A 72,089-nucleotide genomic window follows, 5' to 3' on the forward strand; every position below is an offset into this window, starting at 1 on the left:
GGCTACTAAAAGTAGCGATTTTAACATAAAAAATATTAAAAAAAATTAGATTTTTTTTTGATTTTTTTTAGGTTTTTTGGGGTTTAGTTTTTAGCATTTTAGCTCAGGGGGGGGGGTTAGGTTTTTTTTAGGTTTTTGGGGGGTTTTAGTTTTTAGCATTTAGCTTGGGGGGGGGGTAGGTTTTTTTTAGATATTTTAGGTTGTGTTCACATTTGTTCTCGCGGTTCTCGCAATAAAGGTGGTTCTCGCATGAACATTACCCTATATATATATATATATAGGGGGGGAGGTTCATTTGAGAAGAAAATTAAATTGAGAAGAAAAAGAACAAAGGGTATAATTGTAAAACATTAAATAGTTTTTCTTTCATCTCATTTATTATTATTTTTGAGTAATTAATTAGTCATAAAGACTATCATCCTCCACACTAAAATTTTTGCCTAGACACGTCAAAATTTATCCTACACGTTTTTTAAATTTATCCTACACATACTGAAATTTATCCTACACAACTCGTAATTCATCCTACACAACTCAGAATTTATCCTACACTTTAAATTAGATTTTTTCTTCGTTGAAAAAATATATTTTTTTTTAAAATAAGTTACAAATTTAATTTAGTTAGCTATTAAAAAGGAAGACTAACAATTAATGATCTATCTAATTTTACCAATATACCCTTACACCCATATTAAATACAAAAATTAAATGAAGTAAAATGAATCATTCTTATTGGTTGAAGTTTGTTTTTTTTATTCTTACAAAAAATTTATTCTCATTTGAATCCTCCACTATATATATATATATATATATATATATATATATAGGGAGCCGCTAGAATGAAAACCACCCCGAGTTGTAAGAACCGCGAGAACTACACCCCATGGGTGGGCGTTCACCATGATTTTTTTTTACAACTAGATGTGTGTATTATAAACACAGCCGTAAAAAAAAAAATTTAAACGCCGCGGCCGAGGGGGTAGTTTTTTACACCACAAGTTTGGTTGAAAAAAAAAGAAAAAATAAAAAAAATTAAAAACACCAAACTTGTGGTGTAAAAAACTACCCCCTCGGCCGCCGCGTTTAAAATTTTTTTTTACTGCTGTGTTTATAATACACACATCTAGTTGTAAAAAAAATCATGGTGAACGCCCCACCGTGGGGTGTAGTTCTCGCGGTTCTTACAACTCGAGGTGGTTCTCATTCTAGCAGCCCCTTATATATATAGTGTGGGGTTCATTGGGGAACACCAAAAAAGTGGGGAACAGGAGAACACCCTTGGATTAACCTAATCAAGGGCTGGGATTAGATTAAACTTTGCAAGGCTTAAAAAGGCGGAGGGGTAGTTTTGGTATTTTTGAAAAGTTTCTATTAGGTTTCTCTGGAGTATGTTTTGAATCTTGCAACTATCGTCTCTTCGCCGGAGATCCGATTTGACATCTTTTCACCGTCGCCGCCGGATTATGTGGCCGGAATGTATTGTGTTTATCACCGGAGAACAGTTAATCGGTATAATCGTCGTTGATTTCCTTTATTTCATCTGCGATTTTTCATATTTCGGCTGTGATTTTTCGAATCTACATTGATAATCTACGTTTTTTCAGATCTGCTTACGGAAAACTGTTAGAAACTGTAGTTGTTGCCGATTTTGTCTGAGATCTATGGAGTATTTTAGGGTTTCAGATCTTAGATCTCAGTTTAAGGTATCATTTATTTGCGATTATCATTTAAGTTTTATTTAATTTAACCTAATTATATGAAATTATGATTATTTGTAGATTTTTGTAGCTTTTTTAGAAAAAAGAAATCGTTTTAACATGTTAATTTTTTTATTAAATTTGATTTATATATCGCACTAGTCTTCCGGCTGCATCATCCGACGAATATGACCGTACGTTTACCCTTGCTAATTTAGTAGGTTTTAGTATTCCGATCATTAGATTTGATTGATATGCAGTATGATTTTGAACAATTAGCAAGTTTTGATGACGATAGTTATCTTGATGAATCTTAGTGTGCGTTTACTGTACTTTGCTATCTATTTTGCTAATTAGTAGTTTTAGTGCTTAGATTGTTAGATTTGATCGATGTGATCGCATCTGCGATATGATTTTCATTTGATAGGCAAATTTTGACTAGAATATGAGGTCCTGCTCCGAGCTGGAGGCTGTTGTCGTCACTTGTGCGGTCAAACGTTGGTCACTTGCATTTCGATTATCATGTTGATTTCATTTTATTAATTTTCTTTTGAATTTCACTTGTGGTTACCTGCATTTCATAATTTAAATTAGGTTTACATAACTTTAAATGCGAAACATATAAGTTTTACATGTTAAACAAATCATTTTTACATAATTTACAAGTTTTAAACAAATCAGTGACTGCAATAGAAAACTATCTATGGAGGTTTCATGTTACTGTTTTGACTTGCATTGTGGTTAGTTAAAATTTTGATGGTTTGTAAGTTTCATGAAAATATAACAATTTTTCATTTTACCGTTTTGACCTGCTTTTTTGGTGACTGTTGGTTCCAAACCGTTGAATTTCGCGATTGATTTTCTTATTGAGTGTTCCTCCCAACACAAAATCAATAACGGTGCGACTGATACCAATCGATTGCCGATTTTGATGTTTGGTTATGGAGCTTGTATAGGTTTTGACGTTTGATTTTGGTGCAACGGTTTTTGGTCCAAAGATTTTGGTTCGATTCTACACAACGGTGTCTATATGATCTTGTTTTTCACTTTTTTTTAGTTCAACTAATTTCTCCGGTATGCTACTTTTTTATTCAATATTCTTTTGTTTTTACTTACAATTAATTACTTTGGTTCAATTTTAACTTGATCTAGCATGCTTCTGTTTCACTTATTCCATTTGGAGTTCGGTTTCTTCAATTTGAAGTTCATTCGTTGTTCTCAAACTCGGAGATGTAACGAAGGTATAAAAAACTTGTTTTTACATGTAAAAAACTCGTGTTACATTTGAAAACCTCGTTTGTAACCCGCGTCTTTAACGGTAAATCAATCTTGATCCGTAACACATGAACATCTATAGGGAAAATGTTGCAAAGAAGCTTTTTCTTGCGTCAGGAGATTTTGAAAGCTAAAGGTGAGAATGTGAAGAAAGTTGCAAAGCACTTGTTAAAGTTCGGGTATGGTCGGGCCAATGGTTAAATCGCTAAACCGGATCAGTGAAGGGATCCTAAATTTTTTGTAACTTAGTTTCCGGTTTTGGTAGGTTCAGCAGGTCAGGCCGTTTAGGCTTGTTTCCGAAACAAAGTCTTTGTAGGTCAACCGAACCGTTTAGACTCCTAACCACGAATGGTGGCAAAATGAGTTATCCAGGCTTGTTGGATAACCGTAAAAAAGGGTTCGAGTCGATGTGTCGTTTTAGTGTGAGTTGAAATGGTTCGGTTTGGGTCGATCAGTGAACCTGTTTTGTCCATTTCTATTATAATTAACTACTTGTTAAATATGAAAGCAACAATAGTATTATTAGAACAATAGCCTCGTGTTTTTAAACACTTGGTAAATATGCTGATCATCCCAAGTACTGTTTTGAGACTCTGTTGTCAAGTACTGTCATAACTAGTTTGTCTTTGGAGCTTCCTGTAGTGGTTGAGTACAAGATCGCTATGGGTTATGTCTTAAGTCAGGTTCTATTGGGATCCTAAGATTGAACAAGATGAAGAGGACAACAAATCTTGAAGCTGGTTATAAGCTGAGAATCATATGCTTTGTTAATTGTTTGTTAAAGATATTGGCATGTCTCCAATTGAAGTACAGTGTGTAATCTTTACTCGCAAGAATTTGGCCAAATTGTTTACTTTTTATTACTTTGGATTTTTTTTCGTTTCTGTATGTGGTGATTGTTATTTTTTTTTTTACTTTCGGAGTTCAGACCATGGGTTTAACATGTTAAATAATCATAAAAATGTGTGAGTTTCAATTTGGAACCTAGAAAAAGTACGGAACCGAGGAACTATTCATTTAACACGTTAAATATATCATAAAAAGGTTGGGTTCAACAGGAAATACCAAAGTAGTGGGGAACCATGGGTTAAGCATATTAAATAATCATAAAAATGTGTAGTTTCAATGAAGAACCTCAAAAAAGTGAGAAACTGAGAAACCAAAAAACCATGCATTTAACATGTTAAATATATCACAAAAGGGTTGTGTTCAATTGGGAACATAAAAAAAATACCAGGGAACCGGGAACCATTTATTTAACATGTTAAATATATCATAAAAATGTTAAATATATTATAGAAAAATTAAGAGTTAATTACATAGTTAGTCCCTGTGGTTTGCACAAAATAACATACTTAGGTACTAATAGTTTAAAATCACCTTCTATGGTATTAACCTTTCATTTTGTAACGTTTGGAGGTATTAACTTCTAGGGTATTAGCATAGTTAGTCTCTATGATTTGCACAAAATAACATACTTACGTACTAACAGAATGTGATTTTAAACCTACAAATAACGTTAATACCTCCAAACGTTACAAAATGAAAAGTTAATAACCTAGAATGTGATTTTAAACTATTAGAACCTAAGTATGTTACTTTGTGCAAACCATAGGGACCAACTACGTAATTAACTCAAAAATTAATTTAACATGTTAAATTGTGTTATTTTTTTAATTTTCAGATCTTTTGCATATAAATACATGTGTGCAGGACTTTTTAATAAAAAAATCTGAAAACTAAAAAATAAAAACATACTTAAAAACACTTTAAAAAGGTAACAATTTCTTTTTTACATAATTGATTTTTTTTATTTGAATGGCTTCAACACATCTCCAAATTGAAAAACTTAAAAAAAAATTGAAAAAAAAAATAATTTTTAAAATAGTGAATGAGGGTTGAGTTCAGTGGGGAACACAAAAAGAATTGAAAACCGAGGAATCATTTATTTAACAAGTGAAATATATCATAAAAAATATTTTAACATTTAAAAAAATTAAAATTTTTAGATCTTTTGCATGGAAATACGTGTAGAAGTTTTTTAAAAAAATTCAAAAACTTAAAAATAAAAAGATGCTTAAAAAACACTTTAAAAAGGTAATAAATTATTTTTTTTACAAAAAAAAATGATATTTTATTAAAATAGCTTCAACACATCTTTATATGCCAAAATTTCAGGTTATTTTTTTAAATAGTTAACGAAGGCTAGGTTCAACGGAGAACACCAAAAATGTGGGGAAACAAGAAATCATTCATTTAACATGTTTATTATATTATAGAAAATTTAATTTAACATGTTAAAATTTATTATACAAAATTTATTTTTACATGTTTGGTCAAATAAAGTCAAATCGTGCTTAATTGATCAATGCAAACAATTATTTAACATGTTACATTTATTTATTTTAACATTTTGAGGCCGTGTAGATTACAAATAAAACTTTATTTTAATATTTCAAACTCTAATATGAAATTCAATGTATAATTTGGTCAAATAAAGTTTGCTTGATAAATGCAACATTTATTTAACATGTTAAATTAATTTATAAAACATTCTGAGCCCGCATTGACTTCAAGCAAAACTTTAATTAAATATTTCGAACTCTAATTCGAAATTCAATATATAAGTTGATCAACGCAAAATCTCATTTAACATGTTAAAATTTATTATACAAAATTTATTTTTACATGTTTGGTCAAATAAAGTCGAATCGTGCTCAATTGACCAATGCAAACAATTATTTAACATGTTAAATTTATTTATTTTAACATTTTTAGCCCGTGTGGATTACAAACAAAACTTTAATTTAATATTTCAAACTCTAATATAAATTTATTTTTACATGTTTGGTAAAATAAAGTCGAATCGAGTTTACTTGATAAATGCAACATTTATTTAACATGTTAAATTAAATTTTTTTAACATTTTGAGCCCGCATAGACTTCAAGCAAAACTTTAATTAAATATTTCGAACTCTAATCCGAAATTCAATATATAATTTGGTCAAATAAAGTTGACTTAAACCTTGTTGATCAATGCAAAATCTCATTTAACATGTTAAAATTTATTTTACAAAATTTATTTTTACATGTTTGGTCAAATAAAGTCGAATCGTGCTTAATTGATCAATGCAAACAATTATTTAACATGTTAAATTTATTTATTTTAACATTTTGAGCCCGTGTTGATTACAAACAAAACTTTAATTTAATATTTGAAACTCTAATATGAAATTCAATGTATAATTTGGTCAAATAAAGTTTACTTGATAAATGCAACATTTATTTAACATGTTAAATTAATTTATTAAACATTTTGAGCCCGCATAGATTTCAAGTAAACTTTAATTAAATATTTCGAACTCTAATCCGAAATTCAATATATAATTTGGTCAAATAAAGTTGACTTGAACCTAGTTGATCAATGCAAAATCTCAGTTAACAGTTAACATGTTAAAATTTATTATACAAAATTTATTTTTATATATTTGGTCAAATAAAGTCGAATCTTGCTTAATTGATCAATGCAAACAATTATTTAACATGTTAAATTTATTTATTTTAACATTTTGAGCCCGTGTTGATTACAAACAAAACTTTAATTTAATATTTCAAACTCTAATATAAATTTCTTTTTACATGTTTTGTAAAATAAAGTCGAATCGAGTTTACTTGATAAATGCAACATTTATTTAACATTTTAAATTAATTTTTTTAAACATTTTGAGCCCGCATAGACTTTAAGCAAAACTTAAATTAAATATTTCTAACTCTAATCCGAAATTCAATATATAATTTGGTAAAATAAAGTTGACTTGAACCTAGTTGATCAATGCAAAATCTCATTTAACATCGTTAAAATTTATTATACAAAATTTATTTTTACATGTTTGGTCAACTAAAGTCCAATCTTGCTTAATTGATCAATGTAAACAATTATTTAACATGTTAAATTTATTTATTTTAACATTTTGAGCCCGTGTAGATTACAAACAAAACTTTAATTTAATATTTCAAACTGTAATATGAAATTCAATGTAAAATTTGGTCAAATAAAGTTTACTTTATATATGCAACATTTATTTAACATGTTAAATTAATTTATTAAACATTTTGAGCCCGCATAGACTTCAAGCAAAAATTTTGAAAAAAAAATAATTTTTAAAATAGTGAACGAGGGTTGAGTTCAGTGAGAACACAAAAAAAGTTGTAAACCGAGGAATCATTTATTTAACAAGTGAAATATATCATAAAAAATATTTTAACATGTTAAAAGATTAAAATTTCAGATCTTTTGCATGTAAATACGTGTAGAAGTTTTTATAAAAAATTCAAAAACTTAAAACTAAAAACATGCTTAAAAAACACTTTAAAAAGGTAATAAATTATTTTTTTACAATTTTTTTATTAAAATAACTTCAACACATCTTTATATGCCAAAAATGTGGTTATTTTTTTAAAATAGTTAACGAAGGTTGGGTTCAACGGAGAACACCAAAAATGTGGGGAAACGATTAACCATTCATTTAACATGTTAAATATATTATAGAAAATTAAATTTAACATGTTAAATTGTTTTTTTTTTAATTTTCAGATCTTTTGCATATAAATACATTTGTGCAGGTCTTTTTAATAAAAAAATAGAAAACTAAAAAATAGAAACATACTTAAAAACACTTTAAAAAGGTAACAATTTCTTTTTCACATAAATGATTTTTTATATTTGAATGGCTTCAACACATCTCCATATGCAAAAACTTAAAAAAATTTGAAAAAAAAATAATTTTTAAAATATTGAACGAGGGTTGACTTCAGTGGGGTACACAAAAAAAGTTGAAAACCGAGGAATTATTTATTTAACAAGTGAAATATATCATAAAAAATATTTTAACATGTTAAAAAAATTAAAATTTCAGATCTTTTGCATATAAATACGTGTAGAAGTTTAAAAAAAATTAAAAAACTTAAAATAAAAACATGCTTAAAAAACACTTTAAAAAGGTAATAAATTATTTTTTTACAACAAAAAAAATGATTTTTTATTAAAATAGCTTCAACACATCTTTATATGCCAAAAATTTGGTTATTTTTTTAAATAGTTAACCAAGTTGGGTTCAACGGAGAAAACCAAAAATGTGGGGAAATGAGAAACCATTCACTTAACATGTTAGAGCATTCACATTCAATCCATCAAATTGTGTGTGTGAAGTTTTTATAATGTAAAGAGTATAAAAAGTGGTTGTGAGTGGAGGAGAGAGAAAATGTTACTGTTCATCTGTATATTTGGGGGGACACTGTTTACCCCCTATAATTTTTTAATATATTTTGAAAGTGATTGTGAGTGAAGGAGAGAGAAAAGGTAATAATAAAGGTATAAAAATATTATTTAATTGAAAAGGAGAGAGAAAATGTAGTGTGTTTTAGTGTAATTTAGGGTGAAAATATGGTGGAATGGATGTGAATGCTCTTAAATATATTATTGAAAATTTAATTTAACAGGTTAATTTGGTTTTTTTTTATTTTAGATCTTTTGCATATAAATACATGTGTGCAGGTCTTTTTAATAAAAAAATCAAAAAAAATAAAAAAAATAAAAACATACTTAAAAACACTTTAAATATGTAACAATTTCTTTTTTATATAAATGATTTTTTTATTTGAATGGATTCAACACATCTCCATATGCAAAAACTTAAAAAAAATTTGAAAGAAAAAATAATTTTTAAATTAGTGAACGAGGGTCGAGTTTAGTGGGGAACACAAAAAAAGTTGAAAACCGAGGAATCATTTATTTAAGAAGTGAAATATATCATAAAAATATTTTAACATGTTAAAAAATTAAAATTTTCAGGTCTTTTGCATATAAATACGTGTAGAAGTTTTAAAAAAAATCAAAAACTTAAAAATAAAAATATGCGTAAAAAACACTTTAAAAAGGTAATAATTTTTTTTTTACAAAAAAAATGTTTTTTATTAAAATTCCTTCAACACATCTTTATATGCCAAAATTTTGGTTATTTTTTTAAATAGTTAACGAGAGTTGGGTTCAACGGAGAACACAAAAAATGTCGGGAAACGAGAAACCATTATTTAACATGTTAAATCTATTATAGAAAATTTAATTTAACATGTTAATTTTTTTTTAAATTTCAGGTCTTTTACATATAAATACATGTGTGCAGGTCTTTTCAATAAAAAAAATAAGAAACTAAAAAATAAAAACATACTTAAAAACACTTTTAAAAAGTAACAATTTCTTCTTTACATAAATGATATTTTTATTTGAATGGCTTCAACACATCTCCATATACAATAACTTAAAAAAGTTTTCAAAATAAAATAATTTTTAAAGAACGATGGTTGAGTTTAGTAGGGAACACAAAAAAAGTTGAAAACCAAGGAATCATTTATTTAACAAGTGTAATATATTATAAAAAATATTTTAACATGTTAAAAAATAAAAATTTCAGATCTTTTGCATATAAATACGTGTAGAAGTTTTAAAAACAATTCAAAAACTTAAAAATAAAAACATGCTTAAAAAACACTTTAAAAATGCAATAAATTATTTTTTTACAAAAAAAAAAGATTTTTTTTTTAAAATAGCTTCAACACATTTTTATATGCCAAAATTTTAGTTACTTTTGAAATAGTTAACGAGGGTTGGGTTCAACGGAGAACACCAAAAATGTGGGGAAACGAGAAACCATTCATTTAACATGTTAAATATATTATAGAAAAATTAATTTAACATGTTATTTTTTTTTTAATTTTCAGATATTTTGCATATAAATACATGTGTGCAGGTCTGTTTAGTAAAAAAATCAAAAAACTAAAAAATAAAAACATACTTAAAAACACCTTAAAAAGGTAACAATTTATTTTTTACATAAATGAGAGTTTGCATTGATAAACTAGGTTCGATTCAACTTATTATATCATATCATATATTAAATTTCGGATTTGATTAAAAAATAATTAAATAAAATTTTGTATGAAGTCTATGTGAGAACAAAATATTGAAAAAATATATTTTAACATGTTAAATGAGCATTTATAATGATCAACTAGACTCGATTCGACATTGTTTGAACAAACATGTTAAAAAAGTTTCGTACGATAAACTTTAACATGTTAAATGAAATTTTGCATTAAATTACTAGGTTCGATTCAACTTTATTTGACCACATTATATATCAAATTTCCGATTATAGTTCAAATATTAAAATAAACTTTTGTATGAAATCTATGCGAGCACAAAATATTGAATTTTTTTTAACATGTTAAATGTTAAATGAGCGTTTGCAGTGATCAACTAGCCTCGATTCGACTTTATTTGACCAAACATGTTAAAAAAAGTTTTGTACGATAAACTTTAACATGTTAAATTAAAGTTTGCATTAAATTACTAGGTTCGATTCAAATTTATTTGACCAACTTATATATAAAATTTTCGATTATAGTTCAAAATATTAAAATAAATTTTTGTGTGGAGCCTACGTTGGGCTCAAAATATTGAAATAAATAATTTAACATGTTAAATGAACATTTGAATTGATTAACTAAACTAAACTAATTTCGATTCGACTTTATTTGAACAAACATGTTAAAGTAAGTTTTGTACGATAAACTTTAACATGTTAAATGAGAGTTTGCATTGATGAACTAGATTCGATTCAACTTATTATATCAGATCATATATTAAATTTCGGATTAGAGTGAAAAATATTAAAATAAACTTTTGTATGAAGTCTCTGCGAGCACAAAATATTGAAAAAAAAAATTTAACATGTTAAATGAGGTTTGCAGTGATCAACTAGACTCGATTCGACTTTGTTTAACCAAACATGTTAAAAAAAGTTTTGTATGATAAACTTTAACATGTTACATGAAAGGTTGCATTAAATTAATATATTCGATTCAACTTTGTTTGACCAAATTATATATAAAATTCTCTATTATAGTTCAAAATATTAAAATTAAGTTTTGTGTGGAGCCTATGTTGGGCTCAAAATATTGAAATAAATAATTTCACATGTTAAATGAACATTTGAATTGATCAACTAAACTAAACTCTATTCGACTTTATTTGAACAAACTTGTTAAAGTAAGTTTTGTACGATAAACTTTAACATGTTAAAAGAGTGTTTGCATTGATAAACTAGGTTCGGTTCAACTTATTATATCAGATTATATATTAAATTTCGGATTAGAGTGAAAAATATTGAAATAATTTTTTTCATGAAGTCTAATGTGGAATAAGTGCAAATGGGATCTGAAGAGGCTGAAGAACATTAAGACATTCATCTATCACATCTAACGAAGCTTCCGATTTAACAAAAACAAGCGCTACAATCATAGTTGGCACGATCGCGCAACTTTGAGTAATCAAAGCCCTCATGTATAGTAAGTCTTCAAGAAACACATAAAGAGTTGTTAATGTGTTAATGGTAGTGCATAAAAAGCACTTTCTCAATCCCAAAACAAATATCAGGTTTTGACAAGATACATAGATTAACAAAAGTGTTTTGACTATTAGTCAGCAATGACACAAGTGAGGACCAAAACAATTGTAATAAAAAAAATCCCAACATATCTATGTTTGGAACACAGTCCACTATCGTAATCCATCGCAATAAAAACCGGCAGACGTAAGGATTCAAGACATTCATCCGATCTCTCAACAATGGTATAAATTCTTGGATGCTGATAAAAAAAGCATAAAACTTCATAAAAAATTCAATTAAAAATAAAATTACAACCTAACATAAAACCAAAGGTAAAGCAATAATTCGTTAGTTAGAGGCAACATAAGACATGGTCAACAGTTATAACGTATATAACGTATGATGAGAACGCTTGCCTTCATAAGTCTATCAAAAATGTGGGCAACACTTTGTGTATTGGGATCCGAGTCAGCTGAAAACTTGCACAACGCATCTAATATCTTGTTAAAGTGGAAAATGAACTCTCTTCTAACAACCTGCAAAAGGCATGAGATTAGCTGAGATGTTCTATATCAAGAAAGCTTGATTAATAAAGTTTGAATTCATTCTCATCTTTACTATTGTATAAAGCTTCACAAGAATAGTGATGAACTCTGGTAGTGGAATTTGTTGGCAATTTTTTTAGTAACAGAGAAAAGGAGCATAAATATTACTAAATTAGCGAGTAAAATGATACAACGTTCATATCCACTAGTAATTTTTATGTAAGCAAGAATATATAAAATAAAGAATGAATTCTAGCATCAAGTTATGTAAAATATGCTTTTCATAAGATGACAGTATCTTCTTTTGGTGAAAAAAAAATTGTACTGATATATATAAACAGATCTAACTGCAAATTTTTGATCCTTCAAATTCTTAAGTTTGACCTCCACTTTTCTAATGTTTGTCTCTAATTGATCGATTAAAAAGAAAACAAGGGAAACAATAAGAAGGAACTATTCTTAGTAGCAACATGGAGATTATACCAAAGCATACATCTACTTATACGGGTGAGATTGATGGAACAATGTCCTTAGTTCAAAGATTCAATCAGAAATACGACAATCAGATAACCATATCCTTAATTCATATACTGCCTCTTCACAAATAGGATTTCGACAACAAGACAGCCCTTTCCTTATTTCAAAACTCAATCAGAAAAGCAAAAAAACCTGTTACTATATAAGAGTATAAGAATCAATGGACTGTCAGTTTTGTAAATGCAGCATGCTATTTCTGACCTAATTAAGCTACAATGAAACTAGAATCATGTGACGACGCGTAGAACTGTTGTAGATAACATAAACAGATACAATCAGATAAACAAAACCATGAAACCTACCTTCGCTGAATTTCCGATCAGATGTAACCTAACTTTGGAATTCTCACCAGCGAGAAACGGGTCCGATATCATCTCTGATTCCTATGAACTCGATTAATACTAACAGCGACGACGTCGACGAGATCTGCTAACACCGGAGGTTATGAGGAATTATGCCGGCGATTGGCATCCATTTTCCAGATGACGGTTGTGAAATCTGATGAATTCAACATTAATACACTTTAAAATACAATTCAAAATGAGGCATTATTACATACAACATCGATAAAACCATCAGGCATTTTCAGAGTATCATAATAAACCTAAAATCAAATCACACATACTCATCTATCAAAGTTAAGTTAACTGCAATCAGAATAATGATATTACACACAACTGAATCAACTTAATAGCACAATCTGATATGTTGTATCTGATATAACCAGATAAATTATTCAACTTAACATGTTAAATAATTACAAACTAACATGTCATATATATAATTATTTCAAATAAATATCTACTATTAAAAGTTAACTTCAATTTCAAAAAAATATAGTTATTGATAGTTAATGGCAAGATCTAACCTAGATAACATGAAGAGAGCTTTATCATAATTAAAAACGCAATTTAGATGATGTATTCCTAATAGCAAACCACTAAAACGTACAGATCTGACGAAAAACAACAAAAAGCATTTGCAATGAAAAGAAAAATGAAATTACACACAAGTGAATCAAGTTAAGAGCAAAATCTAGAAGTTAGATCGCAAAGAATCGATGAAAAGAATGAAACGTACAGAAAATATAGAGATTAAATCTTACAGAGATGATGCTAGGGCTTCTATTCAGTCGGAGTGGTTATTTCCGGCAGTGTTTGATGTTAGGTTTTGCCGATGATGGTGGCGTATGGCGGTGGCGGAGGTGGTGGTGGAGATGGAGGCAGTGTCGGCGATGGTTGAGAGAAGCTAGGGTTTGAAAGTGGGATGTAATTCTGTTTGAAACACTGCGTTAATTATTAGATGTTTTTTGGACAAAAATGCCCCTGTTCCCTAGTTCCCTACTTTTTTAGTGTTCCCCAATGAACCCTCCCCTATATAGATATATAAAGTAGAAAACTTAAAAAGTTAGCAATTCCTATTTATAATTCGGATGGGAATTTTTTTTATTATTTTGTTAACAAACAATGATTTTTTAATGGCTTATTAATTGAACCTTTAAAAGACACTTTTATATACAAATGATTCGCTTTGGTGGTGTAGGCTAGAAGTATAACAAAATGATTTTTTTTTTTTCTTAAACTAAAGAAATTTCGTATCTCATATAATGATATTAAAAACTTTCATATTAGCAACCCGCTGCAACGCAGATAGCGTTAACTCATTAAATCTAAATACGTACATGTATCCTTAGGTAGTCTAGAAGATTTAAATATAGATATAGATTTAAGTTAGAAGAGGTAGTCTAGAAGATTTAAATATAGATATAGAGTTAAGTTAGGAGTGTAAAATTGATTTTCAACAAATCTAATCTAAATACGAAAATATAGCACAATATTTATTTCTTGTAATTTTAAACACCAACAAATCTCATCCAAGCGAGATCTTCTGATTGCGTTATCGAGTCTTGTTTTCGCATTAAAATAACGTTTTAGTAACATTTTGTTTAAATATTAATTATTTATTGATTATTGATTTATAACTAGGTTAAAATCTCGTGTATTACACGGGTTAAATAAATATAATTTTATATACTAAATAGAAAAATAATATATTTTTAAAAACCTTATTTATTACACGTGTTGAGTAAGTACAATTTTATATATTAAATAATGAAAAAGTTAAATTTAAGAACCTCGTTTATTGTGCGGTTTGAACAAATGTAATCTTATATACCAAACAATAAAAAAGTTCATTTAAAAAAAACTGTATATTCACGGGTGGAAGAAATGTAATTTTATATACTAAATAATAAAAAAGTTATATTTAAAAAAAAACTCCGTGTATTATACAGGTTGAATAAATCTAAAACAATAAATAATATACATGTTAATCTATGTTAAGTGAAACAATGCTTTTTAGTTTAGATAAGACTTTATGATTTGAAGTTAAGTTTATGCCAATAATTTAGATAAGACTTTATAATTTAGATAAGACCTCATCTTGTACCCCGTGTATAAATATTAATAATATTTTTTTATCAACACGTGTATATATGTAATTATTTGTAATATAATTATATTTAATAAAAATATAAAAAAATTAATATAATTATAATAAGATGTATCTTGTACGTGATTCATTGTTTCTTTTATAAATGAGTTAATTACATAGTTAGTCCCTGTGGTTTGCACAAAATAACATACTTAGGTACTAATAGTTTAAAATCACCTTCTAGGGTATTAACTTTTCATTTTTGTAACGTTTGGTGGTATGAACTTCTATGGTATTAACATAGGTAGTCCATGTGGTTTGCACAAAATAACATATTTAGGTACTAATAGAATGTGATTTTAAACCTAAAAATAACGCTAATACCTCCAAACGTTACAAAATGAAAAGTTATACCCTAGAATGTGATTTTAAACTATTAGTACCTAAGTATATTACATTGTACAAACCACAGGGACTAACTATGTAATTAATTATTTATAGATTGAATAAAATAAATATTATTTATGTATAGTTAATTAAATATTGTTATAATATAATTTTATTAGGATAATAAAACTGTTAATATAATTTAATGTACGTGATTCATTGATTATAACCTAATAAAAAATATAAAAATTACACTTATGTAAATTAGGTTACGTAAATTATTTAATGGATTAGTATATAATTTAGTGTATTGGTTTTTACACTAATGTAAACATGGAATACATTAGTGATATGAAAAGTCACGGGTTATATCTTATTTCATTAGGGATAACAGGATAATATAGAGCCATTTCTTTTTTTAATATAACCTGGATTAAATTGATTAAACATAAATTATAGATTAGATTTAAAACAAATTTTAGACTTTAGATTTACAATCAAAATAAAATTCTAATATAATATTTAAATCTTTTTAATTTAAAATTTATTAATAAATTATTGATGCCCTCATTGAATGACATGTGTCTCAAATCAGGTTTCTTTTATAATAGTAGATAGGTATAGATTATTATATTCTTGATTAATTTGTATAACGTTATGAGTTATGACAACATGGACAACAAATATAGCTTATTTGAAAATGTATAAGTTTATCATTTGAGATTAAACGATGATAAATGTATAAGTTTATCATTTGAGATTGAACGATGATGAAGTGTGAACAAAAAAATAAAAATTTGTATTAGATTAGATTTTAGATTTGATTAAATATTATTAATAATAAAAATTTGTATTAATTTAGATTAAATATTATTATTATTATTATTATTAGTATTATTAATAATTAACCTGGATTAAATTGATTAAACATAAATTATAGATTAGATTTAAAACACATTTTAGACTTTAGATATACAATCAAAATAAAATTCTAATATAATATTTAAATCTTTTTAATTTAAAATTTAAAATTTATTAATAAATTATTGATGCCCTCATTGAATGACATGTGTCTCAAATCAGGTTTCTTTTATAATAATAGATAGGTATAGATTATTATATTTTTGATTAATTTGTATAACGTTATGAGTTATGACAATATGGACAACAAATATAGCTTATTTGAAAATGTATAAGTTTATCATTTGAGATTAAACGATGATAAATGTATAAGTTTATCATTTGAGATTAAACGATGATGAAGTGTGAACAAAAAAATAAAAATTTGTATTAGATTAGATTTTAGATTTGATTAAATATTATTAATAATAAAAATTTGTATTAATTTAGATTAAATATTATTATTATTAGTATTATTAATAATTTTAATCAATTAAATGAGAGAATGACAAGTGTCCAAAAACAAATTTCTTTTATTATATAGTATAGATACGAAGAGCCGTTCCTATGTTTTTGGAGGCCCTAAGCAAACTACAAAGTTGAGGCACAATTTCGTTATTGACTAACATTAGAGGTGCAAAAATCGGGCTTTTCTAATACCCAATTTCGGGAACCAAACCGTGTTTCGGTATGATCGGGTATTAGAAAATCGGGTTTTTTTAGATACCTAGACATTAATACCCTATTTTCTATTTTTACACAATATAAATCCATTTTATTTTTTAATTTGCATTGTATTTGATAAAAATACTTGAAATAATTACAGTATCACAACTTTATTTAAATAATATATCTCAGTCTTTCGTTTAATGTCACTAGAATGATGCGCCAAAAGGAAAAAAATATATTGCTTATGAGTCTTTCGTTTAATGTCACCAGAAGGATGCGCCAAAATGAAAAAAAAAATATTTTGCTTATGAGATTCGAGCTAGGGTCTTTACAAGACTAGGAAAAGACTAATACTACTACACTAGCTAGTAAAGCTAGTAGATCTATAGAATCAAAACAATTATATATTATATATCATTTTTATATTAAATGGAGGCCCTAAAAGTTTGAAGGCCCTAGTCCCGAGCCTAGGTTTTGATAAAGCTAGTAGATCTATAAAATCAAAACAATTATATATTATATATCATTTTTATATTAAATGGAGGCCCTAAAAGTTTGAAGGCCCTAGGCCCGAGCCTAGGTTTTGATAAGCATTGGGCCCGCCCTGATCTACAACTTCTAATAAAGCAAAACAATCTGAGTCCACATGGCATAATCTTACACATCTAATTAACACGTGGCTTCTGATTGTTTCTCCGCTTCTTCATTTGAGCGGCATTTTCTTTTCCCCCTCTTTCCCTTCACTATCAATCATCCCTTCTCTCTTCAATCAAAATCCTATTTCCTTAAAACCAAATCACGCCCTCAGCTTCTTATTCACAAACCCTAATTCTCTATACTGCATCTATGGCGTCAAAATATTTCCTTATCGCCGATAAAAGGACCCTTCTGGTTAGGATACATCAATGGCCTCAAAAATTCGATTCCAAAACTCTTTTCATCAATGGCGATGGCGAATATGGCTAGAAGAAAAACAACCAGTCTCTTTCATGTACACTTTCCTAAGGATTCGTGTCTGGATCTGATAAAAACGGCGGCGTTGTTATCGGTGGCGGCCCAGACGGATACATGATTCTTTGTTGAAGATTGGCGACATCTCTTTGTTTCTCAATCGTTTATGAACAATAACAGTTCATGTGGTTCAGATTGGGCTTTTGTTGATGTAGCAAATTTGTTTATTCAAAACAGGTAAGTTTTACTTTTGTTTTCTGATTTGTAATTGATATTGTGTGGAACAAGTTTGCACAACTTCTGAAATTAGGGTTTTTATCAAGGGTTGAACAGCTTGTTGATGAATTGGGATGTTGACCGAAAGTTATTCTCACTGACTCTCAATGATTGCTTCAGGTATGACATTTATCGATACGATGCAATTAACAAATTTCAAATTATAGTTTTATATGTTTATTTGAGGAAATTTCAAATTTGTTAATAATCATAATCAATCGTAATATAGAAGAAATAGGTTTAGGTTATTCATTATTTAGTTTAAACGAGTCGGGTGAAAATGGTATTCGGGTAAGGAAAAGATTCATATCAGTCATGTAAAAGGGGGCAGGAAAATGCTACTGCTTTTGCAAACCAAGATCATTGTACGACCATCTTTAAATCTGCTATATTTCTTGCTTTTTAAGATTATGGTATGTTCTGCAAATGAGAACCGATGGTTATTTTTTAAGCGAGTGCAGATTCATCTCTGAAATGATTATTTAAAATGCCAGCCGTTACTCCAACAAGTCATGTAAAAGGTGGTTTTGATCAGTGGAGATGAGGAAAAAAAAGAATAAAAAATAAATAAAATGCCGCTTTTTATCGCTAATTCGCTATATAATATATAGCGGCATATGAGTGACCTATATGCTATGTAGCGCGCTATAGCCGCTATCGACAACTATGGAAGAAACAAACAATAATTCACTATTTTGTGTAAAAAACGGGACTTTTATCAAGTATGCGGGGTTGAAGATGTAAGCAATATCATCTTTGCCACAAAATGTGAAGTTTATATGCATTTTAATGAGGCATATAGACAACTGACAAAGTGATTATTTACTTTATAGTTGCATACTTATGTACTAACTATTATAAATCATAATGATCAGTTAAGAAGTAAAATGTTAAAGGCTCTCTGTTAGTTTGTTTTTAAATATCATGCAACTGATATGATTGTGAGAATATAAATTTGTGCTTGATAAATATTTCTGGTTGAGGTATTTAGAAAGAATAAAAATACATGAAAGTCGTGCACTTACTGTAAATGGTTATAGTTTTTCTTAACATGATTATGTGCAGCAATTATATTACCGGAACAAAATTTGGCATCCGAGAAGGCCGGTTTAGCTGTGAGCAAGAAAGGGTTGACTTTAAAAGAGCTGCTTCAGCAGACGTCTCATCACAATGCAAAAGTTCGCAGAAGTAGGGATGAGCACGGACCTGTTCGGTACCAAACCGGTACCGAAAAACGGGTAAAGTGGGTACCGGTACCAGTAACGAATATACCGGTTCGGTACGGTACCGGTACTTACCGGTATTTTACCCGTAAATACCGGTACCGGTACCGAACAACGGAGAAAGTGGTTACCGGTACCGAATATACCCGGTACTGTTCGGTACCAGTACCCGGTACCAAATGCCCATCCGTACGCAGAGGTAACGTTTCTTTATAGCATTTAAGGTTGCCAAATTAATTTTTAATTTCTGAGAAGACAAGTGAACATGAACAGAAAACATATAATTTTCCGCTTTTACAATTTGACCTGAAGAGGTAAGATATAATATAGTTGAATTCAAACTTGTATGGATTCCAATTTCCAATCCTAATTCCTAACATATAATCTAAAGCTTGATGAAGTTTGGGCTCGAAGAAGAATGATCTTAACAACAAGCTAAGTTCTAGAACAAAGAATCACACGAGTCAAATATTTTAACCTAATTAATTGTACTTTAATCTAATTTTTCCGCTTTTACAATTTGACCTATCAGTTTTTAGCTAAAGCATTTGGGTGTCTATCCGAGCATTGATCCTTTACATATAACTCAATAAAAATCTATTATAAACTAATGGGATGAAAAAAATACAGACCTTTTTACAGGTTCCAAGTGAGATGAAAGATGGGTCCCCATTTATGATAAAATGGGCTTGCACAGTTTTATTGTTTATGCAATATATGGTATTGTTGGAAGTGAAAATATGGTTTTTGAACAAGTTATCGCTTGAACAGAAGTTTTTACTAATGATAATTTCAAATGGTTGGGTCGATAATGGACGAAGAAATATGTTTTTTTATCCAAAAAATATTAGGGATCCTTTTATTAAAGTAGTTTTGACCCTTGTGGTTTCACTTGTGGCGGATTAACCTAGATTGGGCTTGCTCCTTTTGGCTTGAGTACGTGCAAACGTCCTGATGATTGCAGTCTACTATATGAATTGCCAGAATCTTTTAAGACGCCATCACTGCATGTCATTCCAACAAATGATCTTATATGCCAGGAGGGAAAGCCAGAGGCTGTTGTTGATCCATGGACTAACTATGATGAAACTTATAACGGTCATTACCTACAACACCTGTTTTATTTTTGGAATATCTTTGTTTCAATTGAAAACTCTTAACTATAGATTGAAATTCTTTAATCTGCAGATAAAATTCTGAATTTGCAACTGAATCCCGAACGTTATAGTAGTTACTCAGGACCGTCAGCCAGAAGAGTATGGGATGCTGTATATTCACAACTTTGTCCAGAATGTAAGCCCAAGTTCTCATATGTTTGTATGTCTATTTTTGAAGAGTTCATTTAATATAACTCCTTGAAATCGCCTTTTGTGCAGATTCATCGGGAAATAGCTGCCCAGAGAAAAAAGTGCTATACAGGTTGATGTCGGGACTGCATTCCTCAATTTCTGTCCACATAGCTACCGATTATCTACTTGACGAAAAAACCAATCAGGTTTGTGACCTATAAGACTACATGTTATCGTTTCCCTTATGAATCTTAATGTTAAAAAAGTCAGTAATATGTCAGTTAGAAGTTAGAAGCTATTAAATATGTTGACGGTGACAGCGGCCAATTGTCAATAGTTAAGGGTGATAAAATCCAATAACCCTTTTTTAATTTATTCTAATTTTGAGGGTGTTAAACTTGCTTATCTTGTAGGTTGAATTCTGTATAATGGAAAAAAATGTTGTAAAATGGAGATTTCATTGCTTTATAATTTCGGTTATATTGTTGTAAAATGGTGGTTAAAGTGCTGAAAAGTGTGCTGTAAAATGGTGATTATATCGTGTTGGTTGATCAAAGAACAAGTGTGTTTGATTAAAGCTTTTAAGTATACATATGCTATGCTACTGTTTTTTGGTGGTGAATACTGTTATTGTCATAAGGGTTTTCTTTTGTTTTTTTTTAACTTCATGCTCATAAGCTTATAATTATTGTTATTGTATTTTATACAGAGGTCTGCAACCCCACTTGTAAGCACTGCTAATTTGTACGCCCACATGATTCTTTGAATTTTGAAGATGAGAGTGGATGACAAAACCTTAAAGGCAATGCACTATCGTAGCATGTATATGTAATATGTTGGTGTCTAGATAAGCCTTAAAGCTCTCCAAGGTTTTGGCTATATGTTACATTCTGTGTCACCAAACTAATATTTTAAAATGATGCATCATTTCTCCAAGCAGTAAGCCCAGTATTAATCAAGTCTAATATAAAAAAAAAAAAACTAAATGCATAATGTTATTTGTTTTAAAAAATGTGTATGCTATTTAGAATAATATCCATAGTTTTTAGAGTATATAAGATGGATACAGTTAGGATGAGCAAATGGTACTGCTACCGAATTCCCGAATCGACTAGATTTTCGGTACCGACAATTGGCGTTTTCAGTACCGGTTTTTATCTTCAGATCCCGGTCTGTACCAGTACTGAACCGTACCGGTACCCATTTTTGGGATTTTAGGTATGGGTATTTTTTTGGTACCGGATGGTACCAAGCTCATCCTTAGGGTACAGAGGCTCAGGATATATAATATTCAGGAAATCATTTTGTTAGGGCTTGTTTAAGACAGTTAATTTTTTTTTCTTTAAATGAAAAGTGTTAAGGTTAAAGTATATAAGATGGATGCGGAGGCTTAGGATATACATATAATTTAATCTATCATTTTGTTAGGGTTTGTTTTATACGTTGTTAATTTTTTAACGGCTAAATAAAAAGTTTTAAGCTAAAGCGTTAAATGTATATGAAAATAAAATGCGTTGTTACAGGTTTTTTTGGCATGGATTCAACTGCACAAAACCGCTTGCTATCGATTAAGTTGTGATACTTTTGTCTGAGAATGAATTGAAGGATGAAGGTGTTATAGTCATTGCTAAGGCCCTTGAAGAAGACTTTCCACGGTTGACCGAAGTTGACGTGAGCACCAATATGATTAGAAAGGTAAGATTAGGGTTTTGGCTTAGGTTGTTGTACGCAAAGTAGGGTTCAAGGTGATGGACACAAATCATAATTACTACTCTTATGAAGGTGTTGAAGACGTGAAAGAGATCTTCAAGAATTCACAATTTGCTGGGGACTTAAACAAGGCGAAATACTCGAGTGGTTCGGGGTCAGTTTCAGGGCCGATTCATGGTGTACAAACTGTGAGTTCGTAAAGTATTCTTAGGGAACGTTAAAGGTGAGTTTCATACGCCACCGTTTTGATATTTCTAATGGGTTTTGGGGCTGAATGGCTGATCACATACTCTTTTGATGAATGGTTTTACAAAAGTGATCTTTATTAAGGTTTTGATGATTATCTTAAACTAAAACATGACTCTTAATGAAGTTTGAGGCTGCTATGATTAAAAATTTTAGAAACAAGTTTAGATGTATAGCTAAATGTGATATTGGTTAGAAGATTGTTACAACATCTAATCAAATTGATTCTTTCCCTTTTAAGATATACAAGTTTTCATGTCATGTACTAGATAATACAAACATTATAAATTGGATATTAAGTTACTAATTTCAGAATATAGGTTATTTAAATATTGTAAACATTAATTGATCATTCAGAACACATCTTGATTAACTTTGTACTTCATTCTTTTGTAGCTTTCTGTGGTGTGTATGTTTTTGTACGGGATTGTTGCAGTTATGGGTTTTCTCATGTTGCGTTGCACTCTTTGCACTCAAATGAAGATGACAACCAGGTTTCAGTGTGTAACATCCCGAAAATATAAAACTTTATATTAGAGTTATAAAGTATAAATAAACTAGAATTTATTTAACTAGGAAATTATAACCTAGTTAACTAAAAACCTAGAAATAACTCCAATTAGGGTTAGAATGACCAAACTATATGTTAAACAAAAAAAAAATGAGGGACTCATGTTGTCAAAATTGAAACTTATACTATCAAAAATTAATTAAAAACAAAACCAAACACTCCATTGAGGAGGTCTGGTCGATCAGAGCAAGAGAAGGGGCGACCCCCACTCTCAAAACCCTAGAAATCACAAATTCAAGGCATAAATCAAGTCCAAATCGATTTCTAAGCACGAATTGGTGATCACCTCACTGAAGGGATCACAAGGTATGTGAAATTCTAGTGTTTTGATTCATCTCAAGTTCTAGGTTAATTGTGAAAAATCAGGATTTAACTTGATTGTGTATTGCATGTGTGTAATTAGAAGAGATATGTTGTTTAGGGATGAACCCTAGGTGAAATCTTGTTAAAAGATTTCATGATAATCATAGAGTTGATAACCACCATTGTAGGTGGCTAATGAACTTGGAGAGAGAGCTTGATAAGTCCTAAAAATATGATATTGTTCTAACATAAATCTGAAATTAAGAGTAAATTCAGAAATATTGATGTTAAGATTTGTGTAGAATAGACTAATTAAAGCAATTTGGATGATAATCACAAGTTATGAACTTGGTTTAGATCGTGTAGAAATCTGACCCGCTAGGTGTTTGATAAAACGCCTGAATGAGGGTTAAAATGTTAAATGTTGGCTAAAACGCAAATTTGAATATATTAAGAAATAATGCGTTAAAGCTTACGAAAGAGTTCTAAACTTGTTATGAATTGAACTCTTTAGGCAAGGATTCCGGAACGTCAAGCGGACACGCCGGAGGAGATACACGCGGAAAAGGTGTGCTATAAAGGTACGTGACTTTAGTCTCGTTATAGTGTGTAATAATGTTTGGTTTTAGTGTATAAATGATAACGTATTGTAGTAGATGCGTTTGATGCGTCGTCAAAGTGGCGAAGTTCACTAGATCATCAAACGGGTAAAACAAAGATTTGAAATTTGGTTTGGCTTGATAATAAAGTGATAGCCTTCACTAGATAGCCAAACGGGCCAAAATGTTGCTTGTAAATGAATCACATGAGTAGAAACTTGAAAATCTCATATCACGTTAGGTGATGAATGATACTACACCAAGAAATTGGATATGATATTTTACATCTACGAACCCGGGATATCGGGTCAAATAATAGAGGTCAACGGAATGTGTCGTTGGACAACGGAATGCTTGAATTCCGTGAAAACAAGTGTTTAGTTCTAAGAGAACGCAAAGCCATGGTATGGCGTGAATTCTCCAAGGTTATAGCCCGGAAAATGGGGTAACTATGTCTAAAGTGTCTTTAGGATTGAAATATGGGATTATGCACTCTTACTAATGGGTTGGATAATCGAAGTAAGGAAATTGTGAGCCGAATACCGGTATCTCGGTTTCCAGTGAAATTTATATGGTTAGATCCGTAATTTTATTACGGACTCATAGGAAGAAGAACCGGTTAAATCGGACAAATGAGCAAAAAGTTATGATCTTTTAAGTTGAAAAATCGTTAAGGGGCGAGGATGCAGAGCCCACCGTAACTTACGGTCCCACCGTAAGTTACGGTGGAAACCAAGATGTTACGGTGTGTTACCCCTGTGTTACGCAGAACCAGAGTCATTCAGGGTCTACCGTAACTTACGGTAGACACCGTAAGTTACGGTGGAACCCAGGAAAACTTGTATTTTATTTAACATTATCCCATATCGGCATTCGTTTATATGTATTCTATTAATGTCAAAACTAATGTTTTTAGTGTTTGACTCTAGGTATGGATGAGTTCTCTTCCGGATGGTGATCATTACGTTATCAAGAACCGAACACGCATTTTGAAGCTTCCGCACTAAACTTAACTTTGTCTAGACTTTAATCACATTGTAAATATTTTTGTTAAACTTGTTTGGAACCCTGTAACTAGTTGTAGTTGACTAGTAAGGGTTAACTTTAAACTCGTTATGCATTATCTTGGATGTGTTTAGTACTATCTCAAGTGTGTATGGTGTTAAACACGAAATGTTTTTGTAAACTCTGATTTTTGTAAAGTTCATATGATTATCATCTAAATACTGTCCAAATATTAAGGGTGTTACAAGTTGGTATCAGAGCTTAAGGTTGTCAACAAAAGTGTTCGGTTTAAGCTTGATCGATCGTCCGGTAAGAATTAACTTATTATGTTATGTCTTATATATGAATGAGAAAGAAGTAAAAGGGCATGGGAAGAGTGTGTTAACACACTCAAACCCGGGAAGTGCACCAAATTTAAACGATTAAAGCAAGTTGAGAACTTGACTAAACCAAAACAAAAGAAGCAATGTTATAAACGAAATGTTTAACATTTAAATGTAAACATTTCAGTTTAAAGATGGCGGACGGGGATAACGAAGATGCGGTGCCGAAAGTCACCGAGGAAATAAGAGAAGTGATTGCTGAAGAGGTAGGAAAAGCAATCGAAAACAGCTTGTCGGGTTTCATTGATAAAATCCAAAACACAGTGTTATCAGTATTGGATGAAAGAATTAAGAAACTGGAAGATAATGCCAATTTGGCTAAGGAGAAATTGGTAGAGCGTAAGGGTTGCTCGTACAAAGAATTTATAGCATGCAAACCACCACTCTACAACGGGGAAGTGGATCCGATAGTGTGCCAAAGGTGGTTAAGTGATATAGAAGGGGTGTTTGAGAGAACCCACTGTGACGCGAATGACTTCGTGGCGTATGGCACGGGTCAACTGAGAGGTCAAGCAAAAGACTGGTGGGATAATAAGAAAAAGGAAATTGGTAGCGAAGAAGCGAAGGCGATGACATGGGACGAGTTTAAGGTACCCTTCCTTAAACATCACAGTCCCAAAGCGGTTATCAATCGAATCAAAGAAGAATTTATCCAGCTTAGGCAGAAGGGCGAATCCATTGATAAGATCACGGGAACCTTTCTTGACAAATTAAGGTTTTGTGATGAATTGGTGACGACCGAAGAACAGAAGGTGTATTATTATTATAATATGCTAAGCGCAGAGTATCGGGAGTTCATGACTCCCTCAAAATACGAAACCCTCACCGAAATCATCAACGCCGCTCGGGAAAGAGAGATAGAGTTGAAGAAACAAATTGAGAGGGGTGAAAGAAGGACGCAAGTGGTTAATCCAAGTCCCACGAAAAAGGCACGCGTAAATGACTCATCAAAGAAGCAAGAAGGAAAAAGTAGCTCGCCAAGCTGTAAAGTATGTGGGAAAGGGCACAAGGGTGAGTGCAGGTTTAAGGACAAACCGTGTCCTATATGCGGGAAGACAGGGCACACGGCTGCATTGTGCCCGGGGAAAGTTTCGGTATGCTACAAATGTTATCAGCCGGGTCACAAGAAATCCGAGTGCCCGGAATTGTCCGGAAAGAGGGAAGACAAGAGTGCGCACACCGAAGCACCAAAAGCAAAAGCTAGATCTTTCCAGTTAACGGCAGTGGAGGCGAAAACGGAGCCCGATGTGGTCTCAGGTATATTTGCCATAAATTCAATTCCTGCACATGTGTTATTTGATACGGGTGCGAATAAGTCCTTTATTTCACATGGACTTATTCGACATCCTTCCTTTGTACTAACAAAGTTACCTATGCCATTAGAGGTAGAAATAGGTGACAACAAAAACTTCCTTGTATGTGATATATGTCGAGGTTGTAAGATAAGCATAGATGATGAGGAATACCCGATAGATTTAATTCCTATGTCCATGGGAGAGTTCCAAGTAGTGGTCGGAATGGATTGGCTATCCCGACATAATGCGAAGGTCATGTGTTTCCGCAAGGAGATAAAACTAACATCTCCAAGTGGGAAATCGATTATCATACGTGGCGAGAAGGAAGGAAAACCTGTTATGTGCTCAATGATAAAAGCTTACAAGCTCATGAAGCACGGATGTAGAGCATTCATGATATACGCAAATGAACCAAACAAAGGGTCGCTAAAGATTGAAGACGTGCCGGTAGTACGTGAATACGCTGATGTATTCCCGGAAGACCTACCGAGAATACCGCCGGAACGGGAGGTAGAGTTCGGGATCGAATTGATTCCGGGCGCGAAACCCGTGGCCAAGGCGCCGTATCGGATTGCACCCTCAGAATTGCAAGAGTTAATGTCTCAAATTCAAGATCTCCTCGACAAAGGCTTTATTCGCCCAAGTGTGTCACCATGGGGCGCACCGGTGTTGTTTGTTAAGAAAAAGGATGGGAGTATGCGTATGTGCATCGATTACCGCGAGTTGAACAAACTCACCGTGAAAAATCGATATCCACTTCCAAGAATTGACGACTTATTCGATCAATTGCAAGGTGCTAAATGGTTCTCCAAGATCGACCTTAGATCGGGGTACCACCAGTTGAGAGTCAAGGAGGAAGATATACCGAAGACGGCTTTCCGTACACGGTACGGACACTACGAATTCCTGGTAATGTCCTTTGGGTTAACAAATGCGCCCGCAGCCTTCATGGATCTCATGAACCGGGTCTGCAAGTCTATGTTAGATAAGTTGGTAATAGTGTTTATTGACGACATTTTAATATACTCAAGGGACGAAGCGGAACACGCAAGACATTTGTATGAAGTCTTGGAGACGCTCAGAAAGGAAAAATTGTATGCAAAATTTTCAAAATATGCCTTCTGGTTGCGAGAGGTGCAATTTCTCGGGCACGTCATAAATGCAAACGGGGTATTAGTAGACCCGTCAAAAATAGAAGCCGTGGCGAAATGGAATCCACCGAAGAATCCTTTGGAAATCAGAAGCTTTTTGGGGCTTGCGGGTTATTACCGGAGGTTCATACAAGATTTCTCCAAAATTGCCATGCCACTGACCAAACTAACCCGCAAGGAGGAGAAGTTTATGTGGGGCAAGGACCAAGAAAAGGCGTTTCAAACGCTTAAGGAAAAATTGACACAAGCACCGGTATTGTCATTACCGGATGGGACGGATGATATGATAGTTTACTCGGATGCCTCGCATTCGGGGCTTGGTTGCGTTCTGATGCAACGAGGCAAGGTTATAGCCTATGCCTCAAGGCAGCTAAAAACTCATGAAAAGAGATATCCTACTCATGACCTCGAGCTAGCGGCAGTGGTGTTCGCCTTGAAAATATGGAGGCATTATCTGTACGGGGTAAAGTTCACCATTTTTACCGACCACAAAAGCTTAAAGTATTTCTTCGATCAGAAGGAATTAAATATGAAGCAAAGGCGGTGGTTGGAGACGGTCAAAGACTTTGATTGTGATATACATTACCATCCCGGGAAGGCTAATGTAGTAGCGGACGCGTTAAGCCGAAAGACAGATTATGCGCCTATTCGAGTCTGATCGATGCAACTAATTGTGACATCGGGATTGCTCGATCAAATTCGGAAATCTCAAAGTGAAGCAATAAAAGAAGAGAATGTGAAAAAGGAAAGAATAGTAGGGCAGTTAAAAGACTTAGAGGACGGCAACCAAGGATTAAAAACTCGATTTGGGAGAATTTGGGTTCCCAATACGTGTGGAGCCAAAGCACTTTTACTTGACGAGGCCCATAAATCTCGTTATTCGATACATCCGGGGGCGACTAAGATGTATAATGATTTAAAACAAAATTATTGGTGGCCCGGAATGAAAAGAGATATCGTGAAGTACGTGGAGAAGTGTTTGACTTGTTTACAAGTCAAAGCAGAGCATCAAAAACCATACGGTAAGCTGCAACCATTAGACATTCCAGTTTGGAAGTGGGAACAAATTACGATGGACCTGCTGACCAAACTGCCAAAAACCAGCTGTGGTTTTGACGCCATATGGGTAGTCGTGGATCGATTGACAAAAAGTGCACATTTCATTCCGATTCGTGAGACTTATACATCAGAGAAGATGTCAGAAGTGTATACCAATGAGATTGTGGCGCGTCACGGAGTACCGATATCTATAGTGTCCGACAGAGATACCCGGTTTACTTCGGATTTTTGGCGTGGGTTCCAAGAGCAAATGGGAACCAAGCTGTTCATTAGCACTGCTTACCATCCCCAAACGGATGGGCAAAGTGAGAGAACAATACAAACGTTGGAAGATATGTTGCGTGCTTGCATTATCGACTTTGGGGGCAGTTGGGATGTCCATTTACCCTTAGTCGAATTCTCATATAACAACAGCTATCACGCGAGTATTAAAATGGCTCCATACGAGATGTTATATGGTAGAAAGTGCCGAACCCCAGTTTGTTGGGGAGAAGTTGGTCCGCGGGGGTTAGCTCAGACTGATATAATCCGAGCTACAAATTGTAAGATCGACTTGATCCGCACTCACTTAAAAGCAGCCCAGGATCGACAAAAATCGTATGCGGATAAACGAATGAGGCCAATAGAATTTCAAGTGGGCGATAAGGTAATGTTGAAAGTATCGCCGTGGAAGGGGATAACTCGATTTAGAAAAAGAGGAAAGTTGAGCCCAAGATTTATTGGGCCATTCGAAATTGTGGAACGGGTTGGAAAGGTAGCATACCGTCTCGAGCTACCTGAGGAGTTAAATGGAATACACAGCACATTCCACGTGTCACATCTCCGTAAATGTTTAGCGGACGAAACCGCTCGTATCCACTACAACGATATCGAAGTGGATAACAACCTCAACTATGCAGTGAAGCCAATTGCAATCCTAGATCGTAAAGTGAAGAGTTTGAGAAACAAAAAGATTAACCAAGTGAAGGTTAAGTGGGAACACAGAAAGGGTTCGGATACCACATGGGAATCTGAAGAAGAGATGCAACGGCTCTACCCCATACTTTTTGGTACGTAAATTCGGTTTCGGGGACGAAACCCTTTTAAGGGGGGTGGACTTGTAACATCCCGAAAATATAAAACTTTATATTAGAGTTATAAAGTATAAATAAACTAGAATTTATTTAACTAGGAAATTATAACCTAGTTAACTAAAAGCCTAGAAATAACTCCAATTAGGGTTAGAATGACCAAACTATATGTTAAACAAAAAAAAATGAGGGACTCATGTTGTCAAAATTGAAACTTATACTATCAAAAATTAATTAAAAACAAAACCAAACACTCCATTGAGGAGGTCTGGTCGATCAGAGCAAGAGAAGGGGCGACCCCCACTCTCAAAACCCTAGAAATCACAAATTCAAGGCATAAATCAAGTCCAAATCGATTTCTAAGCACGAATTGGTGATCACCTCACTGAAGGGATCACAAGGTATGTGAAATTCTAGTGTTTTGATTCATCTCAAGTTCTAGGTTAATTGTGAAAAATCAGGATTTAACTTGATTGTGTATTGCATGTGTGTAATTAGAAGAGATATGTTGTTTAGGGATGAACCCTAGGTGAAATCTTGTTAAAAGATTTCATGATAATCATAGAGTTGATAACCACCATTGTAGGTGGCTAATGAACTTGGAGAGAGAGCTTGATAAGTCCTAAAAATATGATCTTGTTCTAACATAAATCCGAAATTAAGAGTAAATTCAGAAATATTGATGTTAAGATTTGTGTACAATAGACTAATTAAAGCAATTTGGATGATAATCACAAGTTATGAACTTGGTTTAGATCATGTAGAAATCTGACCCGCTAGGTGTTTGATAAAACGCCTGAATGAGGGTTAAAATGTTAAATGTTGGCTAAAACGCAGATTTGAATATATTAAGAAATAATGCGTTAAAGCTTACGAAAGAGTTCTAAACTTGTTATGAATTGAACTCTTTAGGCAAGGATTCCGGAACGTCAAGCGGACACGCCGGAGGAGATACACGCGGAAAAGGTGTGCTATAAAGGTACGTGACTTTAGTCTCGTTATAGTGTGTAATAATGTTTGGTTTTAGTGTATAAATGATAACGTATTGTAGTAGATGCGTTTGATGCGTCGTCAAAGTGGCGAAGTTCACTAGATCATCAAACGGGTAAAACAAAGATTTGAAATTTGGTTTGGCTTGATAATAAAGTGATAGCCTTCACTAGATAGCCAAACGGGCCAAAATGTTGCTTGTAAATGAATCACATGAGTAGAAACTTGAAAATCTCATATCACGTTAGGTGATGAATGATACTACACCAAGAAATTGGATATGATATTTTACATCTACGAACCCGGGATATCGGGTCAAATAATAGAGGTCAACGGAATGTGTCGTTGGACAACGGAATGCTTGAATTCCGTGAAAACAAGTGTTTAGTTCTAAGAGAACGCAAAGCCATGGTATGGCGTGAATTCTCCAAGGTTATAGCCCGGAAAATGGGGTAACTATGTCTAAAGTGTCTTTAGGATTGAAATATGGGATTATGCACTCTTACTAATGGGTTGGATAATCGAAGTAAGGAAATTGTGAGCCGAATACCGGTATCTCGGTTTCCTTGATGTGAAATTTATATGGTTAGATCCGTAATTTTATTACGGACTCATAGGAAGAAGAACCGGTTAAATCGGACAAATGAGCAAAAAGTTATGATCTTTTAAGTTGAAAAATCGTTAAGGGGCGAGGATGCAGAGCCCACCGTAACTTACGGTCCCACCGTAAGTTACGGTGGAAACCAAGATGTTACGGTGTGTTACCCCTGTGTTACGGCAGAACCAGAGTCATTCAGGGTCTACCGTAACTTACGGTAGACACCGTAAGTTACGGTGGAACCCAGGAAAACTTGTATTTTATTTAACATTATCCCATATCGGCATTCGTTTATATGTATTCTATTAATGTCAAAACTAATGTTTTTAGTGTTTGACTCTAGGTATGGATGAGTTCTCTTCCGGATGGTGATCATTACGTTATCAAGAACCGAACACGCATTTTGAAGCTTCCGCACTAAACTTAACTTTGTCTAGACTTTAATCACATTGTAAATATTTTTGTTAAACTTGTTTGGAACCCTGTAACTAGTTGTAGTTGACTAGTAAGGGTTAACTTTAAACTCGTTATGCATTATCTTGGATGTGTTTAGTACTATCTCAAGTGTGTATGGTGTTAAACACGAAATGTTTTTGTAAACTCTGATTTTTGTAAAGTTCATATGATTATCATCTAAATACTGTCCAAATATTAAGGGTGTTACACAGTGCACTTTTTACACACAGGTATGGCCGGCCCTGAGGGTGGGCAGGGAGGACCACCGGCCAGGGCCCCATATTTCGAAGGGCACGATATTTTAAAAAAATCTGATATGTATATGTAAAAAAATAAATTAATAGGGTATACCCATACAAACACCAACATAGGCCTACTTACAAAACTATTTTTATGGTTTATATTAGTTATTAGCCCATTGACATTAGCTTTAGACCTTTAGTGAGCCAAATACTCAATTTTGTTAAGGCCTAAGGACACGTTTTTTCGAGCTCGGACAGGGTACACGAATTTTGAGGACATGATTTGGAGATGAATGGTGGGCTTACATTATCGTAACCTGTATTTGATTTACATTGTACTACGAGAACTTGCAATTCGTTTAAACCTTTCAACAACTAGAATAAAAAGACGAATTTCAAATTTACGGATACCAATAAAAAATTAACTTTTTATGTTAAATTTTTGTGTAATACGTAATTTTAGTTATAAGAATGATTTGAGATTTATGACTTATAGTTGTTTATAATTTATTGCAAGTCCACCCGTGTAACACACGGGTACTTTAACTATTTTGGTTGTATATATAAAAAATTCTGTGTAATTGTGTTTGACACCATTAGGCGCCTTAGGCGTAAGACTTGGTTCTCTCCAAACCTAAATTACTAATTATGTTATTTGCTCATAAACTTGTGTTTTTTATTTACTAATTATGTTATTTGCTCATAAAAGTATAACTTTTTATAACTTTAGTTCGATGGTTGTGCTATAGATTTTCTCTCCAAACCTAAATTACTAGCCAGACACTCAAATTGTTGTCATATTTCAAATTGGTTGATCTATATGTTGCATCATATGTACTATGCATATTGCTATTAAAATGGTCATTTTATTCTTTATATTATCTTTATAACTAATTGTGTTGGCTAATGGCGGGATCTTGATTAATGTTGTAGAGCACAGAGCAACAAATACATGGCATTCTTAATTTTATTGATCTTGCGGGTAGCGAACGTGTTTCCAAAAGCAGGCCAAGCGGGGATCCTTTGAAAGAAACTCAAGCAATCAATTAAAGTTTGTAATCATTAAGCGATGTTATATTCGCTTAAAAATGCTATAGCACTGGTTATTACCAATGCAACCGGCCGAACTCTATTAAACGGTGTCACTATATATGTGGTGTATAAAAAAATCTTTAATGTCTTGTGATTTTTATTCGTATTTATTTTTTTTATTTCATTATAATTTAATATTTATATAAGTAATGAAATGTTTTTTTTGTAGTTTACTATTTTTAACGAACCAACTTCATGGGCTTATAGTTTTTTTTTATATATATATTTCACTTTAATGAAGTATTTAGTTGGAAAACTTAGATGCTAAAATTCATAATCTTACCATTTTGGTGGTAAAGGTTTGGTACCCAATGAAACCATGGCTGCTCCAAATGAAGTTATGCATTATTTATCTATTGTAACATGTATTTTATATTGCACTAAAAAGGAGCAAGTGTGCCCTTTTTTAGGTTGTTTCCAGAGACATTTTATAATTACTCGTGAATGGTGAAAAGATACAAGGTTGCAACTTTAAGCCTGGAAGATTGGAGCAAGTTTGAGAAAATCACTTTCTGACCAGCCATGTCTATAATCCTTCTTTGTTTGCTTTCTGTTGGTTTTGGCCCCCTTTGGGTTTTGTACTATGTAGGCATTAGCTCCTTGCTAAGTCTGTATGTTTGTTTTCTTCTTTAAGTGAATTAGCATGCTTAGGCAGGTAAAAAAAACTAACTGCATTGCTTTTGTAACTTCGTTTGATACATTACGTACCTGTGGGTAGAGGGATGTATTTCGTTATTTGAACTTTTATTTCTTTCAAATGATTATATCAACAATTTTAAGTTATATATTTGTGTGTTAGTCCCCCGCGAAATTCGCGGGATCTTAGGCTGGTACGAAAATATAGTTCAATATTTATTTCCTGTAATTTTAAACACGTATGATTGTAATTTTTGTTTACTTCTCTAAAGGGTAGCAAAGCAAAACTAAGAACTTGAAGGACTAACTTGAAACAAGTGAGCAGTTTTATTTGTATAAATATACGATTAGATTGTCGTTTTTGGCGGAATACAAACCCTAGAAATCAGCAGAACAGAAGACGAGAGCGAGAGCGAGAGCGATCCAGGTAAGTCGATCTTTATTATTTTATTTGTTGCTCCAAATCTGCAGTTGATGATTTGATATTTGGTGTAGGACTAGACATAGACATAGATAGAGAGGGTAATTTTCTTGCTTTACAAATCTTGATTCGTATGTTCTTGATTCTTGTTTTGTTAATCTGACAAATAATTTCAACACAAACTATTTTATTAAATAAAAAAGAAAAGTTAAAAACAGGCTTCTTTTTTCTGAAATACCGAGATAACACATTATGAGTTATATCTTGATTGGTTTAAGATTTGAACATTCTCTGTTGCGTTTAGGATGAATATATTCCTGTAAGGTTTTAATGCATTATTGTAGCTATTGATTTAAGATTAACCTGTTTATACTTCTAAATTCTTATTATGATTTTGGTGGTGTATGTATGGAGTCCTATTGTTGTCTTTATATTTTTTTTTTGAATTTGTTGTTGATCATACAGGGAATGATCGGATGGGTGCTCTGCAATACATATTGAACCTGCTGGTTATTTATTTGGGTAATTTGAGGTTTGTTTTATTTAATTTTTATTATTATTTAGTTATTCAACTTATTTAATTAATTTATTAATTTAAATTAGTTATTTATTTAACCCTTTTTAACTTATTATACTTTTTTAGTTAACTTATTTATTTAACTTATTTAACTTAATAATTTATTTAACTTGTTTAACTAATTTAACTTATTAAACTTTTTATAACTTATTTATTCATTTATCTTAATTATTTATTTAACTTATATATTTATTTAACCTAGTTAATTCTGTTAACTTTTTTAACTTATTTAAATTATTTAGAGTAAACTGTCATTTTGGTCCCTGAGGTTTGGGCAGTTTTGCCACTTTAGTCCAAATTTGAAATTTTTTGCATCTGGGTCCCTGTGGTTTCATTTTTGTTGCCATTTTAGTCCAAAAGCAAAGTCAACTCAGATTTTTTAAAAAAAAACCTAATTTTTTGTCATTTTCTAAAGGGACATTTTGGTCATTTAAAAAAAAACCTTTTGTCTCTCTCTTCTCTCCTCTATATACAGGCTACCCACAACTTTTCTCCCCACCACCACCATCAATTCCAGCCGGCCAATACACACAAAACACACTTTTCTCCAATTAAACACGCCAAAATTACTAGCATACTCACAAAATTCCTTAACTTTCACCACCAACAAATTCAACATCACGAGCAATTCACCATTCTCTCTACAACCCTTCACCGGACCATATTCTTTTCTCTATGCTTCCGCGGTGTCGCATCAGATGAAGGAAGAGGCAACATCGACGAAGAAGGTGTTGAGGTTAGTCTTCATGGAGGATTTGATCGACCGTTCCAAGACCTATAACGTTGCTGGAGTCTCCGAGGTTATGTATGACTTAATTGCTGTTGGGATTAACCCTGAACCTAACTTGTTTCAGATTTGACGGAGGTTCAGATCTAAACCCATGGTTTAGATAAGAAGAGAGAGAAATGGGTGGTTAGAGAGAGGAAGATGAAGTGCAGGGAGGGTGTTTGGGATTTTGTTATAAATGAGAAAAGAGAGAGAGAGTAGATTTTTTTATGTAATGACCAAAATGCCCTTGAAGAAAAGGACAAAAATCATGTTTTTTTTTTTTCTAAATCTGATCTGATTTAAGTTTTGGACCAAAATGGCAACAAAAATAAAACCACAGGGACCTAGATTTAAAAAGTTTGAGATTTGGACTAAAATGGCAAAACTGCCCAAACCACAGGGACCAAAATGGCAGTTTACTCAATTATTTAACTTGTTTATATAATTAACTCTGTTAACATAGTTAATTTAGTTAACACTGCTAACTTATTTATTCATTTAACTTAGTTAACTTATTTCACTTATTTATCCTATTTATTTATTTAACGTAGTTAACCCCATTAATTTATTTAACTTATTTAATTATTAAACTTATTATTTATTTAACTTAGTTATCTCTGTTAACTTATATTTAACTTAGTTAACTATAAAAAAACTCTGTTAACTTATTTATTGAATCTAGTTAACTCTTGTAACTTATTTAACTTATTTATTTATTAACTTAGTTAACTCTGTTAACTTATCTAACTTTGATAACTTATTTATTTGTTTAACTTATTTACTTAACTTGGTTAACTCTATTCTAACTTATTTACCTTACTTAACTTATTTATTTATTTAACTTAGTTTTTTTTTTTTTTGAAAGATCAATTTTATAACCAAACAAGCCTACCAGCAACCCTTACGTAACTTTTTTATATATGTAACTTATCTAACTTATTTATTTATTTATACAACTTAGTTAACTCTGTAACATAGTCAGCTTATTTAACTTATTTATTTAACTTAGTTAACTTATCCCTTTTTACTTAGTTAACTCTGTTAACTTATTTTATTTATTTATTTACTTAAGTTAGTTACCTTTGATAACTTATCTAACTTATTTATTTATTTAACTTATTTAACTCTGTTAAGTTATTTAGCTTATTTATTTAAATTAATTATTTATTTAACCTTTTTAACTTATTATACTTATTTATTTAACTTGTTTAACCTTTTTAACTTATTTAGCTTAATAATTTATTTAACTTGTTTATATATTTTAACTTATTAATCTTTTTTTAATTATTTATTCATTTATCTTAATTATTTATTTAACGAGTGAATTTCAAGAATTGTCCTTTATCTTTATACCCATTTTCAGCCGTTGTCCTTTATGTTCAAAATTGATGAGTTTTGTCCTTTATGTTTTCATATCATACACGTTTTGTTTTTTAGACCTAACTCAGTTAGTTTTTTCAGTTAAATTTGGTCATGTGCTTTGCATATGAGGGCATTTTTGTCAATTCAAAGGTTTCAGAAGCTTTGAGCTATAAATCTGTGGTTGAACTTACCTTTGAATTGACAAAAATGCCCTCATGTGCAAAACATATGACCAAATTTAACTGAAACAACTAACTGGGTTAGGCCTAAAGGACAAAACGTGTATGGTATGAAAACATAAAGGACAAAACTCGTCAATTTTGAACATAAAGGACAGTGCCTGAAAATGGGTATAAAGATAAAGGACAATCCTTGAAATTCACTCTTTATTTAACTTATATATTTATCTAACCTAGTTAACTCTGTTAACTTATTTGACTTATTTAACGTATTTATTTAGTTAGTTATTTAACTTGGGTAATTCTGTTAACTTTTTTAACTTATTTAAATTATTTAACTTGTTTATATATTTAACTCTGTTAACTTAGTTAATTCAGGTAACTTATTTTTTCATTAAACTTAGTTAACTTATTTCACATATTTATCCCATTTATTTATTTAACGTAGTTAACCCTGTTAATTTTTTTAATTATTAAACTTATTTATTATTTTTTTTAACTTAGTTAACTATAAAAAAACTCAATTAACTTATTTATTGAATTTAGTTAACTCTTGTAACTTATTTAACTTATTTATTTGTTAACTTAGTTAACTCTGTTAACTTATTTAACTTATTTATTTATTTAACTTATTTAACTCTGTTAAGTTATTTAATTTATTTATTTGAATTAATTTTTTATTTAACCTTTTTAACTTATTATACTTATTTAGTTAACTTATTTAACCTTTTTAACTTATTGAACTTAATAATTTATTTAACTTGTTTAACTATTTTAACTTATTAAACTTTATTTATTCATTTATCTTAATTATTTATTTAACTTATATATTTATTTAACCTAGTTAACTCTGTTAACATATCTGACTTATTTAACGTATTTATTTATTTAACTTGGTTAATTCTGTTAACTTTTTTAACTTATTTAATTTATTTAACTTGTTTATATATTTAACTCTGTTAACTTAGTTAATTTAGTTAACTTATTTATTCATTTAATTTAGTTATCTTATTTATTTAACGTAGTTAACCCTGTTAACTTTTTTTAATCATTAAACTTATTTATTTTTTTTTAACTTAGTTAACTCTGTTAACTTATTTAACTTATTTATTTATTTAACTTATTTAACTTATTTACTTAACTTAGTTAACTCTAACTTATTTACCTTACTTAACTTATTTATTTATTTATTTATTTATTTAACTTAGTTAACTCTATTAAGTTATCTAATTTATTTACCTTACTAAACTTTTTTATATATGTAACTTATCTAACTTATTTATTTATACAACTTAGTTAACTCTGTAACAAAGTCAACGTATCTTATTTATTTATATATTATGTTTTTTGTTATTGCATACTAACCCATGAAACCTAGTGCGTTGTAGTTTACGCTACACTAGGTTGTGGGCTTGTAGAGACAACCCCTAACTGAGCGTGGCTCATTGAGATTAGGGTTGCCCATGTCTCCTATATAAGGAGGTTTTCACCTCGTTATAAGGGCAAGAGACACGTGGCAAACACACTTTTTGTTGCTGGAAATAGAGGATTCTTCCTCTACTGGCCGTCTCTACATCCCCACTTTTCTCTATTCTCCATTGCAGATCTGGATTCAAGAGGAAGAGCAAGGTGTGGTTCTCCATCCTCTTAGAGAAAGCGGTTCCAATCACCCTGGCGGTGATTCCGTGTTTCTTCAAGTTTTGTTTTGGATTTTCAAAATTAGTGAAGAAATTAGTCAGATGGGTAGTAAGTATTTGAATTATGCACTGCTACATATAATATGTTTCTTTCAGTTTTGCAGCATCTCACAGATTAAAATCAAGGGTTTTATAAGAATTATTATTTCTGGTTGGCTGTAAAACACCAGACAGGAAAATCAATAATCTGGTCTTGGTCGAAACACAAGCACGTAAGTTGCTGTAACTCTTTACTTGTTTTTATTTCCTATTTCATTGTTATACTGTTTATTTTTATTTTATTTACATATAACTTGTGTCTTTTACTCTGACCTCTTTTGTTGGACCTCTCTACTCTCCCGTATTTGTAACTTGCCACTACTCCAGTTCTCTGCACCTCTGGCCACCGACATACACCAGCAGTCCGGTATTATCAATTGTTGCAGTCCGGTTAACTCAGAATGGTTTATGAGCTGTTGAATAAGAACTTGCTGATGAGGATGTATGGGGTTGTTGGATGCTGAATGCTGGTGAAGACTTAAAGACTGAAGATGTTTGTTTAAGTAGTATAGTTTTTTTTTTTTTGTGATTGTTTCGTATGGATATTAAGTGGTTAGTTTTTATGTTTGGTTTGCTTGGGCCGTTTGTGGTTTCAAAGCTTTGGTTTGTGTTTTGGGATTGTTTAGAGTGGCTTAGGCTGGGATTTTTAGATCCCATTTTGTTAGGCCTTAGTCAGTTGTGGATTGGTCTTCTCATTCGGGTATATCTCCAGAGACCCAATGCTCTTTAGGTGTACATTTTTTATTTTATCAATAAAGTTTTGCCGGGGTACCGTCCCCTTTAACCAAACAATGTTGCGCAAGGTTTAAATAATGATCTTGAATAGCAAATCTTGTGAAAGGTATCGTATGAGAAGCTCTAATTGAATTTCAAGTTTTGCGTGTACATGAAAACAGACACGGATATGCCTGGTTGTTGACACTTTTCTTTTACAATTCAAGTACGCTATCAATTGTAACATCGCGGCATAGTACTTGAGCTATGTTGGTTATGTTAGTGATTTCAGTGTTATTAGTAAAACTAGTGGGGAACCTGCGCGTTGCGTTGTAGTTGACAATACGGGACGGCAATATAACTTAAACCTTAAATGAAAAACAAATCATGTATATGTTGTGTGTGTATACAAGCATTTGCGCTTCGTGGCGGTGTAATGGGAGTAATTTCTGCCGGTAACTTAATTTAATTGTTCCTGAAATAAAACAATTATATAAAGATCTGACCCGATTTGATCAAAATGATTACATGTCCATTTAGTGAATTATGCTAATTATCTAGACATTCATAAAAGTTTTGGCCACATATTGATCCTCCCATGCATGGAGATCAACACATTAGGTGAGAGGTCTATAAATTGTAGGTTGTTTAGAAGTAGCCCTGCAAAAGATTTCAAGCATTTAGTGTAAATTATTTTATGACTTAAACAAGAAAAATACATTAATTACCTTCTTAGAAACATAAGTAATATTTGCAAGAACATGGTATAAAGTACAAGTACACAATCTTTTGTGATGCCAAAAGTTGTTTTGTAAGCTTACAAGTGAATTGTTGTGGCAGAAGACAAAATGAGGCAGAAGTAGCAGTGATGTTCATGAATCTACTGATGAAGATGGCGAGTTCGGTAGTTTGATATCGTTGAATTTTGTCTCAAAAGCCTTCTCGGTCCATTCCATACGTAACCATATACGTATTCCAAACAATTTACAATAACAACCCTAAACTAAAATAAAATAACGATAACAATCCTCAACTTAATAATATAAAGTTCATAATAAGAAAATAACGTATCATGGGTATGTGGGTGTGTGTGTGTGGGGGGGGGGGACCCGAGTTGCAATTGTTGGTCAGTTCTGTTTTAGGCATAATGGAAAACATGAAAACATACCTGATTGCAGCAGTACATGCCAGCAGAGAATCCAGATGGAGATGCAGCAACAGTGTTTGACATAGTTGTCAGCTTGATCTGGTTCCTCCTTAGGGTGCAATCTAATGATGGTGATGATGAAACCGATAAAGGGGAATCGGTTAGGAGAGGAGGTCGATTGATGTTATGAGAGTAATTAGGTTATGTGTCTAACCCTAAAACCTCTACATAAGTCTCCTTATATATGCACCCAGGAGGAAACCCTAATTAGTTAATAAGGGTAATTAGGCCCATCAACAATTACCAACTAATTATATAATAGGATTGTTATATATTTTGATCCATATAATGTAAATGATTATAATGGCTACTAGATTAAATATTATATAAAATATTTAATCTTACATTCTCCCACTTAGCCGAGTAATCATTTACTATGAGTATTAGATAAGCCTGATCAGGAGTTAACACTCATTTTAGCCTTAAACAAGTACTATAGCAGAGAAATACAGCCGTTGAATCATTATGCGACTCAGGACCCCCATTAATCATACTATAGCCTTAATTTAAAACCTAATCGTCATGATCAAAATACGCATAAGCCCTTTGTTTGATTTGTAACTATATTTGTCTATATGCCATTATGTCGACTTAACATATTCTTAGAGACATACAAAATCAAACTGATGAGGAAAATTAACTAATACTTAGTCATTCATAGTACAATATGCAATTGCGCACGGCCATTAATTAATACCCGTCTATGAGCTCTCCTAATTAGACTTATGGGTAATAGCCCTTCAGTTATAAGATCCTTAAGCATATCATGAATGTATTCGATACAAAACTTAGTTTCCTCAATTCGTTCATAAACGAATAATTAATTGCGTATCGAAATTTAATGCAGCACCTCTTGAACTGTTACTGTTCAAGGAGTCATGGTAGCTGACTTTATCACACTAATTCTTCAAAACATTAATTATATGGAGTTAATAAACTTATGAGTCCACTGATAAATTTCCAACAACATTTAGTGATTATATTATGTCGTTATAACTTAGGTTGTTGATATCAGTGCATTATGACTCCTCCATGATATAGGTTTTGTCTGCTGACATAAAGATGTACCCTAAATTACCTTTTGTCATCATTGAACATCACAAAACTAAAGTAATAAACCGGTTTTAATTCTCACTTCTTCTTTAAATTGTAGTCTCTCGTTTCTTTTAAAGATATTGTAATACTCCATTAGATGCTACACATTAATCTAGACATATCTAGTGTGTTGCAATGTGAGCAATATCTAAACGAGTATTGACTTGAACTTACATAAGGCTTCTAATTAATGAAGCGTAAGGAAATAACCTCACTTATCCTATTATCCTCTAAAAGAGAGCAGTATTGTTTGTTACATATGTAAGGACCCATTTAAGGTTAAACTGATGGAACGAAACTAATGTCCCATTGGGTCTATCTCGGTATGTTATGATATCTATTACGTAAGAGATATCTCTGAGATCTATTATATCAAAGATTGTGTTAACAATGCTTTGACTTATGTAACATATACTTGTCAAAAGAATATTATCTATATAGACAAGTTTATCTTAGTTGCTCCCACTCATCTTGAGGTAGGTACATTAATCCACTTGGTTGTTGATGAAAATAATTACGTTAAGATTTCATCACATTATGATGTTTGCATTAACCCATACATGGATTTTATTGGCTTACAAATAAAGTGTTCTTTAACCCTCGGTTTAGAACTTTCAGGTTGTTTTATGAACATGTAAATGTGTCAGCCAGTTTGTTAGGGAAAATTCTTTTAATGTTCATCTAATGTAGCTTTAAACTATTATAAGCTACTAGAACAGTGATGATCCTCAAAGAAAACTTTGATAATTTATCTCTTCCTAAGTATGACCTTTGACAATCAATCATGCTTCTTAGTGTCTTAACGCTTATATCAGGATTTGGTTTAGTTATGAACACTCTTAGGTAATTCAATCAAATCCCAAACGTTACATGAACACATAAAATCAGTTTTACTAGAAAACTGTTTTATTCCATTCAGATGATTGATCTACGCTAATGGCTTGATTTTAAGAGATAGGATCATTAAACATTTCCAAAATCCATTTCAACTTCATTAGGGAGGTTATGTAATCATCAAAGTTAGTAGGCTTTTAAACCTAGATGACCTCCTGAGTTGATTATTGGGTTTTAAAAGTTTCAGCTTTATGGATTAGCTCTTGGTTAAGTTGCTATCATTTTCAGGATTCTAAGTTTGTAAGAGTTGGTGCAGTGTGGTGTACAAGAGGTGTAATCGGAGTTAAATTCGGAGTGAAATTTAATGACACTCTTCCCCCCGCCTCTTGTATTCCTTACAAATCATGATAAGGACTTTGACTGCTCCCACTAACCTTAGAAATCTTTAGGAACTCAGCATGCTTAGGGTCAATATTTAACGACCAACAAATTATAATAGAGAAAACAAATTAATGACGTTAGTCGTTGTGATTTCTCTTGTTGAGGATTATGTTAGTTTAGGTAAGAAATCTAAGTGTGCCCACAATTAAGCAACAATGAAACTTTTGTAAGAGTAGCATTAGATTTTAAGGAGACAAGTTATGATAGAACAGTGTCATGATGGAGCGGTGTCTTGTACAAGAGGTGCAAATTTAGGTAATGTAAAATTTTCACTCCCTCACCTCTTGCAACTATTGCAAGTTATTATTAAGACACTTAATGCTCCCACTGATCTTTAATATCTCTAGAATGCTACAAGAGAAGTTTCAATGAGCTACGTGACGTGGGAACCTATCACATATACGTTAGACTTTATTTGATTTCTTTAATGTCCAGATATCATAAGAAACTTTAGGGACATATTTAATAGAAATCTTATTAAGTACATATATGAATAGAGTTCTTTCTAAGACAGTGGGCCATATGTGACAAAATTTAGATACAAGTTGATAATCTGTTAAATGATAAATGAATTATGTCTGAATATTCCATTTGGAATAAGTTCCACGAATGTCAATGAATGACTTATGATGGACCCATGCTTATTCCTTAAGCCAAGTCATATTTTAGGGCTTTAACGTCATGATTTAAAATCACTTAAAATGAGATTAGATGAAAAAAATCATCCTCATTAACCATGTTATGATTTCTCATGAATTTTGGTTATAATGGATGAAATTTATAAGTCTCATTTTCCTTTTGTCAAATTCTCATTTGCATGATGACAAAAGTTGTGAAAAAGTAAGGTATCATCTAGTTTCATCTTAGTAATGTTTCTATCCAGATATTTAGAACAAATAAGAGGAGAGTTTAAGATAAGTGTGACTTTATGTTGACTATGCAAACCTCACAACCTTCACAACATTGCTTAATCATGATACTATATTCTGATTAATCTTCAGAATATATAAGGTATCGAAAGGCGTTGTTAGAAGACTGCTTATTATGGTTCTTATAGCCTTAACAATTAATTTTGTCACTAACTCTCATGTTAGTTATTTGTAGAGTTCTGGTAAGGAAACGTATGGAACTAGAGTCAACTAATCATGTGTTAATTGGAATATTAAAATTAGCAGACTTAAATATCATTAGTAAGTGACTATGTAATTAATTTGCCCAACTGTTCTTTAGAATAATGGATAGTCTCGTTGCTTATGCCTAGTCTAATGGCATAATTATGCAGTGGGATTTTACCTTGAAGAACCTTAACGTTGGGATTAACACTTGTAATTTGTCTATGGACCTTAGAACAATCCTCTCTTAAGGTTTTAGTGGTTGTAAGGTGAATAACATCTTATTTTCCAGTTTCAAACATTTATTTCTATGTACATATGTTGCTTATCAACACACTCGTTATACTTTGGTATTTTTGAGTGTTATAGTTGATTTATAAGGCATCAAATAGTACAAGTGAAAATCTTAATATGTAATGTACTGAAAAATATATACTTATTTCCATGTGTAAGCCCTTAACTTTATGGGTCATGGTATTGTACATTGTTATGTATTCACATATACCACTTAGCTTTATGATTTATAATTTTAAATGAAGGCATGCATCTTAGGAGTTCTAGTGATTATTCCACAATTATAGATTAGTCTTAGGAAAGACCTAATCTGGAATAACCTTTTAGTGACAGCACTTATGTTACAGAGTTCTTGATTATCATAAGAAACATCATGTTTGATTTGTCCTATTCATCATGCTCTACTTTTCTTCTGTAGTGCTTTATCAGAAGAGAGCAATAGGATCATCGTGTCTTAAGAGATAATCAAGGATTTAATTTAAGAGCTAATTCTTACTGAAACTTTAAACAAAACATATTAGATTTAGGAATTAGAGTGGATGAGATATAGATTTATAGAACAAAATTATAGTGAGTAAAATTATGGGTACTAAGAATAAGGCAGATGAAATGATCATAAAAATTAATTGAGGATCATTAATATAAGGATCATTGTGTGAAGAGGTTGTGATATGTCTATTACTAACATCAAAATAATAGACTACTTAAAGTTCTACTTAAACGAAGACAAATCAGCTTTGGCCAGAAGTGTAATCATTTAAGCATGTGTGCAAAGTGGTTGTAACAAATCAACTTTGGCCAGAAATTGAGACAATCACTTTAGTTATGCACTTGTTAAGTATGCCATCTACGAAGGAATTAAATCAGCTTTGGCCAGATATTAAGACATTCATGTTTATGATGCACACTTAACATAGCTTTCGTAATACTTGAACGATAAGTAGATGCATCAAATCAGCTTTGGCCAGAAGTGATACATCAGAAGCTCATTCAAGTTAAGCCATTTTGGTTTTGTAAAACATTATTTGATCCTAATTAATTAACTAAGTAATTACAAAAACCAATCATTTAATAGCAAACCACTTGTTAGCGCGAATCGAACTCCGCGGTGAGTTCGTTGGGGTTTGCAGGGGGGACAGCGTGCCCCCGCACGGGGTTCGGGGCGGAGCCCCGAGCTATATCTTAGTTCACATTAAACAGCCTAAAATAATGAAGTTTAAAGTCAGGTCTCGAGTCAGATCTCGACTCAGCTTATAACATTATGAGTTCTTGAGTGAGATCTCGAGTCAAGTCTCGACTCAGCTTATAACATTATGAGGTCTCGACTCATTAATGGTCTCGAGTCGCAACCTCAGTGTCTCGAGTCGTAACCATGGTCTCGACTGCTGTGAACTATGAGATCTCGACTCCTTATGAGGTCTCGAGTCGCAACCATGGTCTCGAGTTGTGACCTTTATGGTCTCGAGTTATGACCTTATGGTCTCGAGTCGAAATCGTTGTCTCGAGTTATAAATATTTGAGAACACTTATGATTTCGAGTTGAGACCTTGTGGTCTCGAGTCGAGATCTTGGTCTCGAGTCGACACCTGATGGTCTCGAGTCCACTGTTACAGCTGTTAATGTAAAATCATAACTTAAAATTCGAATTCTTAGGAATTGTGATAGAATTTCCTGTTTTAACATTGATCTAATTTTAACAGAATATTTCGAAAATCATAATCTGTTTATCCTTTTAACAGATTTCGAAAATTCTCATTAGACAAAACAGATCAAAATTAGGAAAAACATTCAACAATTCTAATTATATTCCAAAACATAAAGGAATTTCGAATTTTCCTAAGAACACATGATGAACCCTAAAAATAAAAACATGATTCTGGAACCCGAAACTTGAATTTTAAGGGTTTTAAACAGATTTCGGTACAATTAAGATTTACCATTATGATTCCGAGTGAACTTTTATTATCCTTTTTCCGAAAAAACAATGAGTTCAGCACATATGACTCGAAACTAGCCGTAAATTTTATTGAGTTTTCAAAACTTCTGTTTTCCAGATTTCAATCCCAGAATAATGGATACGAAAACAGAACTGACTAATCAACATATGCTCTGATACCACATGTTGGTCAGTTCTGTTTTAGGCATAATGGAAAACATGAAAACATACCTGATTGCAGCAGTACATGCCAGCAGAGAATCCAAATGGAGATGCAGCAAGAGTGTTTGACATAGTTGTCAGCTTGATCTGGTTCCTCCTTAGGGTGCAATCTAATGATGGTGATGATGAAACCGATACAGGGGAATCGGTTAGGAGAGGAGGTCGATTGATGTTATGAGAGTAATTAGGTTATGTGTCTAACCCTAAAACCTTTACATAAGTCTCCTTATATATGCACCCAGGAGGAAACCCTAATTAGTTAATAAGGGTAATTAGGCCCATCAACAATTACCAACTAATTATATAATAGGATTGTTATATATTTTGATCCATATAATGTAAATGATTATAATGGCTACTAGATTAAATATTATATAAAATATTATATAAAATATTTAATCTTACAGCAATGGCTATCAGCTTGTGGGGGAGATCGTTGTTGCGGTGAGCTACAATATGTTGTCGGTTGTTTGTGCACCAACGAGTAGAGGTGAATACCGTTATGGGCAACGATGGTTGTCAAGCTTATCCGGCCAGCAACCGGCAGTTTGACGCGATTACATAATAGTTTGAGAGAGAGACATAATGTTACAAGAAGCAGAGGTTGAGGGATATCAATGGAAAAAGATAATGATTTATGTTGGTACACGATATGTGGACGCGACTCGGTTCGGTTCGACTTGGTTAGGTTCAGCTCAAGCCCGACGTCACGACATTCCTCCGTCGTACGTCCCAGAGTTCGACACGGGAAGCACGGAGAGCCGCGAAGATTTCCTGTTGACACATCATCATGACATCATCATGATGATGTCATGATGATGTCACGTAGTTGAATTTGTGAAAGATCTGGACGAAACAAAATGGTCTTCTGGTGGACGAAACACATTGTGGCCGAAACACATTTATTGTCGACGAAACAAGGAGTGTTTCGTCGACTTGGTCAATGCTGCTCAGTTTCGTCGAGTCTTATGGGGTTTCGCCGATTCACTGTTCCGTTTCGTCGGACTGTTCTGTTCCGTCCCTATATAAACAGCAAGCTGAGACAAAACACAAGAGAGAGGGAGAACATAGAACACACACACGAGAGAGAATATCAGAGAGTTTGTGAGATTTTCGTGTTGTAATCTTGTATCTAAACTTTCTGGTGTTAATATATTTGAGCTTTAAACAGTTGAATATTTGTGTGTCGATCTTTATCTCGGTTTGCTTTCCCGGTTGAATTCCGCACAACCGGGTTGGTTTGTACACAAGGATTAGACGCCTAGATCCTCTGCTAGCCGGACCTACAATTTATATGTGTACGAGCGAGTTAAGACTAAATGATGGTCATAAGTTTTCACAATAAAACAGTGAATTTTCATTTCTTGGCCATTGGTTATGAATTTTCCGATGGAATTGAAGGGATGGTGTGGGTTAGTTGTTTCTATTATTTATTATTTTTTATGAAGTGTCTATCTTTCAATTCACATAATAAATAATTTGTGTCTTTTAATAATTTACATAATATCCTAAATAAAGCCTTTCATATTAATTCACAACTGTGATACATGGTTTTACATATACACCTAAGAATGGATGTAGATTATATTTATTTAATTATTCATTAAATTAAATAAGAATACAAAGTTATTAAATAATAATTGTTAAATAAGACATAATTTAAATCACTAACCATTTATACATTCATATATGATAAATGTTTAACCACATTAACACTATATGATCAAGGGAAAAGGGTAGGAATGAAAGAAAATGACAAAAAGTTAGACATTTTAACTTGATCATTCATATGTCATCTTAAAAATTGATGGGAATACCATTTGGTACATAAAAAATGTTTTATATAGTAATATAGATAGATAATGTAATTGACATTTAAACGAGACTAAATGGACATAGGTTAAGCTTTAATGTGACAATCAGTAATTTCCCGTAGTCCTAAAGTGTGCATTTAATTCAGAATCACTGTCTGTTGCACTCGGGTTGCACTTACATTTACTAGTGGTACTTGTTTAAGTCACATGTTAGGGTGTATATAATTATTTAAATAACGGTTGCCTAGATTGGGCCGCTACAACGAAACACTGGTGCCTTAATTACACTGGGCCGCATCCTAGTCTCATAACAAAGTTGGGCTGCCCAACTCTTCGAAAGACAATGCAAAGTCCAAACAAATTGGAAGTAGGCCGGTTATAGTTGGAGGTGGGCCAATTAACTGTAAATTGTAGATATACATACGGACACCTTATTCTATTTCGGTTTGAATTAATTGTACTTGGCCCAATACTCTAGGAGCCCAATGGAGAAATAAAATAAATATTATCCAAGTGGATTCGGCCCACTATATCTGATTGTGTCCACTATGTCCGGTTATGTATGGGGTGAGTTCAATACATCCATTATGTATCAATACTAATTAAACAAACCCTACATTTCTCCCAATGAAGTGACGGCAGTAAACCCTTTGATTGCCACGATCCAGCCACCACATGATGCATCTTGGTTAGTTTATTTTATATGTATATTTTAGTTATGTGTTAGGTGAGATATATGATCATTTATTAATAGCTTAATAATATTGCAAGTCGTAAACTGAATTGTATGTGGATAGTATAAACTGAATTGTATTTGAATCTTCGCTGAATTGTATTTGGGTGACTGATTGATGTACTACAAAAATAATCATGATTTTTGCTGCTCTTGACATTAATGCTACGAATCGGCTGATGATATAGTCCGGGTAATACATAGTGCATGATTGTTGATTCAGTACAAGGAATGAGATATAGGATCTAATACTAGCAAACAATGGATGTGATTTGGAATAACGTATGATGCCGATTAACAATATAGTTCTGCTTAATGGTATGTACACGTTAAGATTCATACACACTAGGGTGGGAAAGGGTTGGTCGTTCATAAATCGGACCCAAATAAACAATTGTTATGGTAACGTTTAGGGGATAAAAGGGGCCTTACGATGATATTAGTGGTCAATGAAACAGTTTCGAAACTGATTTAGTATGAATGATCAAATTGAATAATTGTTCATAGAGGAAACTTGAATACGGTTTCTTGATGAATCGGCTTGGTGAAGGTTTCCTCTGTTAATTGTATTATAACCTGAATTAACTTGAAGTGTTATAGAAATCGGTGTGACTTGATGTTAATGGCTAGATGTCGACTAAATCTGCATCGATGTTGGGTATCGAAACTGTTGTGATGGTTACATATAGGTTGATCTAAGTATTGCCATAAGAACGATTCCTGATTAACTAATTGGATGTATTTGGGTGGCAAGATATTTGTTGTGTGGTTGTAATTTACTAACATGGTTAATGATAAATGGTTCTTGATGCTTCAATCACTAAATTATTAATTTAGATGTAGCAGATCATATATATTGATTAGGGATCGAGATATGTTTAGCAATTTAGAATTTGGTTGTGTTGGGTTAGTTGTGTAAATATGAAACAAGGTCATAATAGGATGAAACGGTTGGGCCAGAAAATGGGTTTGGGCTGTATATACTAAGGACGGTTAGAATGACCAGTCAAACACTTAAGTTACTTAGTAATTGTTTGGGTCATGTTCACGTGTGAATAACAAATTGATATGAACGGATTAAGTGAATCAAGCATTAGGGAGTACCTTGCAATGTGAGTGTGTGTGATCGTCGTAATTTGTATGATAATATGTGCCATATGTGCTTATCACTTGTGGAATGTATATGCAAAGATTGTGTGTTCTGTGTAAACAAAACTGACTGTTATCGGTAACCCTTTTAGGACGTGTTTGAGCAACTGATAAACAAGTACTTAATCTTACCGAGCAAACCAAAGGTGAGTTCACTACATTCGAGCATGCGTCCCAGTGGTTGGGGACAGTCAGTGGGTATCCCATGGGGGGAATGAGTCTTTGGGTAAAAACGAGTATATTGGTTAATATTCTCACCTATCATCTTTGTAAGTCCCTCATCGGGTATTAGTTAGTAGCGCTACTTAGGTTTGGCACCCTCACCCCGTGCCTGTAGAGGACGGAGGTGAACTAATGACCCAGTCTGGCCCAGTACTAGATAGGAGTACGTGGGAAGGGCAGTCGAGTATTTCAGGAGCCGTCATTGTTCGGAATTGAGATATTAACAATATTACTTGCATTGGTTATTGAACTGTTTTACATACAACGGGTAACAAACGTCTTCCAAAACTGTGAACTCGCCAGCTTTGTCTGATACACGTGTTACATGCTCGCAGGTCCTTAGGTACTTGGAACGCAGGAACTTGCTGGCTGGAGGGCGCGAGTGGTCATGGTTGCATTGTTGAGTTATTTAACAAACATTTATTTACTTTGGTTGTGTGAAACATATACTTTGTGATACGTTAATGCTTCCGCTGAACTTAATGGTTTCGAACAACTTGTGCTTGGATTTCATTACTAATAATTTATGAAACTTTGTTTTGACCTTGTGATTCAATGTAATTGGTGGCTCCTAGCTTGTTGTCACACGCCTAACAGGGACACTCCCTAGGTGGTAAATTGGGGGTGTGACAGTTTGGTATCAGAGCCACTGGTTATAGTGAACTTGGTTTTAAAACGTTTTTATAAAACTAGACTATAACCGAACAGATTCGAAATCGACCATGACACTCAGCTCCAGACTGCAGGTTCGTTTCTCGTTTACTATTGCATAGTATATCTAGAGTTTGCTTAGGAATAACATCACACGTGAATGCACACTTAGCACTGTAGTATGAACTTCTATGTTACCAACCCATGTTGCGTGTTTTAAGAGTGCGACTCTTCTTGAACTTTCATGATCTATGTTGTGGCATCATCTGTTTTATTGCTCGAATTTGGGGAAACCTTTTAGCGCAAGTTAAGAGGCACTGAGATAAGCATGCAAATTGCCTTATTATTATGGGTGCACACATAATAATAATGTGGGGTGCATGCGAGTCTCAGTGAGTCTTAACGAGTGTGAGAGGGGTTCCGCTCTGTTAATTGATGTTATGATTAGAACTCAGCAGTCTATAGGAGTCATAGCAGTGATTGTCTCCTACCCGAACATGATCTTTTCACCCCTTTCTGAATCCTTACGAATCCTGATGTTATCGAGTATCACCTGATCACACATCTGAACGCCTAGCGAACTGCGTAGAATGTTAGGTGCTAGTACGAACGTCCCTGAGTTGGATGGCTCTGCGTCAAATGATTGGACTATCCTTTCCTCACTTATCTTTGTTTGCTGGAACTTAGCGTGTTGACGCCTTAGATCCCGAAGTGCGATCACTTCTGCAACACTCTCGCGACATACCGTGTATTACTCAGTCAACTTGCAAGGACGATGGACAAGAGGGTAAACGTAGTACCTTACCGACTTCAACATTTGAACGACCCTAGTTACCGGCAACGAACAACAACAATTTGACTCCAATCGAATCCTTAACCCCAGCCAGCGATTCATGGGTGTCAACTCCTACGAATCAATCGGGACATAAGCGATAACAAATGACTATACGGGGGAATGTGCAACTTCCCACGCAGTGATTAGTGCCTTAGTACGTGACACGGAACGTGAAAGATGTACCCTATTGGTGAAATGTCACAGGACCCCGTTACAAGCAGTGACATTAAGGGCAGCAATCACGGCGACATTGAGGCGCTCGTAACCGAAGCTTACAGTATGAAAACGAAGGTGCCTACGACATGGATGGGCTGTCGTTAAATCAACACGACACATAATCAACGGAACGACAACAGTACTGGAAATTCTTGTAACGAAAACAACAAACACTGGGAACGATGCTCGTGGAAGGGCATTTAGGATTGGCGTAGGTGACGCCAGGCACAATAGCAGCATGGTAGCTTGTATAAGTAGCCCTGTTTTGGTTAACCCTGACGTTTCTTGAAACCGAACCTGTTGTGGGAGCAACTGATGACAAGTCAAATGAAACCTCATATGTTCGTTAGGATGAGAACTCGACCTTGTGGGACAAGTGTTCGGCATCGACCTTCCTTCTACTATCTTTGATGGTTTCGATGCAGTAGTTGTGTAGATTGGTTAACTGGATACCGCGTAGATATACCCTATGGGAAGGAAACCTTGCGTCACTTTATAATTTGAAATGTCAGAGTGAAGTAAAGGTTAGCATCATTTCAGCAATGGAGGTCCAGAAGCGCTTACGAAGGGATTACCTCACTATGGTAGTAACCGTTACTGATGTTAAGACTAAGGAGGCGAGGATCGAGGATCCACCAATTGTTCGTGATTTCCCTCGATGTGCTACTCGAGGAACTTTCAGGTTTACTTCCACAACTGTTAGGCAGAATCTCAGTTTGATTTCACGCCATAGACAGCCTTGATTCTTCGTACTTTTTACCGTCTTACGCCAGAAGGGATGCAAGAACTGTCAAATCAACTACAGAGACGTGGGACAAAAGTTTTGTCGGACCTAGTTTTCGCTTCGGGGAGACTCACCTATATCCGTGAAGATAAGCCTTTTCGTATGCATACTGATTATCGAGAACTCAACAAAGTGGCAGTCAGGAACCGTTTGCCCCGACCATGTATTGACAATTTGTAGACTAGTTGTGAGAGTCAAGCTCCCATTCGAAGATTGGCTAACGAACGAACTATCATCAGATGGAAGTCCAACGGGAGAGTGCTTTTAGAACGGCATATAAAACGCAATGTGGCCAGTGCGATTTCGTACACCATGACCATCGAGATAATCAACACACCAGCAACTTATGGACCACAAGAATCGACCGTGTTTATTGATGACGTTTTGGGTCATTTCCAGGAGGAAGGGACATCATGGAACGACATATGTATCTTATTTTAGAGCTCCTGAGGGAGGATCCATTACGTGTGAAGCCTCGTTAAATGTAACATTTAGATTCGAGAGATGCATTTTGATCATGTAACCAACGAAGTGGGAAAACGTGTGGATCGTGCTAGGATCCATTTTGTTAGAGACTGATTGACACCAAAGATTCCTTTGAGGATACAACAACTTCCTAGTCTCGCTAGATACTATCGTAGATTCGTCAAAGGATTTTCAAAGATCGCGCAACTTTAATCTCTTTAGCACAGCAGGGTGTTGTATTAGTGGAAGACAAAACAGGGGGACGTCTTTTCAGCTTACGAATCTCAACTCTGCAATGTGCTGAGCATCGTCTCTACCCCAGGGATCCGGGGAATCTAGTGGTATGCTTTGATGATTCGAATCAGAGTCTCGTTACACATTGATGCAGCACGAGAAAGTGATGGCTTACGTAGTGGATTTACAAGAAGTGTTACACGAGTCACAACCGGCAGTAGAAACCGTGGTCTTTGGATGTAGTTGGAGGCATTACTTGGACGGTACCGAATGCGCTACCTAGACCGATCTCAAGGGCCTCCCGTGTATCGTTGTTTCGAAGGAGTTAAAGCATGCAATGACATCGCTGGATGGAACTTTTGAATAACTACGACTGTGAAACCTGAACGTGCACGAGCTTTGCAGCTCACTATCAACTCTAACTTACCTGATCAGACTCGTTCTGTTCAAACTGGAGAATTGAAGGAAGAGGCTTTTCAAGTTGAACCCATACAGGGCATGGAGAAGCAACCTTGGCAGGTCAGACGATATTCGCTACCTCATGGAACGAATGTGGGTCTCGTTATACGGCAACTATAGGGAACTTGTATGGAGCAAAGCACACCGGCCTCGATATTCTAGTCGTCTGGGTTTTGATAAGAGACATTAGGATTTATAAACCTTGTACTGGTGTTCGGGCATGCAGGCCCACCTAGCTAGGTATGGGAATGATGTTTTGACTTGTGGGAAAGTCAAGGTGAAGTATTAGCAACCAGGAAAACCCATATGGAAACGAGAACAGACTGCCATGGATTTTGTTACTGGGCTACCTAGAACTCGAAACGGAAACAATATCACATGGGTGATCGTTGATTGTCTCACATTGCCAGCACACTTTCTTGAAATCAAGGAAACTGACGAGTCTTCACAGCTGTGAATGTACCTTTGAGAGAGGCGCCTTTCAGGCACGAGGTGCCAACTCCTGTTACCCCTGATTTTGAACTATACTTGATTTATGGCAGGCGATACACAACACCCTTGGCTCACGTCTAGGCATGAGCATTACTCGTCATCATAGGACAGATGGTCAGAGTAAACGACACCCCCTGACACCCGAAGACATGCTGTGGGCATGTGTATGATTGACTTGGTGAAAAATTGGAAGGACACTTATCTTTGGTTGAGTTCTACCGTAGCAGTTACCATTCTAGTATTCAGACAGCTCTGTTTGAGGCATTGCATGATCAGTAACGTTAATCTCCTTGCTGGATTAGGGTGGGTGACAACCTAATCACAGGTCTAGGATTTTTATTTGAAACCCTTGGGAAGACTTTTTAGATCAGAAATCAGTTGGCTGCAACGCGTGACCGCCAGGAAGGATGATAAGCTTAGGAAACATTGGGAGTTCGACGTAGGCGACCATATTATGACGAAAGTCTAACCCTGGGAGGGTGTGGTACGCTTGTAAGTGCAGTAAACTTAAATTCAGGATACGTTGGACCATTCGGAATTCTGAGAGAATCGATAAAGTGGCTTACAGGCTCGAGTTACCTGCGGAATTAGGGAATGTTCACGATGTCTTTCAGGTTTTGCAATTAAAGAAGTGTTTGTCCAATAAAACACCGATTGTGCCATTTTAAGGGCTAAAGATTGACGACGAGTTGTAGTTTGACGAAGAACTTATCGGAACCATGGATCGGGAAGTTAAGGTTCGTAAACACAGTCGAAATCCCAATCGTGAGAGTTCGTAGGAACTCAAGACATTTATCGGAGTTCTAGTGATTAATCTGAATTTGATGCAATTAACGAATTTCGGGACGAAATTCCCTTTCAAGTTGGGGATGATGTGGCACCTGAGGGAAAATCGGCAGCAATCTTGATTTACCACTTCACTTCACTGTGCTTACTTGTCGAATTTCGGGACGAAATTTCCTTCAAGTTGGGGATGATGTGACAATCAGTAATTTCCCGTAGTCCTAAAGTGTGCATTTAATTCAGAATCACTGTCTGTTGCACTCGGGTTGCACTTACATTTACTAGTGGTACTTGTTTAAGTCACATGTTAGGGTGTATATAATTATTTAAATAACGGTTGCCTAGATTGGGCCGCTACAACGAAACACTGGTGCCTTAATTACACTGGGCCGCATCCTAGTCTCATAACAAAGTTGGGCTGCCCAACTCTTCGAAAGACAATGCAAAGTCCAAACAAATTGGAAGTAGGCCGGTTATAGTTGGAGGTGGGCCAATTAACTGTAAATTGTAGATATACATACGGACACCTTATTCTATTTCGGTTTGAATTAATTGTACTTGGCCCAATACTCTAGGAGCCCAATGGAGAAATAAAATAAATATTATCCAAGTGGATTCGGCCCACTATATCTGATTGTGTCCACTATGTCCGGTTATGTATGGGGTGAGTTCGATACATCCATTATGTATCAATACTAATTAAACAAACCCTACATTTCTCCCAATGAAGTGACGGCAGTAAACCCTTTGATTGCCACGATCCAGCCACCACATGATGCATCTTGGTTAGTTTATTTTATATGTATATTTTAGTTATGTGTTAGGTGAGATATATGATCATTTATTAATAGCTTAATAATATTGCAAGTCGTAAACTGAATTGTATGTGGATAGTATAAACTGAATTGTATTTGAATCTTCGCTGAATTGTATTTGGGTGACTGATTGATGTACTACAAAAATAATCATGATTTTTGCTGCTCTTGACATTAATGCTACGAATCGGCTGATGATATAGTCCGGGTAATACATAGTGCATGATTGTTGATTCAGTACAAGGAATGAGATATAGGATCTAATACTAGCAAACAATGGATGTGATTTGGAATAACGTATGATGCCGATTAACAATATAGTTCTGCTTAATGGTATGTACACGTTAAGATTCATACACACTAGGGTGGGAAAGGGTTGGTCGTTCATAAATCGGACCCAAATAAACAATTGTTATGGTAACGTTTAGGGGATAAAAGGGGCCTTACGATGATATTAGTGGTCAATGAAACAGTTTCGAAACTGATTTAGTATGAATGATCAAATTGAATAATTGTTCATAGAGGAAACTTGAATACGGTTTCTTGATGAATCGGCTTGGTGAAGGTTTCCTCTGTTAATTGTATTATAACCTGAATTAACTTGAAGTGTTATAGAAATCGGTGTGACTTGATGTTAATGGCTAGATGTCGACTAAATCTGCATCGATGTTGGGTATCGAAACTGTTGTGATGGTTACATATAGGTTGATCTAAGTATTGCCATAAGAACGATTCCTGATTAACTAATTGGATGTATTTGGGTGGCAAGATATTTGTTGTGTGGTTGTAATTTACTAACATGGTTAATGATAAATGGTTCTTGATGCTTCAATCACTAAATTATTAATTTAGATGTAGCAGATCATATATATTGATTAGGGATCGAGATATGTTTAGCAATTTAGAATTTGGTTGTGTTGGGTTAGTTGTGTAAATATGAAACAAGGTCATAATAGGATGAAACGGTTGGGCCAGAAAATGGGTTTGGGCTGTATATACTAAGGACGGTTAGAATGACCAGTCAAACACTTAAGTTACTTAGTAATTGTTTGGGTCATGTTCACGTGTGAATAACAAATTGATATGAACGGATTAAGTGAATCAAGCATTAGGGAGTACCTTGCAATGTGAGTGTGTGTGATCGTTGTAATTTGTATGATAATATGTGCCATATGTGCTTATCACTTGTGGAATGTATATGCAAAGATTGTGTGTTCTGTGTAAACAAAACTGACTGTTATCGGTAACCCTTTTAGGACGTGTTTGAGCAACTGATAAACAAGTACTTAATCTTACCGAGCAAACCAAAGGTGAGTTCACTACATTCGAGCATGCGTCCCAGTGGTTGGGGACAGTCAGTGGGTATCCCATGGGGGGAATGAGTCTTTGGGTAAAAACGAGTATATTGGTTAATATTCTCACCTATCATCTTTGTAAGTCCCTCATCGGGTATTAGTTAGTAGCGCTACTTAGGTTTGGCACCCTCACCCCGTGCCTGTAGAGGACGGAGGTGAACTAATGACCCAGTCTGGCCCAGTACTAGATAGGAGTACGTGGGAAGGGCAGTCGAGTATTTCAGGAGCCGTCATTGTTCGGAATTGAGATATTAACAATATTACTTGCATTGGTTATTGAACTGTTTTACATACAACGGGTAACAAACGTCTTCCAAAACTGTGAACTCGCCAGCTTTGTCTGATACACGTGTTACATGCTCGCAGGTCCTTAGGTACTTGGAACGCAGGAACTTGCTGGCTGGAGGGCGCGAGTGGTCATGGTTGCATTGTTGAGTTATTTAACAAACATTTATTTACTTTGGTTGTGTTTTTTTTTTTTTTTTTTTTTTTGGGAAAGGCAATCATTTAGAAGGTTAGAGCAAATTACAAATCATGGGTTGGTAGACGGGCAACAAGCTGCGCCGCCACCCCCTTTTGAATTGCAAATCCTACTCGGCTAAACACATAACTATGGCCTACAGACACTGTCGCATGTGCAAGTGCTGCCTTTTGAACCCGCTTCAAGAAACCGGACGCCACAGGGGCCAGACAACCAAAGGTATCGAACGCGAAAGGAAGGAAGGCATGTTGATTATCTATGCAGGCCTGCTCGTGCTTGGATATTTTCCCCGCCTCAGCCTTCTGCGTCGCTTGCCCTGAAACAAAACCACTGCCCCTGAAACCGGCAAGAGGCGACACCCCCGTGAGATCAATGCAAGCATGCTTACCCCCGGACCATCCAAAAACCAGCACATCGGCTGGTCGAAGGGAAGACCTCCCCTCCTTCGGGTCCGTTAGGAAATTAACCGGAGCCTCTTTTTTAGCAGCGATACCAGCTCGCTTGAGAACGTCAAACAACACATCTCTAACCAGATCGTGTCTGTACTTGAAGCCAGGAAGCTCTTTGCAGTGAAGGGCATGTTCCCCGAAGCTATCAAGACACACCTTCCGACAAACAGGGCACGGTTCATCCTCAGGGTTAATGCTTCCGCTGAACTTAATGGTTTCGAACAACTTGTGCTTGGATTTCATTACTAATAATTTATGAAACTTTGTTTTGACCTTGTGATTCAATGTAATTGGTGGCTCCTAGCTTGTTGTCACACGCCTAACAGGGACACTCCCTAGGTGGTAAATTGGGGGTGTGACATTTAAAACGGTTAAATCATACAAGCTTATCAAATTTGATATCCAATAGTTTATAGTGAAATTTTAATGTATGGTTAGTAGAATGTTATCATTCGTGAAACTTAAGTAATATTTACAAAGTTAGCTTTCATGTGGTATGGTCAACTTAGGCACTTTTGGCCAAAGATCATATATTCGTCAACTTTGGTAAATGGCGTTTAACTGCTTTAGCTTGATCTGTTTTAAATCGGGTTAGATTTTAATTACTCTGAAGAAACTAAAAATATAAAAAATATAAAGAAATAGATAAATTATGTTGTTAAAAAAAGTGCGTGATCATGAAACGTATAAAGATTCAATTAAGTTCTTCACGTTGAAAAGACTTAAAATTTTGTAAGAGATAATATTTACAAGCAAAAGATTAGATTTAATATACATAGCTATAGTAAAAACTGGATTAATCTTTTACCCACCACTAGGGATGGGAAATTTCGAACCAAATGCATGTACCTTACCATACTATACATGTACCAACTAAACTTATACAGTATGATATTTAGTTTTAAATTTTGCTCAAAAAGGGAAAACTAGGCCTTGAATATACATAGCGACAATGGATAGAAATGGAAGTTGGAAGTAGAAACATATTCGTTGGAAGTTCGTTAGTGAAAGTGGGTCCTGATAGCAGTTCGTTAGAGAAATGGCGATATGTATAACAAGTGATGACTGAAAGAAAGTTTGGGACCAAAGGATTGTGAAAGTAGATATAGTCAAAGTGAAGTGAAAATGGGCAACTTTTCATGAATATGTACAATGTTCATACACTACAAAACATATTCGTTGGAAGTTCGTTAGTGAAAGTGGACCCTGATAGCAATCCGTGAGTGATGATACTCTATCGTAAAACATGGCATCAATATAGAATTTATCAACAAATTTTAGTCGTTATACCAAGGGATCATAGACACATTGCCAATATCATAGCCGGATATGTTATAATAATGGGCAGATAGACACATTGCCAAGGAATCATAGACACATTGCCAGTAATAGGCACTTTCTCATCACCGCCACTCGTTCCTTAAGAGTAATTTGCTTTTGTTGCTAATATTTAGTGGTGGGATGAGACGGTGGGGCGGGCTGAGTAACGGGTTTGGGTCAAAAAGTCAATACTTACAAAAATTATATTAGTTTGATGATATATGATTGTCTGAATACAATGATTTAGTACAACTGTACAAGGTTATCATGATTTAGATCTTACTATGGATTCTTTGTCTACATAGGATTAGAAGATTCTACTCATATTTTATACTATGAAATATATGTGTTGCATACTCATAAGAAAAAAAGATTGTTAAAACTATATTGTAGGAACTAAAACAAGAACACGAGGATATAATGTTGTTAAAAATTTAGTAATCATTGCAGCAACCGACAATTTGTAACAAGTCAAAAACTGGAAATAACGTCAGGACTACTTTCTAATTGTTTATGGTTACGAGAAGAAGTTGGACCTGCAAGCAACATAAGCAAACAGAGTCATAGAATTAGTCGCGGTCAACTGAAAGTTAGTATAAATAAGTAATCTTAGTTAAGTAAGGTACCTTTGTGACATTTCTGCGAACCCAGAATTCTGAAAATTCAAGTTGCTTGACATATTTGGTACTCCTGAAAAGAAAAGCAAGACGTGTGAAGAAAATGAATTTCTAAGTTTATAAACATTAATGTCTAGAAATCAAAAATCAACTTACCTTGGTTTTGTACCATAATGCCATTAGAATCAAATAAAGCATTGTCTGGATGTGGTGCCAGATACATGGAAAGGTCATCCGTGAATGTTCTTTGTAACTGATGTAAATTTGAATCCATGTTACTGGATGATGCCGAATTTCCCATATCACTAGATTCGTTATTTATCGTTGAATATTCTATCATACTTTGGTTCTGAGCCAACATCGTATTGAACTGGTAATCATAAGAATGTTGGAGCCCCAACGACCCACCATTATCCAACCCGTGTGGTGGTAAATCAAATGGAACTGGTTGCTCTGCAAGATTACTTGGTGGAAAAGCCGCAATGACTTCATTTGAGTTCAACTGATTCATTAGTGCAGCTTGTTTTTCGAGGAGATCGTTGAACCTTTTTATTTGGTCGATCAACACCAACCTCAGACGGTAGTTGCTGAAGAAATGTTGATTTTGCTCGACAAGATTCTTCCAAACTGAAAGAAACAAATTATATGTTTATTTAACTAGAAATAGATATATCTGATTTAGTTTTTTTTCTAACAAAAAGAAGGAGAAATTAATGGATTGTGCAAATAACGTACCAATCTTTGTAAAGCAAGGCTCGATATTATGTTCTTGATAGAGAACATTAACGATTTCCTTCTTTGTCTTGTAATTCAGGATACACTCTTCTATTAGATTTTTAACCTGATACAACACAATATTAAGAGTCAAGCTTGTTATATTCATAATTCATATATTCTCATAGACAATAGTCAACATGCCATCCTGTATCAGTTTTTAACTATGTATCATTAAAAAAACAAATGGGTTTATAATAATTTACATCGAGATAGTTGGTAAACGGGCTACAAGCTGCGCCGCTACCCCTTTTTGAATAGCAAAACTAAGCCTTTTAAAAACTACGTCCATAGATCTCGGGGTCATAACATTACTATGCATGACCCTTTGAACTCGACTAAGTAGGTCCACAGCCTCTGGCGCCAGAAAACCAAAAGTATCAAAAGCAAATGGGATAAACACGTGCTGGTTGTCAAGGCATGCTTTCTCATGCTTGATCACCTTACCCGAAGCAGCCTTTAAAGCAGCCTGACCCACTGTGAAAGCACAACTCCCTAAGCCCACAAGCGGAGAAACCCCTGTTAGATCCACACATGCGTATTTTCCTCCTACCCATCCAAAGACCAGAATGTCAGCTGGTCGAAGGGTAGATCTCCCTTCCAACGGGTCTGTTAAGAAATTAACGGGTACCTCTTTCTTAACTATTATTTCGTTTTGATTCGCTAAAAAACTACCATGCAGGCCCTTTAGATTATGAGGCACCGCCTCTTAACCTTGTTTGCCGGGTCATAACTTCTACGAACATGCACTACATGTTGGAAATATTAAAGAGGAAGCATACAAGTTGGTATGTTTCCTCCATCCCACATTGGTGGAGTGAATGAAGTTTGAGTGGTTTATAAGGGATTACCCCTTATGGGCCTCCAAAGTGTTAAATGGGTTGAGTAGTGGATGAAGCCCACACGCGCGCCGAGCCGAGCCGCGAGCTCGCGAATGGTCGCGTTTGAGGCGCGTTTGAGGCGCACTTTGCACTTCGCACGTACGCTGAGGAGCTTTTATTTTTAGCTAAGGTTCGGTTTCAGGTGGGTCAGATCTGTAAACCGAATGAGATGAGATAAGAAGGAGATAGGGATGGATTCGAAAACTGTGGGGGTTATCCCATAGTAAATCGAATTCGTTTAAGGATAATTATCTGGTAACCGAATTCGTATGAGATAGGTAATTCGAATTGGTTATGGATTGTTATCTCTCTCCCTATTTTTCTCACTCTCTGGTATAACCCACACCTATAAATAAAAGCTTCCTGAAACCTATTCCAAACATCATCAAATTCGCAGCCTACTCTCCTCCATCTGGGTGTTCGTGTTTTCGTTCCAGCTTTTGCGTTTTCTGGTTTCCATTGCTGTTGGAATACCAGATCAGTTCTGCATTAAATCCTGGGAGTTTACGCTGCAGCTCACAGCAATACGAGCGCGTAAAATCCTTTAAGGACAGGAATCATCCGTGCAGTTCAAGTTTCTCGTTTAAGGATCTTCGATCTCAATCACCAGGTTGGTTTTAATTTACTGATTCTTTAAATTCGTCCGACAACGGGACAGTCTCCTTCTACCTTTCTTTAATCAGTTTGCTCAAGTTGGAACAAACTGGTTTGGCTGATAACTCGGTAATTAACAAATTAATTGTTTGATTAAATAATTTTTCAACACTACACACATTCTAACGTAAATCCTAACTACATAAAATGACACTAAGGCAATATGTAGTGGGGCGCGACCAAGGGCCATAGCGCCGCTATGGCGCCGCCCACACCGGCCCCCCCCCCCCGGCGTTATGACCAAAAAAAAAAAGAAAAGCGTGAAAAATTTCGCGGCGCGAGGAAGAAGAAACTTTGTTTTTTTGACCGTTACCAAACGGTCATATATTAAAAAAAAAAAAATTCAATTTTTCTTATTTTTCACACTATAAAACCTCATATTCTTCCACTTTTTTTTACAACTCATACCATTCTCATTCTCATTCTCCATATATTTTTAAAAAAGCTAGTCTCACTTTATAAAAAATGGGTTCCCCGTCGGAAGAGTCTTTCACCGAAATTTACCGAAGATATTTTTCGCCCGACGAAGACGCGGCCGAGGAAGAAGCGGTTACGAGTGCATGTACTTTTGTGCTACAAACATTTGCGCACATTCGGCCACCTCCCCCTCCACGACCCATCTTGCGACGCACCTATATCTTGCGAGATCGTGAAGCCGCGAACGAGCGTTTGATGAAAGACTATTGAGGATGATCATTGAGGATGATGGAAAAGCGATATGCCAAAACTATATTACCGAAGATTTGGTCGAACTACCCCAAGCGACAACGGAAGAGAGACTCGCAAATGCTCAACTACTCCGATCTAGAGAAATACATAACACGTTGAAGGCGGATTTGGTTGAGCATGCTTGGGCGATTCGCCCAATTCAATCAAACAATGATGACGACGAAGATTCCGAGGAAGAAGTGGGGGAGGAATTCGAAGACGGGAACTTTGAAGACGTAGGTTTAGATGCTGGAGAAAACGAAGAGGAAGAAGGAGAGAACGAAGATGACACCGAAGAATAAATTTATTTTTTAGGTGTAATTTTTTTTTTAGGTGTAATTTTTTTTTTAGTGTAACTTTTTTTTTTATTTTTAATGTAGTGTTTTTTATTTAATGAAATGTTTTTTATTTTATAAAACTTAAAAATTATTTAAAAATAGAAAATTAAATTAATTGAGTAATGATTACACAGGGGCTTTATGACTACGGCCCCAAATTGCATAAAGCCCCATAAAGCCCTTTTGCTAACGTGGCATGCCACATGACGCATAACGCCCCTTTGAGGGCTTTATGACTACACATGCCCTAAGTAAGCAATTTACGATATATAAGTCTCCTTACCTTATCGATATCCTCAAAAGTGACCTTTCTGCCCTCTCCAGTAGACATTGCAAGTAAAACCAAATTACTGCAAAATTTGTTTAACAAATGTGAGATTTACAATTAAAGGCAGTCATTTAAATTTAAAAAAAAAAAAAGAAACAAACCTATATTTGATATAACAGCAAAAAAATACAAGTGAAATAACAGAACCTATATTTGAAACACAAGAATCACATAAAACATATATAAAGAAAAACTGAGAGTTGCTTCCTTAAAGTGAATTATATATTTCATTCATGTAGATTTTTGACCTATCTAAAAATCATGAAACCGTCAATGAATTCAATAACAAACTTCTCATAACACTTCTGTTGACCTACTTTGACTTGTTTTGACCTACTCATTAACAGTTGTTATCCTGAACCAGTAACTGATAAGCAATGAATGATGATAAAAACTGATTGAATTTAAATATTTTACCTGCAAAATATTGAAATCCGACTGTGAGTTTTTTGTGTAAACGAATTAATTGAAGTCTGAACAAAGAGTTTTATTGATTAATGGCCGTGTATTTAGGAGGGGTAAGAAACACCTGAATCCAACTGAGACTATGATTCTTATTTTAGTTTAATAACTATTGAAAGTCAGCCCCTCATTTATTAACTTTGTAATTATTAACCCTTTATAAGAAAATCGTATTTATTTTATATAATTAGTATCTCATTGTTTAGTCGGTTACATGAATGAAAAATAACATTTTTATTATTTATCCATTCTACATTCCATCGACAAATGACAAGTAGGATTTATATATGTACCAAACTGTATTTATTTACTTTCAATTCTCTCAATAGTTTTTTTTTTTCAATAAGAAAATCGTTATTATAGTTACCAAAAAACTAATATATATTAAGTAAAAAACAAATTTCACAAAAAAAAACAAGTATACACGCTAAACTTATATATATATATATATACTAGGTTATAACCCTGTTTATTACACGGGTTGAATAAATGTAATTTTATATACTAAATTAAAAAAATATTCTTTAAAAATCTCTTTTATTACACGAGTTGAACAAATGTAATTTTATATATTAAAATTATATCTCTAAGAATCCCATGTATTGTACAGAATAAACGTAATTTTATATATCAAATAATAAAAACTCGTGATTTGTACGGGTTGAATAAATCTAATTATATATACTAAATAAAAAAAATTATATCTTTAAAAACACTGTGTATTACACAGGTTAAATAAATGTAATTTTATAACCTTGTATATTACTCGGGTTGGATAAATGTAATTTTATAAACTAAATAATAAAAAAATTATATCCTTTTAAACCTCGTGATTATACGGGTTGAATAAATCTAATTATATGTACTAAATCATCATCATCATACTCAGTAAATCCCACCAACAAGAAAGCTAAGGTAGGGTCTGAGGAGGGTAAGATGTAGAGGCTGCTTTTATTGAGACCCCCGGCTCGATAGTAGTTTTGCATCAAGCCTTGGACATAAAGCACATAATACTCAGCAATCGGGACAAAGACCGATTAGTGCATGTTCCCTTTTGTCTTTCTGTTATCAACGCCACCACATGATGATGATGCACAATTAACCGTCCGCCGCTTTTAACGTTATTTTCACGAACTTAGTAAAATAACGTTAAAATTAGTGCAATTTCACTTTTGCCTTCCGAGCGTCCACACATATATATTATATGCGTATACCGCAAGCGGGGCGAATATATGATGTTCAATGTTTATAAAAATATATATAATATGTGCAACATCTTAAATGTTTGTTGTTAGAATCAATTCAATATTATAAATAAATAAGAAAGATAAAATACGAAGGGAAAGAAAGCATTATTTAAAAAAAATATCTTTAATTTATAACTTAAATTTGAAGATAAAATATTATTAAAAAAATAGAATGATTCTATCCGACATTCAAAGTAAGATAAGATTTAATATTAATTGATTATTTATTATTTAATTAATTGATATAAAATAAGTATGAAAATACAGGAAATTACAAATGTAGATGTTTTCAATGAATGACACGTGTGCAAAACTTGATTTCTTTTATTATATAGTATAGATATATATATAGGATTAGGTTCAAACGTGAACAAAATCCTAAGAGTGAACTGCGTGAACTTATCTGGGCCCTTGATTTTTATGATATTGAGATTAAAGTGAGTGGCATGATGGTAATTATTTGGTTAATTTTTTTTTCATTTAATTAAATACAAAAAGGGTATATGTGTAATTTCAATCTTAAATTGATTGCATAAATTTCTCACAAATCAAATCAAGGATTAGGAAAGATGTAACTTAATTCAATTATTAAAATAATTATTTGTTTAAATGTGATGTACACATGTGTATTCTGATTTTGCCCTCTTTTTAATGCGATGTACACATGTGTATATCGTCTGTTTTTGTGATATCTCATATTTTTTTGTATTGAATGTTGATGTACACATGTGAATTACTGTACACATATGTACGATGCTAAGCACACATGTGTACTGTTCTATTTATATCCAAGTATACATGTGTATACCGTTGAAATATGAAGGTTACGTGTATCTTAAAAATCAAAATTTGAATTCTGGTGATGAAATCTGAAATAAAAATTAAATTTGAAATTTGGAGATTTGTTGTTTGTTTTGATAAGTATCTTATTAATAAATAAACATAATGTGAATAATGAATTTAAATTAGGAAAGATGTAACTTGATTCAATTATTAAAATAATGATTTAAATCTAATTTTTTTATATAATTACAATCCTACCCTTGACAACTAAAAAGGAAATCAATGGTCCATATTTGTTCACGCAGTTCACTCTTGGGAGGTTGTTCACGCTTGAACCTACCCTATATATATATATATATATATATATATATATAGTGGTGAGTTCAAATGAGAAGAATTAAAAATTAAGAATAAAAAGAATAAAGGATACAAAAGTAATTTGAACAAATCATTTAATGAGTATATTATTTATTTTAGCTATTCAAATTAATGAACTTTAATCATGAGACTATCTTATAAAACAGTTGTGCACTTTACACAATAAAAACAATCATGCACATGATCTTACATTTTCAACGTTTCCTACACCATTAAAACAATATTTTGGTGTAGGATACAAAATGTGTAGGACTCAAACACTTTTAAATAATTATGAGACTCATAATAAAATATGTGTATAACACAAAATTTTTAAATAATTTTGTCACTTCTAGTAAAATTTGTGTAAGAGTCAATACATTAATGATGGTGAAGGAGGAATTTATGGTTGCATTAATAAGACTTGAGTAACTCTTTAAAATATTTATTAATATTCTATATCAAAATGCCTATACTACCCTTAGTAATTAAAACATTAATTAAAAGTGGACAAAAATGATATCTTGATTCACAACCATTGATCAAAAAAATATAGGGCTTAGATTATTCATTTTTTCTTCTTTTAAGAAGATTCTTCTTAAATGAACCCCCTCTATATATATATATATATATATATATATATATATATATATATATATATATATATATATATATATATATCGGATATTAAGGTGCAATGGAACGAGTGCAATTTAAGGAATTGAAGAAGGGTATTAACGTCGTTTACAGGGGCGGACCTGGCTTATATCCAGACGTAGCCCGGGCTACGACTCAACTTTTTACCAGTGGTGTAACTTATTTTTTTTTTTTTTGATTTTTATACAAATGACACCCCTAAACAACTATGAGGACACCCCTAAAAAAAATTTACAAACCAGTAATAAGCTCAGCGGGTGATGATGGTGATGACGATAGAAAACAAAAATAAGCCCAAATAACTAAATAATAGCCCAACCTTTGAAGATTGAATGGGCGGCACATTAGATTAGCAGCAGGGATATCAAACGTCGACGTACAATTTGGCAGCATGGGATATAAAAATTACCAACAGGGGATATTGAGTCATTTTGTCACACAATAAGCGAGGATGATAAATTTGCAAACTTGAATGGAATAAGTGATCTTGCGCGTGTTATGGTTGAAACGGGAACGTATAGTTCTTGTCCTTCAGTTTATCAAGTAGTTAAGATAGCTTTGCTTTTACTGGTTGCAACCGCAACCGTCGAAAGATGTTTTTTGAAATTGAAGGTTGTCAAGACGGATTTACGCAATCGAATGGGCCCAGAATTTTTGAACAGTGCTATGCTTTGTGCGGTCGAAAAAGATTTTTTACGTGAAGTAAATGACGACGATGTGATGGATCGATTTCAAGCTATGAAAAAAACAAAGGACAAATCCGTTAGGTATTTGTTTTACTTTATTTATTTATTGTCGTTCTTTTTTTAATATTGTATGATCGCACGGTGAAAAAAAAATGGATACCCCTAAGTTAATGTTCTAGTTCCACCACTGGTCCTTTACATGATATCCGGACTTAAAGTGAATCAAAGGAAAAACCAATTGTACGGGGTTGGAATAGATGAGTTGGAGGAGGTATCAAGAATGGAAGAGGCATTCAAATGCAAACCGGGTAAGCTTGGCTTCATTTACTTGGGTTTGAAGGTGGGTGCAAGTATGAATAGAGTGGCTAGCCGGAAGGAAGTGATAGATAAGTTTAATAAAAGATTGCCAAATTGCAAAGAAAAATTTCTTTCATTCGTAGTAGCCATTTTAAAAACTTTGGGGGGGGGGGAATAAGAAGAAAGTTTCTATGGGGAGGGAGTGGGCTAAAGAACAAGATACATTGGGTAAAATGGGAAAAAACATGGTCATCAAAAAAACCTCTGGGGAACTTGAGTGTGGTTGGGGGGGAGGGGGTAAAGTACCTCAATTTTGCCTTGTTTTTGAAGTGGTGATGGCGGCTGAAATTGAAGCATGAACAGTTGTGAGTTGTGGGAGGAAGTCATAAACTTCATTCACCACAATGCTAAGCAAGTATCCTCCATTCCCATAAAAACGTCATGCACCAGAACATGGAAGGCTATAGTTGGAGTCGAGAAGGAGTTTAACAAGCATGGACTCGATGTGCATTGAAACCTCTCAGGCAAAGTTGGGGTTGATGGTTGGACCAACGAGGGTCCACTAAGAATTCGGTACCCTCTGCTCTATATCAGTTGGCAAGAAATAAAAGAGACATAGTGCAAAACCATTACAAGATCTGTTAAGGAATTATGATATAAGATTGGAATTGGTCTAGATTACCAAACGACGATGAAGAGAATAACGAATTGGAGGAGCTGAATGTAACACCCCGTGTTTCGAAAATCAAAGTCAAAGTCAACATTGAAGTCAAAGGAAGAAAAGATTTCTAATTGCGATCTGTCACTCCTTGCTCAACTCCTGTTTTGACTTCTTTGACTTGTAGATAGTCTATTTATTTTATCGCATTAGTTGTATTATGTGGAGTACTTGCTAATAATCGAGGTTTAATCGATATTTATCGCATGTTTTATCGCTTACCGCAATTGCACTCGCAACTCGAATTATGCGTTCTGGTTATTTTTTTATGTGTGTGTGCCTTTTGTGTGTTACTTGTGCATGTTTAATTATGTTATGTTGTGGTGATCAATCGAAACGCAATCGCAACGCTATCGCAGATGCTAAATGCAAGTTAATTATGATGATTGTATGTTAGATATAGTAGTTGGGATTAAAAGTAATATAAAATGAACTCTATCGCATCGCAACGCTCAACACACGTATCGAAACAACAGAAACTCGTCGCACCAAACACTCGAATCGAGTGGCCAACCGATCAAATTGCCACCCGATTGGGTTGCCACCCGATCGAGCTGCCACTCGATCGAGCTGCCACCCGGTCGACCAGCCACTTTCCCATTTTCCTTTTAGGGAAACCCTATAAATACCCCTCATATGTCACATCACTTGATGTGACGGCTCTCGCTCGACCCAACCCGCTCCAACCGCTCTTTCTCTCAATTTCTCGTGATTCTTGTAAGTTTTCAACCTAAATCTTGTACTTTCTTGATCTACACGCACTCCTACACATTTCTATCTTTTGAATCTTAACTTTTAACCGTGAAATCACTAGATTTGAGGTGTTCTAGGATGATGTCATCATGGACTTCTTATGAACTTCATGTTTTGGCTCCAATCCACCAAGAACAACTTAGATCTTGACGATTTCCACATAAATAACCAAAGATCTTGCATAGATATGAATGTATTCATAGTAAAAAGGATTGAAAGATGGTTTCAAGCTTTCTTTCAACTCTTTTACACTCAATGCACTCAAAACCGATAGAATCGGTGCTTGTTCTGATCTTCTACTCCTTCTTAGTGATGTGTTCGTCCAAGATCTGGATTCTATCCAAGAGATTACTGATTTCGGGTTAAACATGAAACACCGTCTCGAACAGTTAACTGGTCGGACTAGGGTGGTTGTTGTCCGATCGGGTCACTAAGTCTGGACGAGGTCTCTGTTGTTTGACACGTTATCGTACCATCTCGAGAAAACCAAAAAACTATCAAAACAACCAAGTGTAAAGACGATCAGGATGACTGGGACGGATTGTCGTCCGATCGGGCAGCCACCCGATCGGATTGCCACCCGATCGGACAGCCACCCGATCGGCTTGCACCTTGGTCCCACGCTTAACTTTTATTTCAACTTTTTGAGGTTGTCAATATCGAACGGATTGCCATCCGATCGAATTGCCATCCGATCGGATTACCATCCGACCATGTGATGTTTGGACTTCAACACTTAAACAATTTTCAACATGATTCAATACATAGACAGTTCCAAACGGATTGCCACCCGATCGGACCGCAATCCGATTGAGTGACAAACTGCTGTGAACTTGTTCTCACTAAGTGACCAACCAATCGGATCGTTACCCGATCGAACGACCGTTCCATCGACCGACCTGAAGGGTAGAGATACTTCAGTGTTTTTAAAATGCTACAACGAAAACTTCAAAAGGCAACTATCATACGCAAATACATCCTTCCAAAACGAGGTAACAGTCCAATCGAATGGTCACCCGATCGGATGACCATCCGAACGGATTGCCACCCGATCGACTAGCCATCCGATCAGATTACCGTCCGATCCATTGACGCTTTACATCGTTTTACGCACCGCTTATCGTTTATGCTATCGTTCTGATCAGGCTAAACTCACTCTAGCACTCCCTTCATTCCATCATCGCTGTGAGTATACTCGAACCCTTTTTGCTTTACGCACTTTTGGGTGTTACATACGTTACTTATTCTAAATCACATCGAACACACTACGCAATACTTTAACGCTAACCGCTAATGCATGTTATACGTGACTCAATGAATGCTTGTTTGTTATGTTTACACATGGATTGTTGTCTACCTGCCTTAGCAACGATAGTACTATAGTTTGGACTCAGCACCTGTTCATTCAGGGGTTGTTAAGGAAAATTAATCACATGATTCACAGTGGTAACATGCATTACGAACTGCCTTGCGCAGTCATTGGTATTGACAGGATCATGTCGATAACTTACGTGCCTCATTTCACACGTTGTACGTGCTGGTTATGCGTAACAATTTTCGAACTCTATTATATCTATTAAACTTGTATGCTCACCTTTACACTATGTGTATTGACTTTTACTTTAACGTATGTGGCAG

The 72,089-nt window shown here is 33.9% G+C and overlaps 3 protein-coding genes and 1 long non-coding RNA gene across 13 annotated transcripts; 3 read left to right on the plus strand and 1 right to left on the minus strand.

Moving 5' to 3' along the window:
- Nucleotides 1-17,601: 17,601 nt before the first annotated feature.
- Nucleotides 17,602-32,167, plus strand: LOC110908693. 10 transcript variants are annotated; one of them, XM_035982572.1, is made up of 13 exons: nt 17,602-18,078; nt 18,165-18,237; nt 19,183-19,539; nt 20,325-20,438; nt 20,529-20,633; nt 20,717-20,835; nt 21,339-21,356; nt 22,153-22,324; nt 22,412-22,562; nt 22,982-23,085; nt 23,974-24,040; nt 30,934-31,000; nt 31,953-32,167. In XM_035982572.1, exons 2-8 carry the CDS (start codon nt 18,225-18,227, stop codon nt 22,219-22,221), a joined length of 795 nt encoding a protein of 264 aa, XP_035838465.1. In that variant the 5' UTR covers nt 17,602-18,078; nt 18,165-18,224; the 3' UTR covers nt 22,222-22,324; nt 22,412-22,562; nt 22,982-23,085; nt 23,974-24,040; nt 30,934-31,000; nt 31,953-32,167. The 10 variants fall into 10 exon arrangements, with proteins under 10 accessions (XP_035838465.1, XP_035838464.1, XP_035838466.1 ...); XM_035982571.1 differs by having other exon boundaries at nt 22,982-23,079; XM_035982573.1 differs by lacking the exon at nt 22,982-23,085.
- On the plus strand, nt 29,385-30,008 carry LOC110906960. Its single transcript, XM_022152010.1, has one exon. It carries the CDS (start codon nt 29,385-29,387, stop codon nt 30,006-30,008), a length of 624 nt encoding a protein of 207 aa, XP_022007702.1.
- A 6,371-nt stretch (nt 32,168-38,538) lies between the features above and the next one.
- LOC110908694 lies at nt 38,539-39,868 on the plus strand. Its single transcript, XR_002574805.2, has 2 exons — nt 38,539-39,252; nt 39,407-39,868. It is a non-coding gene; the product is annotated as an uncharacterized LOC110908694 (long non-coding RNA).
- Nucleotides 39,869-60,605: 20,737 nt separating this feature from the next.
- On the minus strand, nt 60,606-61,430 carry LOC110905606. Its single transcript, XM_022151229.1, has 3 exons — nt 60,965-61,430; nt 60,818-60,881; nt 60,606-60,727 (listed from the first exon to the last, which is right to left on the minus strand). Exons 1-3 carry the CDS (start codon nt 61,317-61,319, stop codon nt 60,709-60,711), a joined length of 438 nt encoding a protein of 145 aa, XP_022006921.1. The 5' UTR covers nt 61,320-61,430; the 3' UTR covers nt 60,606-60,708.
- Between the last annotated feature and the right edge of the window lie 10,659 nt (nt 61,431-72,089).

Source organism: Helianthus annuus, chromosome 14, assembly GCF_002127325.2.
Source record: "Helianthus annuus cultivar XRQ/B chromosome 14, HanXRQr2.0-SUNRISE, whole genome shotgun sequence".
In the NCBI taxonomy this organism is placed as follows: Eukaryota; Viridiplantae; Streptophyta; class Magnoliopsida; order Asterales; family Asteraceae; genus Helianthus; species Helianthus annuus.

Coding starts and splice junctions, on each gene's coding strand:
- LOC110908693 (XM_035982572.1), top strand. Junction 20,439..20,528: donor CTATGATGAAACTTATAACG/GTCATTACCTAC, acceptor TTTAATCTGCAG/ATAAAATTCTGAATTTGCAA. Junction 20,634..20,716: donor TTCACAACTTTGTCCAGAAT/GTAAGCCCAAGT, acceptor CCTTTTGTGCAG/ATTCATCGGGAAATAGCTGC.
- LOC110906960 (XM_022152010.1), top strand. CDS start 29,385: ATGGCTCCATACGAGATGTTATATGGTAGAAAGTGCCGAACCCCAGTT.
- LOC110905606 (XM_022151229.1), bottom strand. CDS start 61,319: ATGAATCAGTTGAACTCAAATGAAGTCATTGCGGCTTTTCCACCAAGT. Junction 60,882..60,964: donor CATTATGGTACAAAACCAAG/GTAAGTTGATTT, acceptor TTTTCTTTTCAG/GAGTACCAAATATGTCAAGC.